A 71,713-nucleotide genomic window follows, 5' to 3' on the forward strand; every position below is an offset into this window, starting at 1 on the left:
GTAATAAAGTACATACTTGAAAGTTGGTGCAACTTTATTGTGACTTTTTGGCATTGCAGTGCTAGAAAGTAATATAACCAGAAAGGCTTCCATACCTCTAAACAAAGTCAATGCATGTATATTACAGAAGTGCTAGCCTTTATTGAGTCTAGAAATACACCACCTGTACTGTGACAGCGTTTCTATGACCATCAGTAATCTTCCACACTTCAACAACAAATGCCTGAAAAGTCATGAATGTTACAAATTCCACACCTGTTCTATTAGTAGCTTCATAGAAACAGGGTTCGGCTATTACCTACTGTTGAAGTAAGCTTTTAAAGCTTCCTTTACTTGAACCGTGTTAGCAATGCAACTCTTAGCTAGCCTATTTTAGATCCAGCCCGTTCACCTCACTCATCCACCCTGGCAAGAGGGTCGCTCAGAGAGTGCTGCATGCTGTGCAGTGCATAAGAACTGAGAATGGTTTACTTGTTGATATGGAGCTTTGGCATGAGACCCCTCCACCTATCCTGTCATCTTCCAACTCTGCCCACTTCACATTCCTTCTTCAGCAGCACAGATAAGAGTCAGATATTTCCTTGTTTCTGTCTAGCTTGATAGTATATGTTTTCTTAAGCCAGAGAATTAAGGGTGGGACGTTTCCATAAATTATGATTGGCACAGAAATGTCATTAATTCCAGTTGGATGGAGTGGGGTGTCTGCTTTCAATATGTCAAAAAGCAGAGTGTTTCTAAAGCCCTGGTTGTCCTGAATTTCTCTGAACCAGCCAGTGTTTGTCAGTAGCGTGTCCCTTATGATCTACCAAGGCCTGAATACATTTTGAAGGTACCTTTTTTTAATATGCTCAGAACCTGGGAAGGGTGGGCACAGAATGGGGATATTCCCCACCTATTACCCCAGCACATTTAGAGAAACCCAGCTTATTGAATCCACTACTTTTTTTTTTTTGCACAACGATCTAGCCTAACTACCCCGTACAGCAGGGTGTGCTTTATTGTCTTGCATACCTCAGTGCTAACTGTCCTTACCATTGATCTTTTTTTGTAACACCAAATTGATTACCCCACTAACTGGTAGCAAACTGGTGTTGTAAGATTCCATAGGGCAATCACCACTTGTTTCCCCACTGTAAGGGCAGCTCTCACCTTGCTGTTCCTGTGCTGGGGGAGTGGGCCGAGCTGAGCATGCAACTCTAGGAATGAACTTCTGCATCTAAAAGTTCTAGAACCACTGATTGTCCCACCACTCATTAGACAGGCTCAAAACTGCCACTCCACCAAATGTGGTTGTTCCATGAATAGCCTCTGCATTTATTTTCCAGTTATCCTCAGTTGACTCTTTGAATGCTGAGTCTTTGGGAATATAGCACTAGAATGCCTAGCCAGAGTGCAGCACATTTTTGCCAATACAACTCAACGCTATGCAGACATCATGCCAGCAGAAGTGGCAGAGCGTAAAATGCACTTGACCAAAATAGTTTTGGCAGTGTCACCATGACAACAGAATTTTTACCACTGCCACTTTCTCGTGCAACTTTTTAGAGAGACAGGCTTGAAAGTCTTCACCTAACACTCTATATTATATTAATGAGCGTGATAAAGTTAAAGAGTTTGGAGGTTATATGACTCTTTGGGGGATTGTTGTACATATAGCAGTAGCTTCATAAAATGAAATATTAATAAAACAATTTAATTATGAACATTTGGAGAATCTGCCTATGTACAGTTTACAAATTGTTTGATATTGGGGACCCTGTGTCAGATTGCAAACTCCATGTTGAATGTGGATCTTTTAGCCTCTGTTTTTTTACCTCCATCTTGGACTAAAATTCCAAGTGGTGAGGGCCTGGGGCTATCAATGATAGGCTGTGAAACTTTGATGATCATTTAAATGGAGCTCCCTGGGACAAAGCAAGGGCTACCATCCAGGCTAAACTAGCTTTTCACCATCTACATTCTAGGAAAAGCAGCAAAGAGTCTTCTGGCACCTTATAGACGAACAGACGTTTTGGAGCATGAGCTTTCCTGGGTGAATATCCACTTCGTCAGATGCACCCACGAAAGCTCATGCACCAAAACGTCTGTTACTCTATAAGGTGCCACAAGACTCTTTGCTGCTTTTATAGATCCAGATAACACGGCTCCCCCTCTGATACTTAAATTCTAGGAGTGATGGTAACTAAGCAACAGAATCTGTGGTCAGGTACTTTCATTAGCTGATAAGGCTGATTGGGAGTCACCTGACAAAGAAGCGGGAGATACTAAAAGAGGGTTTCTGACGAATCCTGGGGAGGGGGGCAAGGAGAGAAAGGACTACAGATACTCCATGATTCAGGGGAGAAACCATGTGCATGAGGTCAGAGAGAGGAAGAATCCTGAACTAGAGGACTCTGACCTAAGACCAAAGAATGCTCTAGGAGTGGTGAGGAAATTGAGGCAGGGAATTGTGTAGAGGGTTTTATTATTTTTTTGTTCAGATCTGTATACTTATTGTGCTTGCTAACAGAGTGTTTTTTGGGAACCCTTGTAAAGTCTGTGTATCTGTGTTCAACTACTACATATCATTGAAGAGGTGAACTGTGTACCTGGAGTGCCCACAATGTTGAAGCTCTGGGAAAAGGGTGTGTTTAAGTCTGTGGGGTCAGTGCTGGCCTGGGGGCTTAAGAGAGCTAGGTTGTGTGGTCCTGTAACTGGGAAGTGGAACTAGGAGCCTGTGCCCTGGGAGTGTACCAGCGAATCTAAGGGCTGCAGCCTTTTCAGGCCAAGGGAAGCTTAAGAGCACAAATCAAGCATATTGGGACCCAAAGGCAGCAGTCTTGTGAATGTCCAGCAGAGGGAGCCTTATCAGACCTGTGACTGATTTTAAGAGGGGATAATCGTTGTAATTGCTTTTAATCTGTATCCTTTTTGTGTCTAAGGGCAGGTCTACACTAATTCTTTTAGTTATGAGTCTTCTGAAATATTAAACCTCCAGTGTATTTATAAAATATAAGCTAATTGTCTCTTTCATAGAAGAAAGAATTTAAACAACCAAGTATCGCTAGAAGTGAAAGTACAGATTCCAATATTTGAAGGTGTCGTATTGTCATCTAGATATACTTTTAGTGATATATCTTTATTATGCCTAATTTTATATTCCTCGAGTAACCAAAATTGCCATTCAATGTGCATTTGGTGTTCTGAAAAATGCAGGATTGGGCCCTATTTGTTTCTGTAACTAATTCCTTGCTCTTCTAGATTCTCTTTTAAACAGGTACAAATCTGTACTTGAGAGAAGTCAGGAAACATTGATTACAGGAGACTTATCACTCAGGAGGACACCACAGAAGAATTTTTCTGCTCCTTTAACACCAAATCAAAATCACAAAGGTGACTCCCCTTCCCCCCTAGTATGCAATTGAATAAAATGTAAATTCCTGTGAAAGTCCAGGTCACTCCTGAAAGCATAAAAGAAAACAAAAGGTGAATGAAGAAAACAGCTGACCATGTGTTTGTCTTATAATCTGTTCATGTCTATAATTTTCCAATATTTGAAAATTAATTCCCATGAGTGACTATGTAGGAATCGAAGTGAGCATACTTTGTGAGTCCAAGACTATGCTTTGGCTTGATTCAGGGGAGGGTACAAATGCAGATACTAATATGGACGTAACACACGGACGTCCTAACTAATTATGTTCTATAACAAAATATTCAGATAAAGTTTTCATTCAAAATAATTGAAATTCAGTTTTGCCGGCTGGTGAATCGGGGGCTTGAGGGATTTAGTAGTAAGTGCTCAGAGTTGGAAATGCTTACCAATGACAAGGTACCATCACACAATTTGCTTGAGTTTAGGGTTGTGAAATTCAGACTCTACAATACAAAACCAAACCCCACAGATTTCATGGACACCAAAAGAAGGTACTGCCCAAAACTTGCATTTGGCTGCCTAGCCGGAGTTGGAGATCCCCAGTCCTTGTTCTCATTTGAAAGCTGAGATTTCAGATGCTTTTGGAAGAGGCAAAGCATTCTGGCTATGGCGTTCCTTGAGAAAGTGGCTGCTACAGTTCTGTAGGAATTAAAGTGGAGAGAAGCAAGATGTGACTTTAGGCTGAGATTTTCAAATGTGTGGTGAGTCCCATTAGCAAGAAGATAGGTGTCCAACTCCCACTGATTTTTCTTTTGAGCTCCTTTGAATCTTAATGCCTGATTTTTAATTCATGCTACAAATGAATGTTAATGCCAGCGGAGCGATGGGAAAGAAATCTTCATTCAGGAGATATTACAATATACATTTGTACCCCTGGTATTGGTTCCTCAGTCTAGTGGTTGCAATTTCATTGTGGCACTGAGGGTACGTCTACACTACAGGATTATTCCGATTTTACATAAACCGGTTTTGTAAAACAGATTGTATAAAACAGATTGCGCGCTGCCACACTAAGCACATTAATTCGGTGGTGTGCGTCCACGGTCCGAGGCTAGCGTCGATTTCTGGAGCGTTGCACTGTGGGTAGCTATTCCGTAGCTATCCCATAGTTCCCGCAGCCTCCCCCGCCCCTTGGAATTCTGGGGGAAAAATTCATTGCCGTGGGTGGTTCTGGGTACAGCCTCACCCCTCCCTCCCTGAAAGCAGCAGACAACGGTTTCGCGCCTTTTTTCCTGGGTGAACTGTGCAGACGCCATAGCACAGCAAGCATGGACCCTGCTCAGCTCCATACCGCAATCGTGAATGTTTTAAACACCTCGCGCACTCTCGTGCAGTATATGGTGAACCAGGACCTTCAAACCGAGTCGAGGAGGAGGCGGATACGGCAGCGCAGCGATGACAGTGATGAGGACGTGGACACAGAATTCTCTCAAACCGCGGGCCCCTGCGCTTTGGAGATCCTGATGGTAATGGGGAAGATTCTCTCCATTGAACGCCGATTTTGGGCCCGGGAAACAAGCACTGACTGGTGGGACCGCATTGTGTTGAAGGTGTGGGACGATTCGCAGTGGCTGCGAAACTTTCGCATGCGTAAGGGCACTTTCATGGAACTTTGTGACTTGCTTGCCCCTGCCCTGAAACGCCATAATACCAAGATGAGAGCAGCCCTCACAGTAGAGAAGCGAGTGGCGATAGCCCTGTGGAAGCTTGCTATGCCAGACAGCTACTGGTCAGTCGGGAATCAATTTGGAGTTGGAAAATCTACTGTGAGGGCTGCTGTGATGCAAGTAGCCAAAGCAATCACTAAGCTGCTGCTACGAAAGGTTGTGACTCTGGGAAACGTGCAGGCCATAGTGGATGGCTTTGCTGCACTGGGATTCCCTAACTGTGGGGGGGCGATAGATGGAATCCATATCCCTATCTTGGCACCTGAGCGCCAGGGCACCCAGTACGTAAACCGGAAGGGGTACTTTTCAATGGTGCTGCAAGCACTGGTGGATCACAAGGAACGTTTCACCAACATCCACGTGGGATGGCCAGGGAGGGTTCATGACGCTCGCGTATTCAGAAGCACTACTCTGTTTAAACGGCTGCAGCAAGGGAATTACTTCCCAGACCAGAAAATAACAGTTGGGGATGTTGAAATGCCTGTCGTTATCCTGGGGGACCCAGCCTACCCCTTGATGCCATGGCTCATGAAGCCATACACAGGCAGCCTGGACAGTGCTCAGGATCTGTTCAATTACAGGCTGAGCAAGTGCAGAATGGTGGTGGAATGTGCATTTGGCCGTTTAAAGGCGCGCTGGCGCACATTACTGACTCGCTCAGACCTCAGCCAAACCAATGTCCCCTATGTTATTGCTGCTTGCTGTATTCTCCACAATCTCTGTGAGAGTAAGGGGGAGACCTTTATGGCGGGGTGGGAGGCTGAGGCAAATCACCTGGCCGCTGATTACACGCAGCCAGACACCAGGGAGATTAGAAGAGCACACCAGGAAGCGGTGCGCATCAGAGAAGCTTTGAAAACGAGCTTTATCAATGGCCAGGGTACAGTGTGACTGCTGTGTTTGTTGATGAACACCCACCCCCCCTTGATTGACTTGATTGACTCATTCCCTGTAAGCAACTCCCCCTCCCCCTTCGAGTACAGCTTACGTATGCAAATAAAGTCACTCTCGTTTAAAAATCATGAATTCTTTATTAATTCATTATAAAAAGAGGGAGAGAAGAAAGGGTGTGGTTTGGGAGGAGGATAGGAGGGAAGGAGAAGGCCATTAAAAAATTTCACATTAATGACAGCCTTCTGGTTGGGCTGTCCACGGGGGTGGAGTGGGCGGGTGCACGGAGCCTCCCCCCACGCGTTCTTACACGTCTGGGTGAGGAGGATGTGGAACATGGTGAGGGTTGAGGGTGGTTATACAGGGGCTGCAGCGGCACTCTGTGATCCTGCTGCCGTTCCTGAAGCTCCACCATACGCCGGAGCATGTCAGTTTGGTCACGCAGCAGCCCCAGAGTTGCATCCCGCCACCGCTGATCTTCCTGCCGCCACCGCTGATCTTCCTGCCGCCACCGTTGATTTTCCTGGCGGTCTTCCTGCCGCCACCTCTCATCTCGGGTGTCCCTCCTGTCCTCACGTTCACTGGCTTCTTTCCTGTAATTGGATACCACGTCCTTCCACTCATTCAGATGAGCTCTTTCATTGCGTGTCACTTCCATAATATCCGAGAACATCTCATCTCGCGTCTTCTTTTTCCTCCGCCTTTTCTGTGCTAGCCTTTGGGATGGAGGAGGGACGCTTGAAAAATTTCCAGCTGCATGAGGGAGAGAAATATTTTAAAAGATACATTTAACAGAACAATGGTTATACTCTTTCACAGTGAACAGCACTATTCACCTTACATAGCACATGTGATTTCCCTACAAGGTCGCATTTTTCATCTTAATACTGAGTGCCTGCAGCCCTGGGGTTACAGATCTCTCAGACACAGGTCCGGGCATCAGAATTCAGCTTGCATGCGGCCATGGTAAGCCACTGTCTTTCAGCTTCTGTAGTGATTTACCCCTCCCCCCAATGCATGGCTAATACCACGCTAGCTCCCCGCTAATCAACACCCTTCCCACCCCCCCACCCACCGCGTGGATCATCGGCATTTCACTCCTCCCCTCCCCCCGCCTGGCTACGTGTAGGAAAGGAATTTTATTAAGCTGCTGCAGACCACGATCCCAGTAGGAAAATGGCCATCCCCCTAACTTAAATTCCTGATTTTTAACCAGGTTACCCTGAACGATATCACTTTGCTGAGGATAACACAGCGAGATAAAGAACGGATGCTTCTTGAATGCCAGCAATCACCGGGACCATACGCAGCTATGCTTTGCCATGCAATGATACCTGATTACTTGCTACATGCATGGCGTGGTAAAGTGTCCTACCATGGTGGGCGGAACAAGGCTGCCTTGCCCAGAAACCTTCTGCAAAGGCTTCTGGAGTACCTACAGGAGCGCTTCATCGAGATGTCCCTGGAGGATTTCCTCTCAATCCCCGGACATGTTAACAAACTTTTCTAAGTAACTATACTGTCTGCGAATGCATCCCAAGTCCTCAGGGCAAATCAATCATTAAAAAACGCTTGCTTAAAAACAATGTTTGCTATTTGAAAAGGTACACTCACCAGAGGTTCCTTCCATGGCGTCATTGTCTGGGATAGTTGCTTGGGAGGGCTGGGAGGAGGGTAATTCCGTCAGGGTGAGAAAAAGCTCCTGGCTGTTGGGGCAAACGGAGTGCTGTGTGCTCTCTGCTAAGTAGTCCTCCTCTTCTTCATCTTCATCTTCCCTGTCCTCATAATCCTCAGACATGGCAGAGATTACAACCCCCACCTCGGAATCCACGGTCAGGGGTGGGGTACTTGTGGCGCAGCCCCCTAAAATTGCATGCAGCTCAGCATAGAAGCGGCATGTTTTTCGACCTGCCCTGGACCTTCCGTTTGCTTCCTTGGTTTTCTGGTAGGCTTGCCTGAGCTCCTTAACTTTCACTCTGCACTGCACTGAGTCCCTGCTGTGGCCTTTATCCGTCATGGCCTTAGAAATTCTTTCAAAGACTTTTTCATTTTGTCTTTTGGAACGCAGTTCTGTTAGCACTGAATCCTCTCCCCATATAGCGATCAGATCCAGTACCTCCCGTGCAGTCCATGCTGGGGCTCTTTTTCGATTCTCAGGAGACTGCATTGTTACCTGTGCGGATGAGCTGTGCGTGGTCACCTGTGCTGATGAGCTCTCCACGCTGGGCAAGCAGGAAATGAATTTCAAAAGTTCGCGGGGCTTTTCCTGTCTACCTGGCCAGTGCATCAGAGTTCAGAATGCTGTCCAGAGTGGTCAGTGGTGCACTGTGGGATAGCTCCCGGAGGCCAATACCGTCGATTTGCGGCCACACTAACCCTAATCCGATATGTTAATCCCGATATTAGCGCTACTCCTCTCGCCGGGGAGGAGTACAGAAACCGATTTAAAGAGCCATTAAAATCGATATAAGGTGCCTCCTAGTGTGGACGGGTGTGGCGTTAAATCGGTTTTACGCTCCTAAAACCGGTTTAAACGCCTAGTGTAGACCAGGCCACAGTTCCAGATCTCAGTTTTCAGTCTCTGAACTGTTCAGTTTTAGAAGAACTCCCGTTGAGTTGTTGTCTTAATATATCACTAGAGATAAATGAGGGCTGTTGCTTTTATCACCCTTGTCTAATATTAGGCATAAGAAATGGAAAGGGAAAGATTATGTATGAAATGAGGCAGATTATTAGCAAATATTCACTGTCAATTTGTAGATTTTAAGTTTGAAGAACTCCAAGAAAAATACAATAAAGAAGTTGAAGAAAGAAAAAAGCTGAGAAATAGCCAGATTAAAGTATGGGGCTAGAGTATCTCAGCATTAGAATCTCATTTAATGTGTGAAATGGAGAAAGGTGCATTTCTTCAAATTTAGCCATATGATTTTTCAGGGAAAGTGGTAACATTAAATGTGCTCATTGTTCATACCATTGAGATTAAAGTGTAGATTTAAGAAGAGTAAGCAGGGGGTATGGTTAATTTCCTGACAGCATTTTTGAAAAGTTAGTACTAATTAGAATACACAAAAAGAACTTTTTAAACATATTGTTTTCATGTAAATAATCACACGACTGAGAATTTCTCAATACTTAGTTATAAAGAGGGATAGAATTTATATGGAATGTTTATGTTTTTGAATTTAAAATCTGAAAATGATCTCTTATGTTTTCCGTTTTAAAAGCAAAACAAACAAAAAACCTAACCTACTCAACTTGGGCACAGTCGTTTTACCACCTTAAGAATATTTATACTACTTCAACATGCTTACATCCTTTTTTTAGGAAACGTGTACTGAAAACCTACAAACAAAATTAATGAAATACATGTACAATCACTTTCTAGTAAATTTAGAAGTTGATTTACACGATAAACTCAGTGTAAATATCCAGGAATATTCCCATTACTGTTTTTCAGTAGGTGCTTCCTTTGTAGCACTTTTAAAGACTGATAGCGCTCTGTAGCGAGGCGAAGACTCACCGCTGTGGCACCTCCTGCTGTTCGTCTCTTTCCAGCCTTTGGAGCGCTCTCTGCCGGCGGATGTCTCGCCAGCCTCAGGCCCCATGTCCCTCCCAGACCCCGGTGCCCTTTTCCTCGGGGTTCTGCCCCAGCAATACCCCCACTCTCTCTGGGTCTCCCCTCCCAGGGGAGCTCCCAACCCTCTAAAACCACCTTGCCTCAGTGGCTACTGCCAGTCATCTTGCCCCTGCTCACGGGGGCAGACTGCAGTCTGTAATGGCCACTCATCACTGGCAAGGGGTTAATACCAGCTGCCTCTGCCTATTCCTGGGCTGCCCCTCTGCAGCACCAGGACCTCCATAGACCTCCATCAAGACCCGCAGCCTGGGGAGTTGCAAGGCTAGAGCTCCCCAGCTCCCCTTGCCCTTTCCCCCAGCTCTGCTCTGCTTCGGGTACCTTGCTTGCAGACAGCTCACCCCTCTCCCTCCAGGGCTGAAGAGAGAGTCCTTCAGGTGCTGGCTCACAGGCCTCTTATCAGGGCCAGCTGGGCCCTGATTGGGTTGGCCACAGCTGTGGCTGCTTCCTCAATCAGCTTGGCTTGGCTGTTTTGAAGCCCTGCTTTGCTGGAGGGGGGAAGCTGCTCCACTACTGATGCCAGGGATTCCATTCTTGTGAATTTGGGGGAGCAGTATTGGGGCCCTTAGGGCTTTAGTCAAAACCCCCATTCAAATGGTCGACATATTGGAAAACCAAGTTCAGTAAGTACCAATAGCAGCTTTCTGGTATTTTTAGAACAGAATGGTCTGATCCAGTCGGGCCACTGGTCCATCTAGCCCATTATCCTGGCTGCTGGAAAGAAAAGACACACAGCTGTCCTTCAGCCAGCAGTCAAGCAACACTTTAAAGAGAGATTTTACTTCAGCCCATTTTCTATGGGGACAAGAGGCAATTCCTAGTCTCAGTGGCTTAAGATCAAAGAAGACAGATTTCAACAACAAGTTCCCTGAAAATAGTGGTAATTCTTCCGTCATCAAGCAGTTAAAAACACAGAACCAAGGGATCTTGCAAGTGTAGTTATGACTTTAAATCTATTTTGTAAATAAGAGCGTCTTATTTTTTTTAAAGATAATTAAAACCCTCTGTGTTTAAGGACTTCATTGAAGACTGTTTTATATATAAAATGGGGGTAAAATACCTACACAACGTGTAAGACTTTTGGAGATCTCTGGGCAAAAAACACGATATACATGTTTATTAATTATTTTCTTAGTTTATAAAGTTTTTCCAGTATGAAAAAATTAACTGAGCTAAGAAACTGACTTGTTTTATTGTGTTTTTTAATTTAATTCTTTGGCAGGTTCTGTAGAGTAATCTGTTCCATCAAGAAGTCATTTTTCATGGAGATCCTTGCCTGCTTAAACTAGAACCATAGTAGAATGAGCATCTGGAGCTTCTTCAACTGAGAAGTCTTCTGAGCTCAAGCTCTCTAGTGTAGCCACTCTAAGCCGATGGGATAGAGGTCTAGAGGTCTCCCATTGGCTTAATTCCTCCGGGCCCCGCAAGCAGTGGCAGCTGTCTCCTGCCGACACAGTGCTGTCCACTCCGATGCTTAACTCTGTGTAAGTTATGTCGCTCAGGTGGGTGACTAATTTCACACGACTGAGCAACCAACCTTATGTCGACTTAAGCTGTAGTGTAGCCATAGTGTCAGTGCAGCTGTGCAGGATACCCACTTGGAAGTCTTTGTAAACATTCAATAAACGCTATCGGAAGAACCTTATCTTCAGCAGATACGGTGACAGGTGACTTAAGGCCATTTCATGTCTTCTGCTCTGCCATTCCGTCTTTGCTCTTCAGATTTTCTGTCAGTAAATTTTGTTACCTTGTTGGAAGTGTTTGGGACAGTGTCTGTATCCTCCATTTTTTTTTCAGTGAATGGATGGGTCTCCTTTCTTAGATTTCTGCTTTAATCCAATTAAGCCAAAATCGTTGGCAAGTGGTCTTTGAAAAAGATCATTTTTTAAATGGTAATGCTGTTCTACAGGACAGTTATCTCAATTCAAACACTCACCCTTTGCTTACTGTTTAAATGGGAAGCGTTTTCATTCAAGGCTTAGCTCATGTGCGTGGTCACATTGTAAAGTTAATTGCAAACCTAAGATGAAGTTTCAGCTTTGGAAGCCTGAAGGGTTTGTTTGTTTGTTTGTTTGTTTGGGATTTTTTGGGGGTGTTGGGGGAGGGAGGAAGGGGATGGGGCAGGGAGAAGGGTCAGTGACCAAAAAAAGGAAAATTCTCAACTGCCATTGGCTGCCATCTGTTTGTTCGCAGATAGAGTACCAGTGGAATAGGTCCTCATAAAAGAATGATCAGATCATTCATTTCACATGCTAATAATCTGAAATTGATGATTACTGTTCTTCATGTGCAAAATTCCATTGAAGTCTGTGGAAAAGAAACTATAGATTCTGAGCCTCCCCAAACACACACACGAGTATCATGAGAAAAGCAGTTTTGATTTTTAGATAAGTGGTTTTAGTGATGTGAAAAAAAAGACCCTATATGATATTTACAAAAGGCCCCTTCCAAAAAGGGAGACATGCATTGAATAAGTTAAATGAACACTATTGGGTTAAATTTGGCCCCAAATATAGGTTTCTAATAGCTTTTCTTCAGAAGCAGCTTTTTCAAAACTGAAGACCAAATAGAAACGTTTCAATAACGTTTTAGAAAATTCCAGTGGAGGTAGTTCTTATAAACAAAGAGCAGTGATTCTCAAGCTTTGGTACTGGTGACCCCTTTCACATAGCAAGCCCCCCGCCCCCGTATAAATTAAAAACATTTAAAATATATTTAACACCATTATAAATGCTGGAGGCAAAGCAGGGTTTGCGGTGAAGGCTGACAGCTTGAGACTCCCCCACATCATAGCCTCACGACCCTCTAAGGGGTCGCAACCCCCAGTTTGAGAACCCCTGACAAAGAACCTCTGCAAAATTTGTGGCCTAAACACTGCAGTGTTGTGCCAATGCATAAGAATCAGAAAATGAAGCTAGTAAAAAACAAAGTGAAACTGATCTACAGCCACTATCCAAGTTCAAAAAATAAATATGAATTGTGCCAACCAGACTTTTAAAGGCCTTTCAATTTTTCCAATTTGATAATAGATTTTTAAAATGTTTTTATATTGCTACATATTTAACCTGATAAGCAGTTTTTAAATAGTTTTTTTCTAATTTGCATCTTATCAAGTGTCTAATTAGAATGTGTAGGCTGCTTCAAAGTACTAATACTGTAAGTACAGTGAAACCCCGTTATAACACGATGTTTGGGGTCCAAAAAATTCCAGGGCGATAAATGCGGGGTCGCGGTATAGCGGGGTTTCAAGCTGGTCAGTTTAAGTCAGTGGTCCCCAACGCGGTGCATTGATGTGCGCCGCCTAGTGCCTACTGCCCCTAGTGCCTAGTGCCTGAGCAGGGGAGAGAAGCCGCGGCCCCGCGCCTGCCGGGGACAGAGAGCACCGGCGCCCACAGCCCTGGAGATCTCTATCCCCAGCAGGCGCGGGGCCATGGCTTCTGTCCAAATGGATCATGAAAGCTGGTCTTTTGTGTACTTTTATCCTATTCTATACAGATTTCATGGGGGAGACCAGTGTTTCTCAAGTTGAGGGTCCTTACTTCTGTGCTGCCTTCAGAGCTGGGCTTCCAGCTAGCAGCTGCCACTCTCCGGCCTCCCAGCTTAAAGGCGGCGCCATCAACACCAGCAGCACAGTGGTAAGAGTAGCAGCACCGCAACCCCCCACCCCTCCACAGTAACTTTGTGACCCCCACCCACCCCTCCACAGTAACTTTGTGACCCCCCCCCCCACCTTTTTGGATCAGGACCCCTACAATTACAACACTGTGACATTTCAGATTTAAATAGCTGAAATCATGACATCTATGGTTTTTAAAAGCCTATGACCGTAAAATTGACCAAAATGGACCGTAGGCCCCTACCAATAATATTCCCTAGAGGAAGATTGACACCTGGTGGCCAATTGTGACCTTAAAGGGACACTGTCATATAGTTTAATATTTTCAGCCTAAACTGCCATAAATTCAGGGGAAAGTTACTTGGATTCTAAACTATCGCAGGCTCAATACTTGGGTAAACTCGAGTCAAGGATGAGAGTGCCTTACAATAAATTTGTAGTAAATAAAAATAACAAGTATTAAAAATACGGGAAATTCAAAGTTAAGTTAAACGTAAATTGCAACCCAACATTTATCAATTTGGAAATGTATAATTCAGGCTCTCAAACAACCTCAACTCTGCCTCTTCAGTGACTCTAGCCTCTAATCTTTCTTCCTGGAAAATGTGCCGTTTTCAAGTCCTTCACATAAGAGTTTGCGAGATAAGATCTCCAGACTGAACTGGTGTTTTGATCAAGGGCTTTTTGTACTGGCTCCAGGACAATTTGTAAAAGCCAGTGTATTATTGGTTTAATGAACAGACCACTGCTATCCCTTTGCAACTTTTTTCCCTTCGAGTGGTTATCCATTTCCACAGTTTGCTGACGGTGTTCAATGCACCCCACTCACCCATGTTCAGAGTCTCATGCACGTTGAGCGTCCTCATATCCTGCACCGAGGGCATAAAAGGGTGGAGCAGGCCAGCCACCACTCAGTTCCTCTCATGCCTCCTGGCTTTGAGATGAACATGGGCAGTGAGCAGTGCTAACAAAATACCTGGCTCTTTTTAAATCTGTGCAGCGTGTAGATAGAGAGAGCTAGTTGTTGCCGATTGGCATTTTGGTTTTTTAACCAGAATAGCTATTTCTTTCTGGTGTCAGGATGGCTTCTTTTAAGTCCCCTGGATTTACATACTGCCCATCAAACACGGGCACTATACCCTGTAATGTTTGGCATTTTCCAGGAACATTCCCCCAAACAAAATACATATTTGCAAGTCCTTCACTTGCAGGACCTGCAAATCTAGAGAAGCCCGGCTCCAGATGTACTTAATGGGTAAAGCAATGAGAGTAGCTTCAGGCCCTGGGTCAGATAACCATCCTGTAAATGCCTTCTCTGCTCCTTAGAGTGCTAGTACTGGGTCCCTCGCTTCCTGGGCCTCATCAGCAACATCCTCTTTCAAAATCTGGCATGTTGGACAAGAAGCTTTCTGTGAAAAAGGTACAGGGCACGGAAGAGTCCAGAGATGATCCCAGACTAAGATCTCCTCAAAGAGAAGGATGGAGAACTCCAAGCTTTTATGCAGACCCAGCGTATGCTTATGCTTTATCTTATGTCCGGACAAAGTGTCTTTTGGACACATGCTGTGTTCCTACTGACAGTTGTCACAGACTTGCATCTGAACCAAGGCCGGCTCTAGCATTTTTGCCGCCCCAAGCAGCAAAAAATAATAATAAAAAGAAGCCGCATTCGCGATTGGTGGCAGCTCTACCGCCGCTTCTTCTACGGCGGCAATTCGGCGGCAGGTCCTTCGCTCCGAGAGGGAGTGACAGCCCCACTGCCGAATTGCCGCCGAACTGCCGCACGTGCCACCCCTCTCTTCATTGGCTGCCCAGGCACCTGCCTGCTACACTGGTGCCTGGAGCCAGCCCTGACCTTGCCTACTTTTCAAATGTTAGGCTGTCTTTTATAATGATCTTAACTCTGAATTACCTTGGTTTCTGATGCTTCATTTTGTTTGTTTTTGATAACTGCAGCATTACGAATTTTTAAAAAAACAAAACTTACATGTACTGTCAACTTTACTCACAGAGTTTAATGGTTTGTTTTGTTTGGTTTCTGCCTGGGGATTTTCTTGATAATTTCTTTAAGACATTTTGAAATCTTTCCCATGCAAAGAAAGAAAGCTGGCAGAGAGCCCCCGGTGTTATGCAGAGAACAATGGGGGAGCTAAGAAACAGGGAACATTGTAGTACTTGAAGTATGATAGGGGTCCCTCAGGTTCTGTGGGTACCAGGAGAACTGGAGGTTCTGGTGGAGCTACTGAACTTTGCAGGCACTCTGAGTTGAGATTACTGGAGAAACTCTGAGGGGTGCAGGAATGCCTGAGAACATGGGGAAGTTAGTCCAGCTGAGTGTTTTGGCCTCTGCCAATTGCTGCAGCTCCACAATTTCCATGTGTATTGGGTAGAACATTGTAACTCATGCAAGTCATGGATTCCATGATTCTTCATATTTCTCTTTAGCTTAACTCTTTTCCCATCCCCTTTCTGCCCCTCCATACACATTTAGATTAAAGAAGTTATGTTGCCGTGGGGAAAGGCACCACCACATACGTCTTCTGGAGGTGTGATGGTTGTCACCTACTCTTTGCTGTCAGGGATTTTATCTATGCATGCAGATTCTGCTGCCTACTTAAGAATGTGAGAAAATGCTGCTGCTTGTTAGAAAATTCTGCTGCTTCCTACATCCTATATACAGGATGTTGAAGATTATACCATCATATGAATGGGGGTTAAGAATTTGCCTCTGCAGAGGTACGGTAATGGCTGTTCTTTGCTACCTCTGTAAGGACCCCATTGAGAGAAGGTCTTGGCTGGGAGAGTAGGTTGAGGCCAGGGACAATGAGTCAGTCCAGGGTTATTACCATGTTTGTATACAGATGTTCAAGTAAGTGAATAATGAGAACTTTTCGCCTGTGAATAGGCCCTCTCCACTTCACTGACTGATAGCAAAGTGCAGAGGAAAGATTGATTGGTTGCTACTTCTGATGTCACAGTGATGCTACTTATGAATCACCTGAGTTACTGAGCAAATTGCACAGGAAAGATTGATTGGTTGGTTCTTCTGATGTCACAATGATGCTACTTGTAAATCACCTGAGTTACTGGCATAGCTCTGTCACCATAACCTCTAGATGTGACTGTTGAGAGCTTTTCTTATTATAGTCTAGCTTCTTTACATGAGTTTGAAATCCGATTGAATTGCAAATTATATTAGTAACTATGGAATATATGAAGAGTTTGGGGTCTTCTGTCATTGAAATAATCAAAGCCAAGAATAAGGTGAGAGAACAAGCAGTGAATTTTATTAATATTGTGATTTTTTTTTTAATTTCTCTGGCAAAGTAAGAAACTATTTTATGCAAAAAATTAATGTAATCTAAAGTGTAACTCGGCTAAACTTGGAAAGTAGATTCATTTATTATAGTGTGAAACAGGGATTTTTAGATCCACTTTAAATGCAAATGTCAACCTGTTGGGTGAAAACCAAATCCACTTCAATTTAGGCTTAAACAATTTATTTTAGCCTTTATTATATATGTTTTTAGACAATGCTACTATCACGTATGAATTACATAAACATGCAAAAAAAGATAAGGCAAGACAAGGAAGTGCTCAAGTTATCTTTCTTGGGGACAGGGTGACTCTTTTCAAATCACTGCTATGCTTGGCTATTTTTCCTCTGTCTCTTCTCCACTATTGTGTCAATCATCTAATTTTTTTTAATCCTCTGTTCTGTAACTTTGCGCAGACTCAGTAGAGGAAGCTACCTCATCCGTGTCTTTATCCACATATATTCTACTCTAACCCCCTAATTAAAAGAGTCGCCTGCATAAATCACAATAACTAACCCAGATTAATACATTTTTTGCTTATCCTGCTAAAACGTACTTATATCTGTGTAGTTCCCAACGCAGCTATTCCTTGCTGTCACGCTCCCTGACTGCATGCAGTTGTACTTATAGTACAACTGCAATTTTTATTCTTCGTACTCATCTGTTTCTGTGGCCTTGAGTTTTTACTTGTTAGCTGGTTGAATGGGCAGGTGGGGGATGTGGGATTGTACCTGACTTGTACAATTTTGCTGCTTGTTAGAAAATTCTGCTGCTTTCTACATCCTATATACAGGATGCTGAAGGTTATACCATCGTGTGAATGGGGGTTACGAATTTTCCTCTGGAGAGGTACGGTAATGGCGGTTGTTTGCTACCTCTGTGAGGACCCCATTGAGAGAAGGTCTTGGCTGGGAGTAGGTTGAGGCCAGGGACATTGAGTCAATCCAGGGTTATTACCATGTTTGTATACAAATGTTCAAGTAATTTAACAATGAGAACTATTGACCTGTGAATAGGCCCTCTCCAATTCAAGCAGTGAATTTTATTAATATTGTGATTAAAAAAAAACTTGTTAGCTGGTTGAATGGATGGGTGGGGGGATGAGGGATTATACCTGACTTACTGAAAGCTAACAGCTCTCTTCTATACCCTGCTATCTGCTTGGTCAAGAACTTTATAGATGAGACACAAAAACCAATTTTCTGATTTACAGACTGTTTCAGCAAAATCTGACAATCTCAAGCAGCAGAACTACATACAAAAAGCAAACATTCCTATTTTCTTCTAGAATTGTATATAATAATTTCTCTAACATTACTTAGTACACATTTCACTAACACAATTCATTACACAGTTCTCCAACAAAGCTTAACTATGTATGTGCTTGCTAATGGTGGCTCCATAATTTACAGTTGAGCTTTAGAGTTACAAACACCAGAGATACAAACTGATCAGTCAACCACACAAATCTCGTTTGGAACTGGAAGAACATAATTAGGCAGCAGCAGAGACACATCCCTTCTACTCCACCCCACCCCCCGCAAAAAAAGGCAAATACAGCACTGTACTGTGTTAAATTACTAAAGGGAAAGCAGCATTTTTTCTTCTGCATAGTTATGTTTGAAAGCTATGTTAAGACAATGTTCAGTTGTAAACTTTTGAAAGAACAACCATCATGTTTTGTTCAGAGTTACGAACAACGTCCATTCCCGAGTTGGTAACTCTGAGGTTCTATTGTATATTTAAGTCCACCATTTCCCTATGCCCTTAAAAGATTTAAATACGGTAGCTTTATATGAGCTAAAACATCTCATACTTTTGCTTATGCAGCACCAGCACAGGCAGAAGTTAATAAAGCCTATTAGTAGAACTGTATTGCAGTCTGTGAGGCTGATGCATAAACAAGAAAACAGAACAGTGCTGTCCACTTAGAGTCACAGACCTGCATGATCCAGGACAGATTTTTTCTCTATCCTTTGGACCCCCTAAATTCTGGTGGTAACTCTGGATCCCTTCCATGACAGGAAAGAATTCACACACCTTACTGCAGAGTTTTAAAGTGCTCAGAATGCAAGATCTTGGGTCCTTCCAAGACCTCTCCGTTTTGCTGCAGAAGAACCAAGGGGGAAAAGGCCCTCTTGTATTCAGTGCAAGGAAGCCAAGACATTTCTGTGGCTATAGTACTGATATAATTGAAACGTTGAACTAATTTGCATTAGTAGAGCAAACGTGTGTTAATCATATAAAATGTTTTTTTTTGCTAGCTAAAACAGATGCCAAACAGGTGTACACTGATAAGAGTAAAGAAATAAAGCCAGTCAAACCCAGCCTTTCATTAAGAGGCAAATCCTTATTTGGCCCCATCTTTCCATATCCATGAAGAGGCCTACACTTTGCTATATGGGATAGGGTAAGCAAGATTTCAGCAGCCTGCACAGCACTTCCTTTCTCTGCAGGAGCTTCCTTGCCACTGAATGAAGTGGTTGTTTGGTTTAGTGGGTCAGCCACTGCATTGATATACTGGACAACGTAGCAGGAGAACCATGGAAACTAGTGGATCATCTGCTGCTCTATGACTTTTGGGATTAGTGATTGGATCCTTTTTTCCCCTACCTTTTCATTTTTTTAATTTATTTTTTAATACCAGTTACGTGAGTGTGTGCTGTGGGGAAGATCTGCACCTTGAAAACTTTTCCTTTATGGATAAGTTGCTCTGATAGACTGAACAAATAGCAGGCCAGCTCTCTAATGAGGCAGCCAGCAATGCAATATTGTTATTGCGGTAGAGTGAATAACGATAACAAATATCTAAGAAACACAGATATTTTATATATCCTAAAGCCATTTGAAAGTGTCATAAAAAGATGTTTTAACAGCACCACTGTCTCCTTCTTTGAAAATCATTGGCTTTTCACCCTATTTAACATGGGGAAGTTAGTCCAGCTGAATGTTTTGGCCTCTGCCAATAGTTGCAGCTCCACAATTTCCGTGTGCATTGTGTAGAACATTGTAGCTCATGCAAGTCATGGATTCCACGATTCTTCATATTTCTCTTTAGCTTAACTCTTTTCCCATCCCATTTCCCTCCATACACACTTAGATTAAAGAAGCTATGTTCCTGTGGGGAAAGGCACCACCTCATATGTCTTCTGTAAGTGTGATGGTTGTCACCTACTCTTTGCTGTCAGGGATTTTATCTATGCATGCAGAGTCTGCTGCCTACTTAAGAATGTTAGAAAATGCTGCTGCTTGTTAGAAAATTCTGCTGCTTCCTACATCCTATATACAGGATGCTGAAGATTATACCATCATATGAATGGGGGTTAAGAATTTGCCTCTGCAGAGGTACGGTAATGGCGGTTCTTTGCTATCGCTGTGAGGACCCCATTGAGAGAAGGTCTTGGCTGGGAGTAGGTTGAGGCCAGGGACAATGAGTCAATCCAGTGTTATTACCATGTTTGTATACAGATGTTCAAGGAATTTAACAATGAGAACTTTTGACCTGTGAGTAGGTCCTCTCCACTTCACTGACTGATAGCAAAGTGCAAAGGAAAGATTGATTGGTTGCTGCTTCTGATGTCACAATGATGCTACTTGTAAATTACCTGAGTTACTGGCATAGCTCTGTCACCATAACCTCTAGATGTGACTGTTGAGAGCTTTTCTTATTATAGTCTAGCTTCTTTACATGAGTTTGAAATCCGATTGAATTGCAGATTATATTAGTAAATATGTTCAAAATAGTTCAGTAATTTTTTTCTGATCAATTAATGTGCCGATTCTCTGTAAATTTAAAGTTGCATTGAATTTATCTCCTGTGCCTAAACACTTATTAAAACTTTAGCACACACTTGTCTTCTAGCCAAGTGTATTCTGTTCTCAGTTAGGTATGGGATACCTGTGTGAGTGTTCACTAAGTCATGGAACACTGTAAGCAGTTTTGGGGCAGAGACCATGACTTCCTCGTATGTATGTCATTTTTTGTTGTTGTTGTTTTTTTAAACAGTGCCTACTAAAGTGGGATTTCAATCCTGACTGCGGGGGCGGGATTGCTATTGTAGTACAAATAATAAATATTACCCTTGCATCACTGTGATTTATGATTAAACTTTGTACAGCGTGAAATGTTGGAGCAAAAAATGGACGACCTACTGAGTAATCAGAGACAATTTGTCGAAAATAATCGTCGGTCCTTGGAACAGAAAATAAAAGAAAAGGAAAAGGTAAGACGAGACCCATTTTTTCACAAGTTTAAAGTTGCCTCCAGACTGCTATTACCAGAGTGAACAAGTTGTTCATTGAGTATTTGTCCATGTAGAAGAAAAAACGCTGACGATTCCATATCTGATGTGTGCGCGCCCACGTGCACGCTGTCAGAATTTTTTCCCTGTAATGGTACCCCTAGGGCCGGCTTTGGCAACCTCTGGAGCCCTGTGCTTATGCGCCGGTACATGGGGCCCTGCTGGTCCCACGCCCTCTCAGTTCCTTGAATGGATCTGTATTTGTTAGTGAAACAATGCACTGGCCTACCACGAATTAAGTTGACTAAAGCCATGTTCCCTAGCTGTTGATAATAGTAGTCTGGTGGTTATAACTTGGTAAGAGGAAGTGAATCCATATTTCTTCAAGGTAGGCTGGGCAGGCAGGCTACCAATTTGTTCACCTCTAATTTATAGTTCGATGACAAAAATAAAATCAGAAAAAAGTTTGAACATTTTGCTAATAATTTGCTCACTTCTTCCTGAGTTTGACCCTCCCCGCCTGCATTCTTCTGCTCCTGGCAGGCCAACCCAGGGTAGGAGTGGGTCTTTGGAAAGGGTCTGAGGGCAGAGAGGCTGAATATAATAAGGGGGTGGGGAGACATAAAGATTTGGGGAAATGGATCACTGGGATCCAAGAGAGTGGGGACTTCATAGGATGGGTCTCTGGCTTGCGATTTGAGTGGGAGCAGGCTGTGGGGGTGCTTGAGGACATGGGATGGGCAGGTGTCTTGCTGGAGGATAGGAGGGTGCTTAGGAGAAAGCAGAGGGGAAGCACTAGCACTTCACTACCTTCTCCAGCTGACAAACCTGCTATGATTTGTTAGAGGGGAGTCCTGCAGCTGCTGCCAAGAGAAGTTTGGCAGAGAGGTTTGTTGCCAGGAGACACCACTAGTGCTTTCCCTCCCTATCTTCCTCCGCTTTCTGCTCCCCCACTCAGCCCTCTCTTTTCCTTACCAACCCCAACACCCCCTACTAAACGTCCCGTGCCCCTCATAGCCCTATTGCCCCATATAAATCCCCTCTCAAATTCATGTAGAGCCCCAACCATAAGGACCGTGGGGCTGGGAAGAAGCCTCAAAAACGAATGATACCCAGATGGATATCTACTTTGCATCTCCTAATGATTGCAGGAGATGGGCTAGATTCCTGAGGATCTTAGGAGGTGTGCATTAGTGAAGTTCTGCTCCCCCAGACCTGAGGCGGGAGGAGTCAATGCCCCTCTACCAAACTTCTGTTGCTGCCCAGTCATGTGTTAAGTCAAATTGAAAATATCTAAGGCATTTTCCTCATGAAAAACATTTTGACAGCAATAAGCTAAACATGTAATCATAGCAAAGAAGGGAATTCCCCCCACCCCAAAGGATCATGACTATTGGGGCTTAGTCTGGTTGCTTAGTTGTAATGCTCAGTGTTGCTATGGAGATCTACTTTTGAATCCATGTATAAGCTTCATTCCATTATTTGCTAGTATTTTTTTCATCCACCTGTATTGGTGTAGCAGATGAAGTAGGCTACTCTGATTGGCCAAAGTGAGTCATTGCCATTAGTGGCCATAACAGAATTTATGCTTTACTTAAAAATGGTTTTTAAACTCTATTTGCTTCTGTCAGAGAGCGCTTTAGTGTAATTAGTAACTTTTTAAAGAGGCGATTTACAGTCCCTCCCCTGCGTTTTCCAGTGTTAATAGTTATAGTAACTTGACAAGAAACATGTAACAGGAGTGTGTGTTTCTCTCTCCTACCCCTCCGCCCCCCAATCTTCTACATTTCTAGGAAGTATTTTGTCAGCTACATGACTTACTGGGAGGGGATCTCCCGTGCGACCAGATAAACAGGGACTTGCAGCAAGCCAACGACGCTCTACGAGCAGAACTCGACAAAGTACGATTTTTAATATCTGAACTATTCAAATGGATGTGGTGATGCTGAGTTTTTATTGTATGTAAAATTTAACTGTCCTCTTTATTGTGTTTGAAGATCTATACATGACTAATATTTAAGTGCAACTAAATATATCACAGGTCAGAGCAAGCTGCAGTATGTTCCTGTCACAGGGTGAGCTGGTCCATTAAAAGACTGGGGCACAGCTGCACCTTTTGTCAGGTTTAGCCCATCTCCCTGTATGATGGGAATAAATACAAGGGTCATGTGACAGAAGCATGCATCTAAACCGGGCCTGCTGGCAGGTAAAAGGGCAGCCTGTGGTCATTCAAGAGAGAGAGATCCCCCCCCGCCCCAAAAGTTCAGAGAGAGACTCTCTCTCATTAGTGCCCAGGCAGAGAGCCTGTGAAGAGGACAGGTGACAATTTTCCAGAACTCCAAGGCAGAAGCCTTTTGGGGGAAGAGAATTACAAGGAACTGGAAACTGTGCAGGGACAAGCCTCCATTGATGGACTTGCAGGATGCAGAAGTCCCAGCTAGGAGAGGGGTGGGACTACAAGGATGGGCCTGCTCTGATCAAGACCTGGAAAAACTTGAGGCATTATATGCGGAAAAGAATAATTGAGGCTGGTCAGGGTATGTTTGAATCTTGTGTTATGATAATAAACCAACCTGCAAGAGAGCACTACTGTAAAATCACCACATGTGCTACCTGGTTTGATGCAAGATTAAAGGTAAACTGAGGTAGCAGATGGGCCCAAAGGCAATCTGGGGGTAATGCCCTACAACCGTTCCCTTTAGCCTTGTTCTGATATGAGCACTGCTTCTTTTCTATCCACACTCTCTAATAGAAAACTGCTTTTTTATTTATGATAGACATGGCCCACAGTTACTCCAAACTTCTCTTTCTGTAGGAGGAAGCAGAACGTAGCTTATTCTTTTGGCTTTGTTTTCCTTTCTAAGGTATCTTTGGAGCTCATCATTTAAAGGGACATCAGGAATTTTTAATTTTTTAAAATAGATTCAATATAACTACAAATAAAATGTGATGTGTTTTCCTCATAGGCAATAGCAGTGAAACACCGTTTGGAAAACTACTCCAGTGAGCTTAACACAGAAGCTGTGCAGAGCAGAACAGGCTTTACTAGCAAACCAGTCAAAGGAACTGGAATAATTAATAATTTAAACTGGAAATCAGTAAGAACTGGTGCCATTTATGCCTTACTGACTCCCAGGGGAACTCTGCAAGCTCTATGTTGGAGAATAGTGTATTTCCACCAGAAGTTGGGTTTCGATACTGTCTTATTCTGGCTGTCCTTTTTTGGAGCATCTTAAAAGACTGTGACAAAGTTCCTCCTCTGCCTTGGTGGGTCCTGCACTTATTGGCGGATTTGCTCACCTCAGAGATTCAGGGCAGCCCTCAGTTTGGCCAGTTTTATGTCTCAAACCTGCCATTCACTCAGCTAACCACATCACTGGCCAGCATGGGGAAAAGGAAGGTGAACAATCCCCACAGTCTCTGCTGACTCACCTAGTGGGCCAGGGAGACAGGCCAGGGATCTTCGCCTCTGGTGGGACCCACAGTCCAAGTCAACTCCTCTTATATCCAGTAGGAGGGAGGGGAATGAGGGGAACCCAGGCCCTCCCTCTACTCTGGGTTTCAGCCCAGGGCCCTGTGGGTCGCAGCTGTCTACAGTGTTACGTGTAACACCTGTGTGACAGCTACAACTCCCTGGGCTACTTCCCCATAGCCTCCTCCCAACATCTTCTTTATCCTCACTACAGGACCTTCCTCGTGATGCCAGATAGCGTTTGTACTCCTCAGTTCTCCAGCCGCAGGCCCTCTCACTCTCAGCACCTTGCGCACCCTTCACTGACTGAAGTGAGGTCCTTTATAAACCAGGTGTCCTAATTAGCCTGCCTGCCTTCATTGGTTTTCAAGCCGTGGCCTGTGGGGGTCCACAGACCATGTCTAAGATTTCCAAAGAGGTCTGCACCTCCATTTGAAATTTTCTAGGGTCTGCAAATGGAAAAAAGGTTGAAAACCACTGTCCCAGAGGGCAAAGTGTGTGTGTGTGTGGGGGGGAGGCGGGCGCGGGGAGTGTAAATACGAAAAATGGTGATGTTAGTTGTCATTCTAAGTTTTTGCAGGAGTGAATTTCATAGTATTGGGCCAGCTCCTGAAAAAACCCTGTCTGCTGCATCTGCTAGTTTTACTTCTGATGTGTAGACAGTTGTTCCTGAGGAACACAGCTACTGAAGTCTGAGAGAGTAAGATGGTATATTGGGCCCATTTCCTTTACAGCTTTGAAAATAAAGATCGAGATTTGATTCAGTGTTCTGTTGGGGAATCAGCGGAGTGAGTGAAACATAGGACTGATGTACTCGAGTGAACCTGTATTACTGAGGAGGTGTGCTGCTGTGTTCTGTAACTCTTGCAGATTTTGCAGGGCAGAAGCATTCAAGTCTAAATACATTGGATTGCGATGATTCAAGCAAGAGTTAATGATGGCCTATGTGAGCTATGTTAGGTTGTTGGTTCCAGCTTTTTGTTGAATGCTTCTTCATCAGAGCCACTTGTGCTGAGTCACAGCAAGAGGGCTGGGCATTTCAGCCCCTTGAATTTTGTTGATACTTTGAACACAGGAAGCTGAGAATTCATACAGCTTTGAAACATTTGTCATACATCAGCATTGTCTGAAAATGTTGTCTCTTGACACCTGTGTCTTTTAGAATGATTGATAGCAGAGTGTGTGTGTGTGTGTGTGTTTGTTTCGGTATAGCAGTTGGATAGTTTGGACTAGGAGGTTGTGAGACAAAAGGAAAATAACTAGAAGCATCAACGGTTTTAGTTATGTTCTGTGGGTGACTTGTTTAAATAGCTGAAAATACAGACTTGCTGTGTCGGCAAGGTTTTAATTTGTTTTCCATCCAGACCCTCCCTTATCTTGAATTTGGCTTCTGCGCACTGGTGCCCATCTGCTCGTAGTAAGTAGATGAAGAAATGATGGCTTGCTTCCAGTAGAGTCCCACCAGTGCCATGCCATCTGTTACCCAGCAATGCAGGAGTTGGGTGGAAGGAGTTAGTTTCTTAGAAATAACTTTTATTTCAGTTCCCAGGAAGGACATACTTGTATGGGGTATTTTAACTTTTCTTAAAAATTGGAAAAAAAGATGCTTAGAAAATGTACTACCCCGAGCCCCCAGGTATTACTGACTAATAATACTTTACATCTAATGCTATCTTGCTACCAAGAGCAACTTCATATATTTGACTTATCCACACTGAGAGATGGGTGGTCTGAGAACAGGAGCTAGAACTGGAAAGTTCTCCTGTGTTCTGATACTGACTCCCCTCTGTGGCTTTGGGCAAGTCACTTAACTTCACTGACGCTCCGTTTTTGTGGGCTGGATTCTATCCTGTGTCAAGATCTGTTATGGGCAGGCACCAGAGAACTGGTTGCAGCTCCCTGGTTCCATATCCTGAGCCACCTAAGTACTGCTGTGATCTGTGCCAGCTGGGAGATGTCCCAAAAGGATTGTCTGCCCCCTGAGGACTGCCAAGAGTGCCGTTTGTGTTCCTAACTCATGTATATGTTTAGAAACCAAAGTTCAACTTTCCAGAGTCTTCATGGGACTCAGATGGGTAGTATTCCACATCACACTACTCTCCGTTTATTGACTTAATCAACTGTTTTGTAACTAATGTTTTGTTGTAGGAAACGGAGGAAAAAAACCTTCTTTGCTTACAGTCTGAGCAACAATTGCAAAAAATCCAGCAGCTGGAAGCAGAACTAAAAACAGCCAGAGACTTCCTGAAGGAGAGCCAGAATTACGCTGAAGAGATGAAAAGTGAGCTACACATTTCTACCTTTTTAAATCCTGTTACAATCTATTACTTCAGTGTGGAGGTTCTTTAAATCTCATTATCAATGGTGATTTGAAGAATACCCAAGAAAAAAAAGTTCTCACTGTGTGATACAGTTAAATTAACTTTCAGCTAATACATGCAATTCTCTTTCCAAAATGAGATGGAACTTCTTTATACAAATATATAGTACTAACTCGTAAAATTATATGGTTTTAAAGCAATTTAAAATGAGGAATAAATATGTCCCAAAGAGAACTATATGGTCAGCACATTAAATACTACAATGTGCTCCTGTGTTTTAAAATCCCAAGCAAACAAATATACCTCAAACTATTATCCTTTAGCTTGTATATGGACTCCATCAAGCTTAAACGTGGTGAAATGTTACCTGCCGAGCCCTAATTTGACTTTTCCCTACATTTGTCTATTTGGTTGGGAAAATGCAATTTGCAGATTGAGGTTTAAGAGAACAGGTAATTCTGCTAAATAGCCATTGTAAAGAAGGAGACTGTTCCCACTTATCCCTGTAGAAGTCTAACCTTACTTAATGAGATTTCAAAATTAAATGTATGGACCCAGTTCTGCTCCCATTTTAATCAGTATTTTGCACTCTCCAATCCATGAGGCCATCCAAATAAGTGCTTTGTGTTTTGATCTTATTCTTGGCAAGTGGCAGCACTTTCGGCTAGCTAATAAAATGTAACGCCTTCTAAGTCCATTTTCTTGCTTTCGCTATCTTCTAGCTGTGGTTCTTAAGGTGTCAAATGGTAGCATTATCTCCATTTTCTGGAGGGAATAATTATGAACAAAAAATAAGTCAGAAGATGTTTGTGCTGTAGCTCTGCACTGCAACCAACAATACCTTGTCTTAATTGAAACATAACTGAATGTGGGTGCCCAGAGTCCTAGGCTGTCACCCTTAACCCCCGGACAGTTCTTCCTCTCTAACAAGTCTCTGATTATCCTCTCACCCCTGCTGTGCCTCCTTCAGGTCATCCAGGGAGTGAGCTCATTTCTAGCTGGAGCATCCTCTGCTGGTCACTATCCCTCTCCTCACTGGCCCCCATGTCCCTCCCAGACCCCGGTGCCCTCCCCGTCAGGCTCCGGTTCCCAGCAGAAATCCACTAGCTGGGTCTCCCCACCCCAGGGAATCCCCACCCCCTATTCTCCACCTTGTCTCAGTGGCTACTGCCAGTACCATCTAGCCCCCTTTCACTGAGGCTGACTGCAGTCTGTAATGGCCACTCATCATTGGCCGGGGGATTTGGACCTGCTGCCTTTCCCTGCAACTCAGTACCTCTGTGGGACTTGGACAAGGCCCTGTGGCCTGGGGAGTTGCCAGTCCGGAGCTCCCCAGCTCCTCTGGCCTTTCCCTAGCCCTGCTTCACTCTAGTGCCCTGAGCTTCCCCAGCAGCCAGGTCCCTCTCCCTTCAGAGCTAGAGGGAGACTAACTGAGTGCCTGGCTCACAGCCCTTTTATAAGGGCCAGCTGTGGCCTGATTGGGGCCTGGCCCAGCTGTAGCTGCCTCCCCAATCAGCCCAGGCTTGCTGCTTTCCCCAGCCACAGCCCTCTGCAGGGTTGTTCCAACCCCTTCAGGGCTAGAGCGGGCAACCGGCCCACCACACCCCCCTTTGAATCACCACCCTAAATAATCCTTCTCCACCCTAGGAGTTGACGTATTTCAAATAACTGTTGATTGCTATCATTTCCCTTCCCCTCTGTCTGCTCCTCTTTCTCACCAAGTTCTGGGTCTTGGAGACATTGAATTTCCCTTGTCCTGTCCGAAATACTAAGAAAATGTATTGCTAGGTGAAAAATTGAAAATGGTCAATATTGCCATTTGATAGTGTTATCCATAAAAGCTAATATTGCATATTTGACATAGTTTGCTTTCACAAATTAAGCACTTAATTTTTTTTTATTACTATAGAGAAGAATTTATCTCAGGAAATAGAATTGAAAGAGAAACAAGCTGAGATTACCCATCTGCAGCTGTCTGCAGCTGAGTTGGCTTCTTTAAAAAAGGAAATGATTAACATCAAGGCTGAGCAAAAGAAACTGAAAGAGCAACTTAATATCACACTTCACGAAAATGAGCAACTGAGCAAGGTAATACAAAGAAAGAATGAATCAGTAGCACGTTACTTAGTTCATGACAGGGAAAATGGAAACTATTTAAAATGATTTGTACTATATCTTAGTTGAAATGGTACAATACGGAAACTTACAAAGCCATGTTATTTTCAGTCTCTGTTATCAATGCCGGATAAGAGCAATAGCAATATCCTTTGCTGACAGTTAATAAGGCATTTAGCTTTTAAGAGCCCAAATATTAAATTGTGTCCTTTTTAATATCTATTCTCAATTCTAATATAACATTTGCTATAACTTCTCCGTTAGTAGCATGGAAATGTGATTAAATCTATTATCTTATCAACTTCTGGCTATCAAAGATACAGGAGGTCTTTAGCGGGACACCTGAAAACATGATAAAATGTGCACGTTTTGTCTGTTCTTTGGCCCAGGTTTTCTCCTCATTGGTAACAAAGAGGTGATTCCTCTCCCCTGTAGAACTGGGAGGTGGACCAGTGTTGTTGCTGAAGGCCCCCGGACTAAGCTCCACCCTTCACCTCAGGCCACCAGAAAGTGTGTCCACCAGCAGAACAAGTTGGCGATTCAGTTTCTCCCAACAACTTTGTTTTCTAATTAATTATTGTTCATTTTTCTGCCATATTGATTTCATTTCAACTTCTTGCTCCTCTTTCCCTTTCCTCAAGTAAGTTCTCTGGATCCGCAAACACAGCACGTCTCAGTAACTCCCTTTGACCGCTATTGCCGTGCTAGGAAAGCCCTGCAAGATCAAGCTAAGCCCAAGTAGTTCAGGGGGCAGCTTTTTAGGAGTCTTAGAGGGTAACCTATGTCTTGCTGCTACAAGCCACCAACCCTTGCTCTGTGAGGGGACGGGGCTTTGTTGGACCAGCGCACTAGTGCCATGCATGCGTCCATCAGCACACCCATTGGAAGCCCTGACTCCATTGTGAGAAGGCTTGATCAGGAGCATGAGGATTCTCAAGGAGATGAGAACCCCACATAGTCTGCTCAGGAATAATACTTGGAAACTCCGTATGCTCTGGGTCCCAAAAAGGCAACAGGAATCGCCCCCTTTGTAAGGAAGTAATACGTACAATTAATGAGCAGGTTGAATACACATCAGGCTTTAAATCTTTTCTCTTGCCTTCCCACTCTTAGGGCTGGTCTACATTGTGGGGGGGGGGGGGGAGTGTCAATCCAAGATACGCAACTTCAGTGATTCTTCTTATGACAGCACTGTTCTTGCTAATAATTTAGATGGGCGTGTGAACAATTCCACGTGCCACTGCAAAGAGAAATTCTGATACTGACTATATGAAGTTTTATTTGTAACACGCATCGGTTGGGTATTTACTGCCAAGCAGAAGGGGAAAAGTTTTTAAACCTGTCCATCTAGGTGCATTTTTTCTTATCAATTCCCTCTGCATTTTCTAGCCTGCAATCTTTTTCTACTTCCATTTGTGGTGAATGAGGGACTGTAGTTCTATGCTCTCGCTTCAGAAATAAACACATTTAAAAGCACTCATGTAGCACAGTGTGGAGCCGGTGTTGTGGCAAGCAGGCATTGAGTTCCAGTACTCACTCCATGCCCAGCTGATGGAGCACTGTGCTTGATATTTACATTATCCTGAAGTGCATTTTATACGGCTGCCAGATATCCACCCTCCATTTATTTTGGCACCCCAATGCACATAGGGTGGACAAACATGCCTGGACCACATGCTTTTCGGCTGGGTTCTGTCATTTGGTTATTTTGAATATTATGTTTAGATTATGATTTCTCTATCAAGGAAATCTACACACACGTAGCTTTCCAATAAACATGACTTTAATGTTTCTCTGTTGGAATTAGAAGCTGCTATAATTCAATTGTATATTACTAAGTGAACTCTACTGTACAAATTCATATTATAACTTTTGTTTGGATTTTAAGTTGCACTGAACTTTTAATGGTAGGTGAGATGCCATTAGTGAGAGTATAATGCTTAGACAGAAGAATAAATTTTCCTATTAGCAACTAATTTTTTTTTTATTTTATAGCTAGACAGTCTGAAGTCTTTAGATCAACGGAAGAAGCAAAATGGAGTCTCTCACACTAAACTGAAGACATGGATGCAATCCTGTAAGCAGCTGGGAAGGAAAAAGAAATGTTGCCGAAACAAATTGCTGACCATAATGCTCTATTAAAGGAGCACAAGCCAAGTGTGGGGTAGTTGAAGAAGGAAATGCTCCACTAGAATGATTGTAAGGCTGCAAATCATTCGTGGAAGTCACGGTTTCTGTGACCTCTGTGAATGTTGCAGTGTTGGTGCAGCTGATCCCAGGAGCCCAGCAGCTGGGGAAGCCCAGGAGCCAGCCGCGCTGGCCGTTGCTCAGTCAGCCCCAGGCACGGTCCCTGGAGCAGCAGTCTGGGACTAGTGGTGGTGGGGCCTGAGCCACCCCTTCCCCCCTGCATCAGCATTGCCCTGCTCTCTCTCTCCACTCCCCAGCAGTCTTCAGGAGCGTCCCCTCTCCCAGGCGGTGAGATTTAGTCCCAGGTATTTTCAGTAAAAGTCATGGAGGGGTCACGGGGCCCTGACTTTTTGTTTATTGCCCGTGACCTGTCCATGACTTTTACTAAAAATACCCATGACTAAAACAGCCTTAATCATGATCCTGTTTCTAACCTTAATGCATTTATTTAGAACACATGTTTTCAAAACCTCCATTATTCCATTTGATTCAGATGAGGGGCCAGATCCTCATAAATCAGTCTAGCTTCTGAAGCTCTGGTATAGTTGACTGTGGTTGCACAAGCACACATCTTATGTACTTCATTAACAAATGAATGACTGAGATCATTGCATTCTAAACGCATCTTTCCAGAGTCTCCTTAAAGTTATTTGTACAGGTAACGACTCTTTCCTTTGGTCAGGTGCTGATGAGATGACACAGTCACTGACCCAGGACAAGGAGCAAGAGTATGAGCCAGACGGACTCCCGGAGGTGGTCAGAAAAGGTCATTGTTACTTCTTTAGAGGAGAACGGTCCACACTGGGGAGAGTGTGCACGCGCACGCTTATCTAAATAATGGTGTTGTCATAGGTGTGACTTGGAAGCATTGTAAAAACTTGGACATCATTGGCCAAATTCAGCCCTCGTATAGGTTGCAAGAGAGGGATTCTAGGCCCAGCCATTGCCAATATAAAACACCTTTTTCTTCTGGTTGATAGGAAGGGGGGAAATGTTTGCTTAAACATTTTTAGCTAAATGTTTTTTCATTGAAATGTGCTGCATTGTCAAAGCCGAAATGTATTACGGAGATGTATTGATTCGGACAAAGTTTTTGCTGAGCAGGGAGGAAGGCCCCCAAATTGAAAGCCTGATGTTTTTTGATTCAATTTCATTTTATGAAAGCATTTGAAAGGCTTATGTTTTCATTCCAATCTAGAATGAAAACAAATTCTGAAACCTCGAAAGGGGTCGCAAAACAGAATTGTCTCCCTCTGGCCGGCTCTATGTAGAACAATAGAAGAGACATCGTTTTCAGATGGAAATGATTTTCCAGTTAACGGTGCCCCTTTAAAGGAAAAAGAGAACATTTGCTTGGGGAAAACTCTTTTTGCCATTTTAGTAGAGTTGCTGTTGCACAGATCCACACCCTTGCCTGAGTTCACCTATAAAATTCTAGGAACGCAAGATAGTCCTAATAATTCCCCCATTCTATTTTATTCAGTGAGTAAATGCCATTTTACTTTCTTAAATTATTACCAGTTGTCATCTCCATCTTGAATTGAGCAAGATCAGATTGATTGGAACAATAAAGTAATTTAATCAACTGTGGTTCATGGCTGTTGTTTATTTTTCAGGCTTTGCTGATATTCCTTCTGGGAAAACCAACCCCTGTGTTTTGCGCAGAACAGCGCTAAACCTAAAGACCAGTCCCCGTCTTGCTGCTCAAAGCCAAAATTTGTCACCATATGGCCAACATTTACAAAAAGGCAATTTTGTCAAGATCTCTAAACCGACAGGTGGTGGCAGCAAATCACCAAAGGTAACTGATCGTCAAAATGTATCTGAATGTGCAGGGCATGGGAAATCCACATAATGTATTTATCTCTCCAAGTGAGTTTGAAGATATGCCGTGTTATTCATACCTCCTTTTATCTGCCATGAATATAGTGAAGACAAGGTCATCAATGTAAATAAAATGAATAAAGCTTGGCACATAACAAAGATCTGGGCATAATGGTAAACTTAAAATTGTTGGTATGATCAAATCTGTGATCTCATGCCAAGTGCTCATTAACTTGGTAAATGGGAATGAGGTCAATCTTCCCACTTTAATGCTCATCCCAAATATTTGATTATTTCTTGAAAGGCCTGGATGCCTAGAGCAGGGGGGGGGTGCGCGTGCATATATGGATTACACGCAAAAGCACTCAAAAATTCGTATATGCTGGAATTAAGGCTCCTTGGCCCAATCTCCCTGCTCAGCCAGCCCCAGTTCTCTTAGACTCATAGACTTTAAGGTCAGAAGGGGCCATTATGATCATCTAACCTGACCACCTGCACAACGCAGGCCACAGAATGTCACCCACCCACTCCTGTAACAAACCCCTAACCTGTGTCTGAGTTACTGAAGTCCTCATATCGTGGTTTAAAGACCTGAGAGAATCCTCCAGCAAGTGACCCGTGCCCCATGCTGCAGAGGAAGGTGAAAAACCTCCAGGGCCTCTGCCAATCTGCCCTGGAGGAAAAATCCTTCCTGACCCCAAATATGGCGATCAGCTGAACCCTGAGCATGTGGGCCAGACTCACCAGCCAGACACCCAGGAAAGAATTCTCTGTAGTAACTCAGATCCCACCCCATCTAACATCCCATCACAGACCACTGGGCATATTTACCTGCTAATAATCAAAGGTCAATTGCCAAATTAATTGCCAAAATTAGGCTATCCCATCATACCGTTCCCTCCATAAACTTATCAAGCTTAGTCTTGAAGCCAGATATGTCTTTTGCCCCCGCTACTCCCCTTGGAAGGCTGTTCCAGAATTTCACTCCTCTAATGGTTAGAAACCTTCGTCTAATTTCAACTCTAAACGTCCTAGTGTCCAGTTTATATCCATTTGTTCTTGTGTCCACATTGGTACGAAGCTTAAATAATTCCTCTCCCTCACTGATATTTATCCTTCTGATATATTTATAAAGAGCAATCAGATCTCCCCTCAGCCTTCTTTTGATTAGGCTAAACAAGCTAAGCTCTTTGAGTCTCCTTACATAAGATAGGTTTTCCATTTCTTGGATCATCCTAGTAGCCCTTCTCTGTACCTGTTCTAGTTTGAATTCATCCTTCTTAAACATGGGAGACCAGAACTGCACAAAATATTCCAGATGAGATCTCACCAGTGCCTTGTATAACGGTACTAACCCTCCTTATCTTTACTGGAAATATCTCGCCTGATGCATCCTAAAACCGCATTAGCTTTTTTCATGGCCATATCACATTGGCGGCTCATAGTCATCTTGTGATCAACCAATACTCCAAGGTCCTTCTCCTCCTCTGTTACTTCCAAATGATGCGTCCCCAATTTGTAACCAAAATTCTTGTTCTTAATCCCTAAATGCATGACCTTGCACTTTTCACTGTTAAATTTCATCCTGTTACTATTACTCCAGTTTACAGGGTCATCCAGATCTTCCTGTGTGATATCCCGGTCCTTCTCTGTGTTAGCAATACCTCCCAGCTTTATTAGCACAGTCCCACTTTTTGTGCCAAGGTCAGTAATAAAAAGATTAAATAAGATTGGTCCCAAAACTGATCCCTGAGGAACTCCACTAGTAACCTCCTTCCAGCCTGACAGTTCACCTTTCAGTATGACCTGTTGTAGTCTCCCCTTTAACCAGTCCCTTATCCACCTTTCAATTTTCATCTTGATCCCCATCTTTTCCAATTTAACTAATAATTTCCCCTGTGGAACTGTATCAAGTGCCTTACTGAAATCGAGGTAAATTAGATCCACTGCCTTTCCTTTGTCTAAAAAATCTGTTACCTTCTCAAAGAAGGAGATCAGGTTGGTTTGGCACGATCTACCTTTTGTAAAACCATGTCGTATTTTGTCCCAATTACCACTGACCTCAATGTCCTTAACGACTTTCTCCTTCAAAAATTTTTCCAAGACCTTGCATACTACAGATGTCAAACTAACAGGCCTATAGTTACTTGGATCACGTTTTTTCCCTTTCTTAAAAATAGGAACTATGTTAGCAGTTCTCCAATTGTCCAGTAGAACCCGAGTTTACTGATTCATTAAAAATTCTTGCTAATGGGCTTGCAATTTCATGTGACAGTTCCTTTAATATTCTTGGGTGAAGATTATCTGGGCCCTCCAATTTAGTCCCATTAAGGTGTTTGAGTTTGGCTTCTACCTCGGATGTGGTAATATCTACCTCCATAGCCTCATTCCCATTTGTCATCCTACCATTATCCCTAAGCTCCTCATTAGCCTCATTAAAGACTGAGGCAAAGTATTTGTTTAGATATTGGGCCATGCCTAGATTATCCTTAACCTCCACTTCATCCTCAGTGTTTAGCGGTCCCACTTCTTCTGTCTTTGTTTTCTTCTTATTTATACGGCTATTGAACCTTTTACTAGTGGTTTTAATTCCCTTTGCAAGGTCCAACTCTACATGGCTTTTGGCCTTTGCCTTTCTAACGTTATTCCTACATGTTCTGACCTCAATAAGGTAGCTTTCCTTGCTGATCACTCCCGTCTTCCACTCCTTGTAGGCTTTCTGCTTTTTCTTAATCATCTCTCTGAGATGCTTGCTCATACAGCTTGGTCATCAACTCCTGCCTATGAATTTTTTCCCCTTTCTTGGGATGCAGGCTTCTGATAGTTTCTGCAACTTTGACTTGAAGTAATTCCAGGCCTCCTCCACCTTTAGATCCACAAGTTCTTCAGTCCAATCCACTTCCCTAATGAATTTCCTTCATTCTTTAAAGTTAGCCCTTTTGAAATAAAAAACCCTAGTCCCAGATCTATTTTTGTTTATCCTTCCATCTAGCTTGAACTGAGTTAGCTCACGATCACTCAAACCAAGGTTGTCCCCTACAACCATTTCTTCTATGAGGTTCTCACTACTCACCCAAACCAAGTCTAAAATGGCATTCCCTCTTGTTGGTTCTTCAACTACTTGATAAAGGAATCCATCAGCTATCATATCCAGAAAAATCTGAGCCCTACTATTATTACTAGCACTTGTCCTCCAGTCTATATCTGGGAAGTTAAAGTCTCCCATAATCACACAATTCCCATTAATGTTTACTTCATTAAAAACATGAAAGAGGTCTCTATCCATATCCAAATCAGATCCCGGCGGTCTCTAGCTAGCCCCAAGCACCTCAGGGGAGGTTCTAGTAGCTTTCTTTCCCATTGTGATTTTTGCCCACATAGACTCTGTCTTATCCATTCCATGACTTCTTATTTCTTTACAGTTAACCTCATCATTGCTATACAATGCTACTCCACCACCTTTGCCTTAATTTCTGTCTTTCCTAAACAGCACATAGCCTTCAATACCTGTACTCCAGTCATGACTACTATTCCACCATGTTTCTGTTATCCCTATAATATCCGGTTTCACTTCCTGCACCAGTAGCTCTACTTCCTCCATTTTGTTACCTAGGCTCCTCGCATTAGTGTACAAACATCTTAATTTTTGCCATTTGGCTTCACTGACATTCTTTACCCGGTTAGGCACAGACATTCTACTCCCAGTATCACCTATTAGACTGGTATCTACACTACCCTTCCTCCTTATTTCCATTCTCCGACCCATGGCTGTATCCTTTCTTTCTTTGTTTTCTTCCCTCTCAATGTTAAGAAGGGAGATTACCCTTTTATGGGAATTTTGGAGATTACCTGGACATCTCCCAACCATCTTCCCCAAATTCCTAGTTTAAAGCTCTCTTAATCAGTTGTGCCAGCCTCCATCCTAGAAGTCTATTTCCCTCCTTACTCAGGTGAAGTCCATCCCATGGGAACAGTCCTCTGTCCATGAATGCCTCCCAGTGGCCATACATCCCAAAGCCCTCCTCATAGCACCACTGCCTGAGCCATCTGTTGATCGCCATAATCTTTTCATACCTTTGTTGCCCTTCTCTAGGAACAGGCAGGATCCCACTGAAGATCACCTGAGCCTCAATTTCATTAAGCGTCTTGTTCATTTTCCAACTCTGCAAACCTGTTCCTGAGCTCTATTTCTCCTTCACTGGCCCGTCTTTTTCTCTGCCTGGTTCTCTTAGTCACGTGCTTCCACCATCCACTTTCCTCACCCAGCAGTCTCCCCTCAGAATTCTTTGGTCCTGCTTCCATCTGCAAGTCTGAGCTTTTCCCTTCAGCCTCCTCATGTCTTTGCTCCATCATCCGCTCGAAACCCCTTCTAAACTCGACCAGAGTTTCCACCTGCATCTCCAGTCCTCAGACCTTTTCTTCCATCAGCTCTATCAGTCGGCACGTCAGGCAGACAAAACTCTTTTCAGGTACCCCCTCCAGGATCATGTACATGCAGCAGCTTCCATATCCAGTCAGCCTCATTCTGTCTTTCACTGCTGCCTCTGTATGGGTCATAGCCTTCCCACCTAAAACCTGTAAGTCCAGGAAACACAAACTGAAGCAAACCACCACCACCTACAGCAAAACAAACCCCAACAGGCACCAGAACACCAGCAGAACACCACCCACTCCCTTCACTAGCCTGTCAATTCCTCTGCCTAAGGAGTAGGTAGTTGCTGTAAAGCATTCTGCATAGCGCTGTTGTATTTTCAGCGTGATAACTATAAACATTGAAGATTCTTGCTTTCAGCGTGTGTCTGCTAATTCATATTATTCAGTCGCTTGGAATGGGTCTTTCACTTCCTGCTGGTAATTAACAAGGTTCTCCCATACCACTAAAGCATGAGAATTTTTTTGTTTGTATTGCAGGTAGATGATACTCAGCAGTGCCAAACGGAAACAGCTATTGAACCTATGGAATCAAGATCTCCTCTTTGCATGAAGAAGCAACACACAGAAGCTGTTGCTAAGAACTCAAGGGAGAATCTCCACACACACCAAGGCAGATGTTCCTTGAGCACACAAAAACTACCTGATGAAAATGAACACGACAAAAACTGTATGGTACAGTAAACCTGAGTAGTATAAGTAGTATACCATGAAACAAACCCTGACCGCACCCCTTGACCCCTTAAACTCTGCCCCTTGACCCCTTAAACCCCACCCACCTGTCACCAGAAGTCCTGCTCCGTGGGGTATTACTCCCAGGGTCAAGATGCCACATGACCAGAAGCAAGGTGTGTCACGTGACCATCCTCTACCACTCAGGAAGGCTTTCAGCTGCTGGGGACCACCCCAAGAGGAGATTTGACCAATCAAGGCAAGTTCTGGGGTGGAGTGACCCATCTGGATGTGGGTCATGTGACCCCTCTAAGAACTCCGCCTACTTCCCTCTACCAATCAGGATGGGGTTCACCCTGATAGGACCTCCCTCAGAGGAGATTTGACCAATCAGAGTGAGTTCTGGGGTGGGGTGACCTGTTCGGAAGTGGGTCATGTGACCCCTCTAAGAACTCCTCCCAATGCCCTCTGCCAATCAGAGAGCAGCACCATTACCCCATAAGTCCCAGCTCCGGGCAGAGGAGGCCATCTCTTACCAAGGACACGTGTTTTAGAAATTGTGGAAAGGCTACTGAGAGGAAACGTGGACTCCTTTACCACCCCCATGAGAACTTCGGGCTTTGTTTTACCCCCGAGCACCTTTAGACCGTTGATGGATACCTTGGAATCCGACCCCGAAACCCTTATTAGGCACCCCGATGAGTGTGACGGCTTCTCATTATTCACCTTCCTAGAAGTGGAAAGTGCTCATGGCTTGGGGGAGTCACAGGCAGACAAGGTGAGCGGAAAAGAGGTCGCTCAGGTATGGGCGCCAACTTATATGGGCTCCTGGGGCTTTAGCCCCAGGAATATTCACAGTCAGGGGCTCTGCTCCAGCAATATTTGGAGCTAGGTTTCTCCCCTGCTCTGGGCAGCCAGGGAGCCAAGAGCCTTTAAAATCACAGCCGCGGCCGGGAGTCAGAGGACTCTGCACTGCCCGCTGCGACGGGGAACCCAGAGCCCTTTAAATCCCAGCCGCGGCCGGAAATCAGAGGGCACTGGGCTGCCAGCAGCCGCGGGGAGCCCAGAGCCCTTTAAATCCCATCCGAGGCCGGGAATCAGAGGGCACTGGGCTGCCTGCAACCGCGGGGAGCCCAGAGCCCTTTAAATCCCAGTCGGGGCCGGGAATCAGAGGGCTCTGGGCTGCCCGCTGCGGCGGGGAGCCCAGAGCCCTTTAAATCTTAGCCTCGGCCAGGAGTCAGAGGGCTCTGGGCTGCCCGCTGCGGCTGGGAGCCCAGAGCCCTTTAAATCTCAGCCGCGGCCAGGATTCAGAGGGCTCTGGGCTGCCAGCAGCCGCGGGGAGCCCAGAGCCCTTTAAATCCCAGCCGCGGCTGGGAATCAGAGGGCTTTGGGCTGCCAGCAGCCGCGGGGAGCCCAGAGCCCTTTAAATCCCAGCCGCGGCCGGGAATCAGAGGGCTCTGGGCTGCCTGCTGCGGTGGGGAGCCCAGAGCCCTTTAAATCCCAGCCGCAGCCGTGAATCAGAGGGCTCTGGGCTGCCTGCTGCGGCGGGGAGCCCAGAGCCCTTTAAATCCGAGCCGCGGCCGGGAATCAGAGGGCTGTGGGCTGCCCGCTGCGGCTGAGAGCCCAGAGCTCTTTAAATCTCAGCCACGGCCGGGAGTCAGAGGGCTGTGGGCTGCCCGCTGCGGCGGGGAGCTCAGAGCCCTTTAAATCCCAGCCGCGGACGGGAGTCAGAGGACTCTGCGCTGCCCGCTGCGGCTGAGAGCCCAGAGCCCTTTAAATCCCAGCCGAGGCCGGGAATCAGAGGGCACTGGGCTGCCTGCAACCGCGGGGAGCCCAGAGCCCTTTAAATCTCAGCCGCGGCCAGGATTCAGAGGGCTCTGGGCTGCCAGCAGCCGCGGGGAGCCCAGAGCCCTTTAAATCCCAGTCGTGGCCTGGAATCAGAGGGCTCTGGTCAGCCGGCAGCCGCGGGGAGCCCAAAGCCGTTGAAATCCCAGCCGCGGCCGGGAATCAGAGGGCTCTGGGCTGCCCGCTGCGGCGGGGAGCCCAGAGCCCTTTAAATCTTAGCCTCGGCCAGGAGTCAGAGGGCTCTGGGCTGCCAGCAGCCGCGGGGAGCCCAGAGCCCTTTAAATCTCAGCAGCGGCTGGGAATCAGAGGGCTTTGGGCTGCCAGCAGCCGCGGGGAGCCCAGAGCCCTTTAAATCCCAGCCGCGGCCGGGAATCAGAGGGCTCTGGGCTGCCTGCTGTGGTGGGGAGCCCAGAGCCCTTTAAATCCCAGCCGCGGCCGGGAATCAGAGGGCACAGGGCTGCCTGCATCCGCGTGGAGCCCAGAGCCCTTTAAATCTCAGCCGCGGCCGGGAGTCAGAGGGCTCTGGGCTGCCAGCAGCCGCGGGGAGCCCAGAGCCCTTTAAATCTCAGCAGCGGCTGGGAATCAGAGGGCTTTGGGCTGCCAGCAGCCGCGGGGAGCCCAGAGCCCTTTAAATCCCAGCCGCGGCCGGGAATTAGAGGGCTCTGGGCTGCCTGCTGCGGTGGGGAGCCCAGAGCCCTTTAAATCCCAGCCGCAGCCGTGAATCAGAGGGCTCTGGGCTGCCTGCTGCGGCGGGGAGCCCAGAGCCCTTTAAATCCGAGCCGCGGCCGGGAATCAGAGGGCTGTGGGCTGCCCGCTGCGGCTGAGAGCCCAGAGCTCTTTAAATCTCAGCCACGGCCGGGAGTCAGAGGGCTGTGGGCTGCCCGCTGCGGCGGGGAGCTCAGAGCCCTTTAAATCCCAGCCGCGGACGGGAGTCAGAGGACTCTGCGCTGCCCGCTGCGGCTGAGAGCCCAGAGCCCTTTAAATCCCAGCCGAGGCCGGGAATCAGAGGGCACTGGGCTGCCTGCAACCGCGGGGAGCCCAGAGCCCTTTAAATCTCAGCCGCGGCCAGGATTCAGAGGGCTCTGGGCTGCCAGCAGCCGCGGGGAGCCCAGAGCCCTTTAAATCCCAGTCGTGGCCTGGAATCAGAGGGCTCTGGTCAGCCGTCAGCCGCGGGGAGCCCAAAGCCGTTGAAATCCCAGCCGCAGCCGGGAGTCAGAGGGCTGTGGACTGCCTGCTGCAGCGGGGAGCCCAGAGCCCTTTAAATCCCAGCCGCGGCTGGGAATCAGAGGGCTCTGGGCTGCACACTGCGGCGGGGAACCCAGAGCCCTTTAAATCCCAGCCGCAACCGGGAATCAGAGGGCTCTGGGCTGCCCGTTGCGGTGGGAAGCCCAGAACCCTTTAAATCTCAGCCGCGGCTGGGAATCAGAGGGCTTTGGGCTGCCAGCAGCCGCGGGGAGCCCAGAGCCCTTTAAATCCCAGCCGCGGCGGGGAATCAGAGGGCTCTGGGCTGCCTGCTGCGGCGGGGAGCCCAGAGCCCTTTAAATCCCAGCCGCAGCCGGGAATCAGAGGGCTCTGGGCTGCCTGCTGCGGCGGGGAGCCCAGAGCCCTTTAAATCCGAGCCGCGGCCGGGAATCAGAGGGCTGTGGGCTGCCCGCTGCGGCTGAGAGCCCAGAGCCCTTTAAATCTCAGCCGCGGCCGGGAGTCAGAGGGCTGTGGGCTGCCTGCTGCGGCGGGGAGCCCAGAGCCCTTTAAATCCGAGCCGCGGCCGGGAATCAGAGGGCTGTGGGCTGCCCGCTGCGGCTGAGAGCCCAGAGCCCTTTAAATCTCAGCCGCGGCCGGGAGTCAGAGGGCTGTGGGCTGCCCGCTGCGGCGGGGAGCTCAGAGCCCTTTAAATCCCAGCCGCGGCCGGGAGTCAGAGGACTCTGCGCTGCCCGCTGCGGCTGAGAGCCCAGAGCCCTTTAAATCCCAGCCGAGGCCGGGAATCAGAGGGCACTGGGCTGCCAGCAGCCGCGGGGAGCCCAGAGCCCTTTAAATCCCAGTCGTGGCCTGGAATCAGAGGGCTCTGGTCAGCCGTCAGCCGCGGGGAGCCCAAAGCCGTTGAAATCCCAGCCGCGGCCGGGAATCAGAGGGCACAGGGCTGCCTGCAACCGCGGGGAGCCCAGAGCCCTTTAAATCTCAGCCGCGGCCAGGAGTCAGAGGGCTCTGGGCTGCTCGCTGCGGCTGGGAGCCCAGAGCCCTTTAAATCCCAGCTGCGGCCGGGAATCAGAGGGCTCTGGGCTGCCTGCAACCGCGGGGAGACCAGAGCTCTTTAAATCCCAGCCGCGGCCGGGAGTCAGAGGGCTCTGGTCAGCCGGCAGCCGCGGGGAGCCCAAAGCCCTTTAAATCCCAGCCGCGGCCGGGAATCAGAAGGCTCTGGGCTGCCCGCTGCGGCGGGGAGGCCAGAGCCCTTTAAATCTCAGTCAAGGCCGGGAGTCAGAGGGCTCTGGGCTGCCCGCTGCGGTGGGGAGCCCAGAGCCCTTTATTAAATCCCAGCCGCGGCCTGGAATCAGAGGGCTCTGGTCAGCCGGAAGCCGCGGGGAGCCCAAAGCCCTTTAAATCCCAGCCGCGGCTGGGAATCAGAGGGCTCTGGGCTGCCCACTGCGGCGGGGAACCCAGAGCCCTTTAAATCCCAGCCGCAACCGGGAATCAGAGGGCTCTGGGCTGCCCGTTGCGGTGGGAAGCCCAGAACCCTTTAAATCTCAGCCGCGGCCAGGAATCAGAGGGCTCTGGGCTGCCCGCTGCGGCAGGGAGCCCAGAGCCCTTAAAATCCCAGCCGCGGCCTGGAATCAGAGGGATCTGGTCAGCCGGCAGCCGCGGGGAGCCGAAAGCCCTTTAAATCCCAGCCGCGGCCGGGAATCAGAGGGCTCTGGGCTGCCTGCTGCGGCGGGGAGCCCAGAGCCCTTTAAATCCCAGCCGCGGCCGGGAATCAGAGGGCTCTGGGCTGCCTGCTGCGGCGGGGAGCCCAGAGCCCTTTAAATCTCAGCCGCGTCCGGGAGTCAGAGGGCTCTGGGCTGCCCGCTGTGGCAGGGAGTCCTGAGTCCTTTAAATCCCTGCCGTGGCCGGGAATCAGAGCCCTTTAAATCCCAGCCCCTGCCCGCTGATTGCCCCCTCCCCAGACCCGTGAACCAACTGCCCCCAGGACCTCCACCCCCTATCTAAGCACCACTGGTCCTTGTCCCCCGATTATCCCCTCTCGAGACCCCTGCCCCTATCTGCCCCTTGGGACCTCAGCCCCTATCTAAGCCTCCCTTCTCCTTGTCCCCAACTGCCCCCTCCTGAGACCCCACCCAACTTCCCCCCAGGACCCTCCTACCTGTCCCCTGATAAACCTCCTGGACTCCCATGCCTATCCAATTGCTGCCTGTCCCCTGACTGCCCCTCCGAACCTCTGCCCCATCCAACCCCCCCTGCTCCTTGTCCCTTGACTGCCCCCCGGAACACCCTACCTCTTCTCCAACCCCCAAACCGCTTACTGTGCCACTCAGACCACCGTGTCTGGCTCCGTGCAGCTCCAGACAGTTGCTGCCATGCTCCCCCATGGAGCCCACAGCCCTCTCCCACCCCCAGCACCTGCCTTCCAGATTTGAACACCTCAAAATTCAGGAGTGCTCAAGCTCGGTTTGGGCAGCTTTTACTTCATTTCTCCCAAATCAGTTTCCCCTGCAAGGTGCCAACTGAAGGTGTTGGAGAACACAGAGATCGGGTGGCCTCCTAATGCCTGGAAAAGAGACAAAGGCCGGAGGAGGGAGTGTCAGTGCCTGTGCGGACTTCTGGGAAGTGCACGGTGTGGAAGGGGATGCTGGGATGCTTTGGAACAACTCCATACAAGCCAGTCAGGACTCTGGGGGAGCCTCCTCTCTCGGAGCAGACTGTCTCCAGGGCAAGAAGCTTACACCTTCCTGGGTCTGACCTCGGAGCATTCAGCTTGCCCTTCCACGTCATGCGCTTTCCACAGCGAGTCTGCCCAGGCGGGTCCTGGGGCAACCAGAGGTCCCTGCACCCCAACTCCGCAGTCAGATGTGACTCTCAGCCAGACAGTAAAACAGAAGGTTTATTAGATGACGGGAACACAGTTTAAACAGAGCTTGTTGGTACAGAAAACAGAACCCCTCTGTCAGGTCCATCTTGGGGGGTGGGGAGCCCAGAACCAAGTTCTGGGTCTCTCCCCATTTCCCCAGCCAGTTCCAAACTGACACTCCCTCCTCTGGTCTCTGTGTCTCTCTTCCGGACAGGGAGGCCACCTGATCTCTTTGTCCCCAACACCTTCAGTTGGCATCTTGCAGGGGAAACTGAGGCACCCACACAGTATTCAGAGAAAATATTAAGAACATTCCCACTTCATCACAACAGGTGCAACAAAATATAATACTGTATATTGAAGTAGGCAAGTGCTGCTTCTGACTTTCCACTTTTAATTGACCCTTGTAATCTTGTGGCACTGACGCGTTGTAGCTTCATTTTATATCGGCTTACAGGGCGGGAGCGGGGGGGGCACCACCATTTTGGGCCCCACCAAAAATTATACAAACCTGCCGCCTATGCAATGAATGATTAAAAAGCGATGGTCAAGGATAGGGTGTAATGGGGCTAAGAACCAGGGATTGCATAAATTAAAAACAAGCAATGGGGTTCTTAGACTGTTCGTTTTCTGAAAATCTCTCAACAGCTTGACGATGCTGTGACAGTACCTCCCATAAGGCTTTTGACAGTACCTCCCATAAAGCTTTATGGAAATAATGCTTGGCATATGTAGCATAAACACATTCTATGTAACACATCTCCATAAAGGTTATGATCTGCTGAATGTATTAATCCTATTTGTATGCATGTATCATTTTTGTATTCAAAGTTATGAATGTTGGCTGTGTACTGGCTTGATTTCTAAATAACCTTAGTAGAGCATTTGGTCAGTTCCTGGGGAAAGGAATGTTGAAATTAAGTACCTAATCAAGAAACACTGAAAGGACAATGGATCTTGGAATGCTCCAATCCACAGAAGAAGTCTACTTGAGGAAGTTCAAGGTAGCATGTAAACAATGGATGCTCCCTGTAAAAACTGTGAGTCATGCATGGACATGTGACTTGCCCAAGTGACTCCAAAACTCCATCTTGGAGCTGGACTTGGCACAGGAGTGAGGAGGGGGTCTCCACCCACAAGAGAAAGTCTATTTAAACCCCTGGGAGAGCCCTCCATTTTGCCTTCAGCTGGCTAAAGAGAGAGCCCCCACCCTCACCCCAGGATACCTGAAAGAAATTGGAACAAAGGACAGTGGCTGCGGGGGTGTGAGTGATTGCTGGACCCAGGCTAAAAGGAGATTAGTCTGTCAAAGGGAGCATTTTGGAACTGGTGAGGATCTTATCCGTATTCAGTTTGATTAGATATAGATTTGCACATTTTCTTTTATTTTGCTTGGTGACTTTTACTACATGGATCCACTTCAATCCTACTTTCTGTCTTTAATAAAATCACTATTTACTTATTAATTAACTCAGATATGTATTAATACTTGGGGTAGCAAACAACTGTGCCTATGTCTCTATCAGTGTTATAGAGGGCGAACAATTGATGAGTTTACCCTGCATAAGCTTTATACAGGGTAAAAGCGATTTATTTGGGTTTAGACCCCATTGGGAGTTGGGCATCTGAGTTTAAAGACAGGAACACTTCTGTTAGCTGCTTTCAGGTAAACCTGCAGCTTTGGGGCAAGTAATTCAGACCCTGGGTCTGTGTTGGAGCAGACGGGAGTGTCTGGCTCAGCAAGACAGGGAGCTGGCAGGGAAAGCAGGGCTTGAAGTAGTTTGGGAACATCAGGTGGCAGCTCCCAGGAGATTTCTGTGATCCAGCCTGTCACAGTGGCGTAGTCAGCAGAATCTGTGCACATCTGATTGCTTTGAGGTACTGGTAGTGATTCTAAGTGAGTTTTGAGTGTGGTCGGTGGCTGGAGAACAGACCAAGTGGTTACTGGTTTGTTATTTTCTATTTGCTTATTTTGGGTAAGGGAAGTAGGGACAGAAAAGGAAGCAAAATAAGTAAGAGAGAAGATCTGAAGATGCTAAAACTGCACAGGGTGCAAATTGCCCAGAAAGGCTGAACACTGGGCACTGTGAAAGTCTCTGTTAACAAAGAATCCCCTGAGCTGAGTGCATCCCACTGTCCGTGAACTGCAGAGGGGATGTGGCCCAGAAGAAGAAAGCAGGAAAATGACTAGCCATGAAGCAGCTAACAAACTAGAGTTGGCTAGACTGGAAGCAAAAGAGAAAGAAAATGAACATAAAAGACTAATGGAGAGGGAGGAGGCTGCCCACGAGAGAGCTATGGAGGCAGAGACAGCAAGGGTGGAGGCAGAAGCAGCTTCCCACGAGAGAGCTATGGAGGCAGAGACAGCAAGGGTGAGGTAGAAAAAGCCAGGGAAGAGGCTGCCCACAAGAGAGCTATGCAGACCCAGAGAAAGGCCCAGAAGCATGAACTGGCTGTAACGGAGTCAAAGAGACAAAACCCTCCACCTGCTGGCTCCACTTCCCCAAAAATTCATAAATGGGATCAACTGTGTCCACAGTATGAGGAATCCAGCGATATCGCTGAATATTTCATCACCTTCAAGAGACTGGGCATCCTGCATGCCATCCCTGAAGATCAAAAGCTGACCACATTGATAGCAAAATGGACTGGTAGAGCTCTGGGCATAGTCAGTAAGATGCCTATTGGATCTGGTTTTGAAAGAGTTTCAGATTACACCTGAAACCTACAGGGTGAAATTCAGGAGTCTTAAGAGGGGATCTGGATTGAGTAATGTGGCTTATGCCAATGAAATGAGAGATTTGGTAGACAAGTGGGTGTGGGGGAAGGGCATTACAAGCTTCGAAGGGATGTGTGATCTGGTTACTCAGGAACACTTCCTGAATACGTGCAGGGAATATGTAAACCAGTATGTGTGGGACAAAAAGGTGAATGCAGTGGGTGAATTAGCTGGGTCTGCAGACTCTTATGAGCAAGCACAAGCTGCAATCAAACATAAACCACTGGGAGAGGGGTACAGGGTTGGGGAAAAGCAGAATCACCATTTTACCCCTGGGAAAAAGGAGGCTGGGGAACCTCCCAATTCCACTGGAACTCGTCCCAAATTTCCTGTGCAAGCAGAGGAGCCCAAGAGGTGCTATGATTGTAAGTCAACTGAGCACCTGAGGACTAAGTGCCCCTTTTTGAGTAGAAACAGGCAACAAGTAACACATGAAGCTGTAGCTTCTCAGAGCCAGGCTGTGGCCTCTTTCCACCCAGGATTTGTAAAGCTTGCTTCCACACAACCAAGCAAGGAGCATATGCATGCTGTTCAAATGAATGGTGCAGTGCTTCTTGGACTGAGGGACACAGGTGCTGAGATTTCTGTGGTCAGGAGGGACCTTACCCAGAAGAAGGATTTGTTGCCAGGTAAAATGGCAGAATTAGAGCTGTTAGCGGGTTACAAAGTCTTTGCACCTTTAGCTAAAGTACACATGCAAACTAAGGATTTGCAGGCTGAACCGACTGTTGCAACGGTGGCACACAATTTTGCACCGTTTCTATTGGGAAACGATTTCTTTAGTGTGGCAGAATCTGTCCCAGGGCTGGTTAGCAGTCGGGGTCGGTGCGGGGTGAAGTCACATGGATTGCTGGGGGAATAGGAGGGTGTCTCCTAGATTCCTCTGCAGCAGTAAAGAATGCAGCTTTGGGGGCAGGGATGGTTGTGGCCAGTTCCTGTAGTCCCGGGGCTCAAGGAAAGTTCCAGAGGGAGGGGCTGGACGAAGCCAGCTCTGTCCCGTAATCATCTCCCCAGGGGAGGGGAGGAACCACCTTGTAACAGGGGGGCCACCACAGCTGCTGACTGCCAGGAAATTGCAGGTCAGGAGAGGGCAGGGCCTACCCTGGGGTGCATAGAGACGTGTGTCCCAAAGGTGGAAGTTGGGGTCCTGGTGACCACAGTGGTGGAAACAGACCCCAAGATCTCTGTAGCTGGAAGCAAACCCAACCTGAGTGAAAAGGGGGGAATTTTGCTGGCCAGTGAAAAGTCTGCCATAGCTGGTAGCTGTGAGCCCACAGTTGGACCAGGGTCACCTTCCCTTTCGGGGGACACAGGAGTGTCTGACCCAGAGGGGAGCCCAGAGAGGGAAGCCCAGATGGAAGGGGGGGCAGAGAGTCCGCCCACCTTTTGTGGGAAGGACTTTCCCAGGAGGAAGGTGAAAAGTTTGCATTTAAAATGCCAGCCCCTTCTCCTATGGTTCATGTTGTAAGGGAAACCTGGGGGTCAGATCTCTTGAACGGGGGAGTCCATCCAGCTGGCCTGTTGGGAACAGAAAGTGGGGTGCCCAAGGGGTCCAGAGCCCCCCATTGAAAGGTGGAGTTCTTGCTGCACCTGTAAGAGATAAAACTCTCTCTCCAAGATGGGGGTGGTGGGGAATCTCTGCATGGGTGGAACTTCCCAAGGGAGTGCAGTCCAGCCCAGAGACATTCCAGAGGGAGGGGCCGAGGGCAGGCATGGTGGCAGTGCACCCTCTCCTTGCCAAAGGCTCAACCACGTGCCTGAATTAAAAGCCTTCTCCAAAGAGGCAGAGTGCCTACCAGAGGCTACAGAGAGCTGGGAAAATGCAATAGACACTAAAGGAGTCAAACTGAGTGAACGAAGCCTGTCCACTGTAGAGTTTGCTGTTAACCTTGTGTCTTTTGCTAATTCACCTATGGGATAAAACAAAGGAATTCGTACTAGTGTTAAACCCTTTAAAGATGTGGGACATACCTGCTTTGTGGAAGAAACTGTTGTACATGCTAGGGATGGTGACAGGAGAGCCCCACAAGCATGTTACTTTTCAGCCTACGCCTGTAAACAGTCTGGAAGCTTGGAACAGCAGCAAAAGCATAACAGCCCCATGCGGTTGTGTAGAAGGGGAAACTGAGGCACACCACCTCATGGCATTGGTGGCTAAATGCCAAAACACCTCCACTGTAACAGATATCGCTGTCTGCGTTCTGTTAACAATACTACACCCCAACCTGTTTTCTGGCATCTGAGGACCAGGACCCCCAAAACTGGCTAGGACCCTTAGGAATGACATCATATGGTTTAAAGGTACTTGAAAGGAGTGTAACCAAAAACAAACAGGGATTTTACATGTACTGCCTCCGCCATGGACAGTGTCCAAGTCTCTGGCAGTAAGCTCAGGGGGAGGGTGTGACGGTACCTCCCATAAGGCTCTATGGAAATATGCTTAGAATGTGTTTTATGCTACATATGCCATGTAACGTATCTCCATAAAGGTTATGATCTACTGAATGTATTAATCCTATTCGTATGCATGTATCCTTTTTGTGCTCAAAGTTATGAATGTTGGCGGTGTACCGGCTTGATTTCTAAATAACCTTAGTAGAGCATTTGGTCAGTTCCTGGGGAAATTAAGTACCTAATCAAGAAACACTGAAAGGACAATGGGTCTTGGAATGCTCCAATCCACAGAAGAAGTCTACTTGAGGAAGTTCAAGGTAGCATGTAAACAATGGATGCTCCCTGTAAAAACTGTGAGTCATGCATGGACATGTGACTTGCCCAGGTGACTCCAAAACTCCATCTTGGAACTGGACTTGGCACAGGAGTGAGGAGTGGATCTCCACCCCCAAGAGAAAGTCTATTTAAACCCCTGGGAGAGCCCTCCATTTTGTCGTCAGCTGGCTAAAGAGAGAGCCTCCACCCCCACCCCAGGATACCCGAAAGAAATGGGAACAAAGGACAGTGACTGCAGGAGGTGTGAGTGATTGCTGGACCCAGGCTAAAAGGAGATTCGTCTGTCAAAGGAGCATTGTGGAACTGGTGGGGATCTTATCTGTATTCAGTTTGATTAGATATAGATTTGCGCATTTTAAGCTGCATACAGGGTAAAATGGATTTATTTGGATTTAGACCTCTTTGGGAGCTGGGCATCTGAGTGTTAAAGACAGGAACAGTTCTGTTAGCTGCTTTCAGGTAAACCTGCAGCTTGGGGCAAGTAATTCAGACCCTGGGTCTGTGTTGGAGCAGACGGGAGTGTCTGGCTCAGCAAGACAGGGTGCTGGGGTCCTGAGCTGGCAGGGAAAGCAGGGGTAGCAGTAGTCTGGGCACATCAGGTGGCAGCTCCCAGGGGGTTTCTGTGATCCCACCTGTCACAGATGCCTATCTAGAGGCCTTTGAGAACTTACACGTCGGTAGCCCTGTGGGACTAAGTCTATCATGCATCAGCTGTTTTTGCTCATGTCTGAGACACAGATCTCAAGAGGAATATCTGAAAAAGGACAAAATGGAAGAATGAACCGGCTCAGACTTCCTTATGGTAGCGGTCACCCCACCAAAGCTCCCAACTTCCGGGGGGGTGGGTGTAATATAGTTATTTAACAGAGCCGTCTGTGGAGACATGTCATGTACCATGTTTTACTCACACAAGTATGGAGCAGGGGACACATTCGTATTGACACATTTAAATAAGTTTTATTAATTGCCTGCTTTAACACAACATTTTAGAGCCGCCTGTAAAAATGGACGCCATGACCCCTACCATAAGGGAGTCTGAGCTGGTTCCTGTTGTCAGTAGCTACTGGTGTGGTGCTCCCTGCAACGGACACAGCTCAGTCAGTGGTGGGGCTTTCCACTGCACCCTAGGCCGGACAAAGATGTGCTCTCCGGTACGTATTCTTATACACAGGTGCAGAACAGATTACTCATCGCTCCTGACGCATTGAGGTGCAGCCCCTTTGCGCATTACTGCCTTTCTCCTGGCACAGGTCGTTCCGAACAAATCTGTCCATCATCTTATCCTTCCATATTGTCTGTTCATCATATTGGGCTTTTATACTGTCATTAGGCTGGGTCTGCCTGTTCCTTGTTATCTGTGTGGGATGTGTTCGTACCCAGTTGTTCTGGTGCTGTCTTGGCATACGTTCCTAAGAACATAAGAACGGCCGTACCGGGTCAGACCAAAGATCAATCTAGCCCAGTATCTGTCTGCCGACAGTGGCCAGTGCCAGGTGCCCCAGAGGGAGTGAACCTAACAGGCAATGATCAAGTGATCTCTCTCCTGCCATCCATCTCCATCCTCTGACAAACAGAGGCTAGGGACACCATTCCTTACCCATCCTGGCTAATAGCCATTAATGGACTTAACCTCTATGAATTCATCCAGTTCTCTTTTAAACGCTGTTATAGTCTTAGCCTTCACAACCTCCTCAGGTAAGGAGTTCCACAAGTTGACTGTGCGCTGCGCGAAGAAGAACTTCCTTTTATTTGTTTTAAACCTGCTGCCTATTAATTTCATTTGGTGACCCGCTAGTTCTTGTATTATGGGACTAAGTAAATAACTTTTCCTTAGCCACTTTCTCAACATCACTCATGATTTTATATCATATCCCCCCTTAGTCTCCTCTTTTCCAAGCTGAAGAGTCCTAGCCTCTTTAATCTCTCCTCCTAGGGGACCCTCTCCAAACCCCTGATCATTTTAGTTGCCCTTTTCTGAACCTTTTCTAGTGCTAGAATGTCTTTTTTGAGGTGAGGAGACCACATCTGTACACAGCAGCTGAAACCCTTCCTCTTCTAGCAGCCCTCTTTTTGCCAATTTCTGTGAGCAGGGCCTGCCTCTGGCTCACAGCCTAAATTTGCTTAGCAACATCTTGACCCTTACTTCAGATCAGGCCTCAGGCCTCATCTTACTACAGTTCATTCTTCCATTTGTCCTTTTCCAGATTTTCCTCTTGAGATGTGTGTCTCAGGCACGAGCAAAAACAGCTGATGCACGATATATTTACTCCCACAGGGCTACCGCTGTGTAAGTACTCAGAGGCCTCTAGAAAGGCATCGTCGAGCTGTTGAGAGATTTTCAGTAAAGAACAGTGTAAGCACCCTACTGCTTGCTGTTAATTTATGCAATCCCTGGTTCCTAGCCCCATTACACCCCATCCTCAACCGTCGTTTCTTAATTATTCATTTAACCGAGCAATGTCTTTTCCATTCACCTTGTCTGCTGGTGACTTCCCCAAGCCATGATCGCCTTCCACCTCGAAGGGGGTGGACAATGAGAGGCCTTCACACTAATCGGGATGCCTAACAAGGTTTCGGGGTCGGATTCCAACGTATCCATCAACGTTGAGTGAAAGGGTCCTCCTTGGAACTGTCACTGAGGTAGCACTTTCTCCACACAAGTCCAAAGGTGCTCGGAGCTAAAACAAAGTCCAAACTTCTCACAGGGATGGTAAAGGAGTCCATGTTTCCTCTCAGCAGCCTTTCCACAATTTCTAAAACACGTGTCCTTGGTCAGAGATGGCCTCCTCTGCCCAGAGCTGGGACTTATGGGGTAATGGTGCTGCTCTCTGATTGGCAGAGGGCGTTGGGAGGAGTTCTTAGAGGGGCCACATGACCTACTTCCGAACAGGTCACCCCACCCCAGCACTCACTCTGATTGGTCAAATCTCCTCTCAGGGTGGTCCTATCGGGGCGAACCCCATCCTGATTGGTAGAGGGAAATAGGTGGAGTTCTTAGAGGGGTCACACAACCCACTTCCAAATGGCTCACTCCACCCCAGAACTTGCCTTGATTGGTCTAATCTCCTCTCAGGGTGGTCCCCAGCAGCTGAAACCCTTCCTGATTGGTAGAGGATGGTGGGAGAAGTTCTTAGAGGGGTCACACAACCCCCTTACGGACAGCTCACCCCACCCCGCAACTCACCCTGATTGGTCAAATCTCCTCTCAGGGCACTGCTAATGGCACAATACCCATCCTGATGGGTAGAGGGCAGTGGACGGAATTCTTAGAGGGGTCACATGGCATACTTGCTTCTGGTCATCTGGCTACCTTGACCCCAGAAGTAATATCCTCTGGGGCGGGACTTCTGGGGACAGTAAGGTGGTGTTTAAGGGGTCAAGGGACAGGTTAAGGGGTCAAGGAGCAGGGTTAGGGTTTGATTGATGGTACGGCCCTTATACTACTAGCCTGCAGTTATATCACTTCAGATTAAAGTGACCATACGTACTGGTTTTACCAGTACAGTACTGGTTTTTTGGACATTGAGACGTAACCAGTACAGTTTAGGACTACAAAATCAAAAATTATTAATTTATCAAAAGATTGAGTACATCAAATCAATCCTTGATAAACCAGCCTAAATCTGTTTTATTTTACACAACGGTTCTCGTCGTTGGATCTCGGCAATACTCAGCATTCAGCACACGCACTCTCACTATCTTGTGGCCGCGGCGACTCTTCGATAATACTCCCGCGCATTACATACAGCCCGACCGTGGGAACTCGATGATGACGTCATCACACAGAGCCTGCCAAAATCGACCAATTCGGTGTTAGCTTCGGACTATAAAAGGCCCTCCGCAGCACAGGACAGGCACCAGTGATCTGGCATCTTCGGACTGTGACACTGGGCCTCAGAGCTCCGCGCTCTCTTGGTTACTCGAGCTTTTCGCTCCGCCGTTTTCACGGCGCACCTCGCTGCTTCGCCAGGACCCGATGACTTCACCCCTTTGGACCAGGACCGGCATCTTCGCCCCCCTCGATCCTGGACTGGTGACTTCGCCCCCTCGGACCAAGAGCGACATCCAACAAAGTTTGTAATAATTGTTTATTTTTGGACACCCATGGCGCCAAAACGACGGAAGTGTGTCTTCAATGACAAGTTAAAATCGAAATATACATTCATCAAAGCAAGTACTAATAATGACAATAGTGAGGTGGAATGTGTAAAATGCAGAAGTATATTTTCTATTGCAAACAGTGGAAAAACCGACATTGAAAACCACATACAAACAGTCAAACATAAACGGGCCATGTCTGCAGCAATTGCAAGTACGAGTGTGACATCATATTTTAAGAAAAAACAATTTGAAGATGCTGAAAGAAAACTAGCTGCAGCTGAAGGTTTATGGGCGTACCACACAGTAATGCATAATCACTCATTCCGATCAATGGATTGTACCTGCAAACTGATTAAAACATGTTTTGATGCCAGGTTTACATGTTCTAGAACAAAATGCGAGGCAAAAGTTACCGATGTGCTGGTGCCTTATGCGAAACAGTTATTGGAAGAGGATTTAGATGCTGCAAATTTTATTTCTATTTATTCATACTTTTATATATATACAGTGTGCATTAATGAATTGAAAGAATTTTGTGAATTCGTGGACATCGAATATAAGAAAGTCTTGGGATACAGTGTCACATGATGGTTGGCGTTACGACCCGCGATTGAGCGCGTCCTACAAATATATCCTGCCTTAAAATCATATTTTGCCTCAAACGAGAAGAGCCCCACAATTATCACAAATTATTTTGATAATTCAGAGACAGAGTCTTGGCTTTACTTTTTTGCATAACGTGTCATCAATGTTCCACAATGCTATTTTGAAAATAGAAGGACAGGAGATTTCTATTATAGAAACTAGTAATATTTACAGTGACTTAAAAACAAAATTAGCTGACAGAAAAGCCAACGTTTTCTTGCCGTTACAGGTGCGGCAAAATTTGAAGCAGCTTGAGGAAGAAGGCATATTAAAACCTGCTATTTTCAAAGAAAAAGTGGAGGAATTTTATGACACATGGATTCAATATCTAGAGGAATGGGAAGGACCTATTAAGCATACCGAAAAATTCAATTGGGTTTTGTTAAACACTAAACTCACCCATGACAACATTCAAGTTTGCAGTGATTACATTCTTCAGTATTTTTCTGAAATCAAGTTAGTAGAAGATGAACTGTTTGATGAAACCTGCTTTGTCCTGCGCTACATTCTTTCATTCATGCCCGTCACCCCAGTCGGGGTATGGGCCGCCAACAACAGATCTCCAGAGTCCTCTATCCTGGGCCATTTGCTCTAACTGGTTCCAGGTATAGCCCATTTTTGTGCAATCAGCCTGAAGGTCGTGTCGCCAGGTGTTTCTTGGACGGCCTCTTTTCCGCTTGCCTTGGGGGTTCCACCGCAATGCCTGTCTGGTGATGTTGGTTGGCTGCTTGCGTAGTGTGTGTCCTATCCAGCCCCACCTTCTTCTTCTAATTTCTTCCTCTGCTGGAGGTTGACGAGTCCTCTCCAAGAGGTGGATGTTACTGATGGTGTCTGGCCAGCGGATCTGAAGAATCCTTCTAAGGCAGCTATTAATGAAGGTCTGGATCTTCCTAGCAGTTGTTTTAGTTGTCCTCCAGGTTCAGCTCCATACAGTAAGACTGGTTTCACATTGGAATTGAACAGTCGAATCTTTATTGCCAAAGATAGCTCTCTGGAGCTCCAGATGTTCTTGAGCTGTAGGAAGGCTGCTCTTGCCTTACCAATCCTTGCTTTGATGTCTGCATCTGTGCCACCCTGCTGATCGATAATGTTGCCTAGGTAGGTAAAAGACTGCACTTGTTCCAGGGGGCTTCCATTCAGTGTGACTGGGTCATTGCTGATGGAGTTAATCTTGAGGATCTTGGTCTTGTCCTTGTGGATGTTGAGGCCGACCTGTGCTGACGTGGCTGCCACTACGTTGATCTTCTCTTGCATCTGCTGTTTGCTGTGTGAAAGGAGTGCAAGGTCGTCGGCAAAGTCCAGGTCATCAAGCTGGGTCCACAACGTCCACTGAATTCCGTTCCTACGCTCGTAAGTGGCTGTCTTCATAATCCAATCAATGACGAGGAGAAAGAGAAATGGTGACAACATTCAAGTTTGCAGTGATTACATTCTTCAGTATTTTTCTGAAATCAATTTAGTAGAAGATGAACTGTTTGATGAAACCTGCTTTGTCCTGCGCTACATTACACATGAAAAAATTACTCACTGGAGACAAAATTCTGTACCACTATCGAACAGATGGACTGAAATATTCAAAGCCTTCAGTGAAAATGATGTTTCCTACAAAAATATTGGAAAATTGGTAGAATATTGTCTCTGTTTACCAGGAACCAATGCACCTGCCGAACGTCTTTTTTCTTTTATGAACAATATCTGGTCCAGTGATAAAACTCAAGTACATGTTGAAACTTTGAAATGTTTGCTAATTACTAAATACAATTTTAACCAAACTTGCATGGAATTTTATAAAAACATCCAGGAAAACGAATTATTATTAAAATCAATCCACTCTTCACAAAAATATAAGAAGCAAAATTAGGAATGTAGATTAAGTACTTTTGTACCATTTTTTATTAAAACCATTTTGTTTTACTGCTACACTTGTTTCTTTATTACTTGGATCCCAAAATCCTAAGTATACAATTATGTACTAATCTACCCATATCAAATATTTTTTTTTCGCAAAATTACTTTCATAATATATAATATAAATAAAAGAAGTACATTTTATTGTATTCTTTCACTTAAAGAAAAAAAAAGATAGGCATACTCCTCAATATTTTTTCAATTTATATTCTACGACAGCGACTATTACTCATGCTGGCTGAGCTATTTTAAATGTCCTGGTTTTAAATTTGAAAAAAATGGTCACCTTATACTTAGGTAAATAGAAAGGAGCATAAACTCTGGCAACTCATATGTAAATAGGGTGACCACACCGAAAGTGTGAAAAATCAGGATGGGGTGGGGGGTAATAGGCACCTATATAGGAAAAATCCCCAAATATTGGGACTGTCCCTATAAAATCGGGACATCTGGTCACCCTATATGTAAAAGTATAATTAGGCAGGATAAAAACAAATGTGAAGAGCAACTAGCGATAGAGACAAAAACCAACACCAATTTAAAAAAATAGTACATCAGAAATAAACAGCCTGCCAAAAAATCAGTAGGGTCACTGGGCAATTTCGCTTTGGTGAGATAAAGGTGGGATTATCCTCCTCTCTTCCAAATGGGGAACTGAGACACGGAGATATTAGTGTCAAAAGTATACGCTAATTTGATTAAAATGTCCATGGCCTGATTTTTCAGAGTTTAGCACTTTGTTCCAAGCACAACTCCTGTGGACTTCTGTTGCAACTGTGAGGCCTGAGCACTTCTGAAAATCGGACCCCAGATTCTCATGCTGAGCACCCAGAAAATGAGGAACCATCCCAGGAAAGTTTGGTTTAAATGGCTTGCTTAGCATCACATAGGAACTCTAGCAGATGCAGGGATAGAATCAGGAGTGACACTCAACTGCCTAAATCACAAGACCATCCTTTCTCTTCCTGAAGTCCCCTGCCTCGTCCACCACGCACCTTCCAACGACTGCAACAAATAAGGCAGGGGTCCTAACAGACATCTTCATTCTCCCCACAACCCTGATTCGTTCCCTGAACACTGACCACACTGTGCACTAACTGAGGCAGGGGTCCTCTGGATTTGATCATGTAAAGATTATTATAATGAATGAAAACAAAATGGCCAAAGTACAGTTGAACAGGCAACCTTGGGTCTGGCATTTCCAACTTTTGAGTGGTTGACTTTGCAGCTCTGTGTATATATTAATTTCCTCTATTTTTAAAAGAGCAAACTGAAAAAACCCCAGATGTTCCAGCATTTGGAACCGTTTTGACTCCATATGGTTCATCAGCAGGGTTAGAACCTTTAGATCCACATACAGACCTCTGCCTGAGCTAGCGGAGTACCTGGAATCATCCTCTATGTAGGCCAGCCACTAGGAGTTGAGGCACATATTTTACCCGTGTGTTTCCAGCTATTTGCTGACAGCTGAGGAATGTTACGACTCAGGAAGCCTGAGTTCTACACCATATTCTGAGAGAAATGTAGTCAAGTGGTTACAGTAACTCCTCACTTAAAGTCCTCCCAGTTAAAGTTGTTTCATTGTTATGTTGCTGATCAGTTAGGGAACATGCTTGTTTAAAGTTGCGCAATGATCCCTTATAATGTTGTTTGGCAGCCACCTGCTTTGTCCACCACTTGCAGGAAGAGCGGCCCGTTGCAGCTAGCTGGTGGGGCAGCCCCCCCATCAGCTCCCCGCTCCCTTAAGTTCCTTGTATGGCAGCCGCCCAGCAGGCTATCAATTGCCAGCAGTTCAGCTGTCCCTCCCCCCTCTGCCTGCTCTGCTCCTGCTCTCTGCCTTGGAGCTGCTCCTGGGAGAATCCTGCTTGCCGTGGGGGGTGCGGGGGAAGGAGGGGTGCTAATGTCAGGATGTCCCCCGCCCCCCGCTCCTTTACCCCACCGGGCCATCTCCATAGAGCAGGGGTGGGCAGGATATGGTTCAGGATGGAGGGAGCTGGCTGGCAGCAGCTGCTGCCTCAACTTGCTGATCTACTGAATTTGAAAAAATTTGAAAAAAATGGTCACCTTACTTCAGATCAAAATAACCTTTGGAAGATCAATAGTTTTCATGACTATGTATGAAAACTATATGCTCACTATTTTTTGTCAAAATAATTTGTATAATACTTTGAACACGAAATCATTTTTACACGTCTTGTTGTTAAACATTTACTGATAACTATGTCAGTAACGCTGTATTGAATGAATGGACAGATCCATTTTTATTTCTCAACATGTTGTTAATATAGGTGATTGTTGTACTATGTTCTGTAAATAATTGTGTAGAGACTTGTTTGAAATAAAATTGAATAGAAATTCAGTTAAGTACCAAACCACACATTACATTAGCAGTATTCCTTCGGTATATCAATGTTTCATTAAATTTCCAAAACACATTTTTGAGACTATTTATTACTAGAAATTCACCTTGATCGATCAGTCCTTCAGCCGTCGTCTCCTTTGCGCCGATCACACCACGTCTTGCATTCTTCTCGTATCAGGGCCTTCCTTCTCCATGTGCGGCCATGTCTTTTCATCATAACATCTTCCCATCTCTTTGGAGTTTGGCCGAGTGCAGCTGCAGTCCATCGATTGTCAGTGAGCCTCACTATATGCCAGGCCTATCGCATTCTACTATGCATGCTCTCAACAACAATGCTCAGCACTCCACTCTGCTGTCTGATCTCTTCATTGGGGACTTTGTCGTGGATTGAAATTCCCAGAATTCTTCTTTCCATCACCCTCTCCAGACAGTTCCTGCTCCTCTGTCAGCACCCATGTTTCGCTACCGTGCAACATTGCAGTACAGTAATTCCTCGCTTAACATTGTAGTTACGTTCCTGAAAAATATGACTTGAAGTGAAACGTTGTTAAGCAAATCCAATTTCCCTAGAAGAATTAATATAAATGGGTGGGGTTAGGTTCCAGGGAAATTTTTTTCACCAGACAAGAAACTAGATATATATATATATATATATATATATATATATACACACACACACACACACACACACACACACACCCTCAGTCCCAGCCAGAGCCCTCAGCCCCCCGCATCCTACTCCTCAGCCCCAGCCAGAGCCCTCATCCCCCCCACACCCTAATCCTCAGCCCCAGCCCTGAGCCCCCTCCTGCATCATGAATCCCTCATCCTCAGCCCCACAGCCCTCACCCCTGCACTCCCTCCTATCCCCAAACTCCCTCCCAGAGGGTGCACCCCCTCCCCCTTCCCACACACCTCTTCCCACCCCCAAACTCCCTCCCAGAGCCTGCATCCCTCACCCCTTCCTATGCCCCCACCCCCAGCCTGCACCCAAACTGCATCCCAAAGCCTGCACCCTGCACCCCTTCTGCACCCTAATCCCCAGCCCTGGATCTGCACCCCACACCTCCCCCCAAACCTCCTCCCAAAGCCTTAGGCAGGTGGGGGTGGAGTTTGGGGGGGCAGAGTTGGGCGGCGGGTTCTGGGCACCACCAAAATTTCTACAAACTTGCCACCCATGCTCTCAGCTTATGCTGATGTCCGTTGTCTCAGAAGTTGTTCTGGATTCAGCTGAAACCCAGAAAGATGCTCAGGAAGATGTTTCTCTAGAGCAACCCCTAGCTGAAAAGGGAAAGGACAACATTTCTGGGGGAAATGAATTGTTGCCTAAAGGTGCTCCTGAAGGAATAAAACCTCATGTAGCTTTTGCAAGCACTTTGCTGCAACTGAAGGGTGTGGAAGTGAGTTGACTGAGTTAGCTCAGAATGAATCATTGCCTGTAGCAAGCAAGAGTGTAGGTGCTGAGAAATTTGGTTCAGTTTCTAGCCAGGGCCACCCGGGGGGGGGGGAGGGGCGCAAGTGGGGCAATTTGCCCCAGGCCCCGGACCCTGCAGGGGCCCCGTGAGCTGCTCTGGGTTTTCGGCAGTGGGCCCTTTACTCGCTCCGGGTTTTCGGCCGCGGGTCCTTCAGTGACGCGGGAGACTCGGAGCGAGTGAAGGACCTGCTGCTGAAGTGCTGCCAAAGCCTCGGAGCACCAGCCGGTGAGAACAAGCGCCACCAGCGGCAGGGGGCCAAAAAGAAAAAGAAAAAAGCTGCGATCGGCTGTACTTAGGCTGCTCTACTGCCACCACTTCATTCTTCGTCCGCATTTGGTGGCAGGCCCTTCCCTCCGAGAGAGACCTGCCGCTGAATTGCCGTCGAAGACCCGGCCCTGCCCCAGGCTCCCTGAATCCTCTGGGCGGCCCTGTTTCTAGCTGTCACAGTTCCTCAACTGTGTATAAATCCACTGACTTTGTTTGAGAAAGATCCAGGGTGGAAGCCATCCCTATTAAAACCCACACCGCCTCTGTCACTGCTAAGCAGTTCTTTACATGCACCTGGGATGGCCGCTGCTCTTTGGTGAATCGGGCCAGCCCCAGTGTGTGTCAGGGAGAAATCCTGAATGGAAAAAATGGGAAACCCTGGCGAAAATGGTTTCGTTCTTCACAGCTCAGAGAATGGCAGGATAAACCACCTGACCCTGTCTTCTCCATCCTGTTGGCCACCCATCTTGGCCAGCAAGAAGGAACGGCTTTGGGCCATTGGAAAATACGCATCAAGTGGGCTGGTCAGTGCCTACCCCGATGTTAAGACAGGAAAAGGCCAGAAAAGTCCTTTACTTATTATGGCCACCCTCACATAGGTCACCGCTTCATGTTCACTCTGTAATATTGATCCCAGATTCTCCCAGTATATATGGGGGGAGCGTGGGAAGTTTGTCTCTCTTCTCTGCCCCCTCACAGGTCCCGTCCATGAGCCATGACATCCCACTGGTGTGCCAGCACCCTGCTGTTCGTAAGTGTCTGGAGTCTGATGCTGTCCAGGCTCTATGCTGTACCTGTGACCCCTCTGAGCCTCTGGAGGTGCTTGCCAGCTGGAGCCCAGGAAGCAAAATTGCTGTGCCACATGCATGGATTCTATGGGAATGGGAGCAACCCCTGGCCCTGCAGCGTCACTACCAGTTCGAAGGAGACAAACACACTCAGTGACAGCCTCCTGGGTGGTAAAAGGTGCTGCAGATGTACTTAATGGGTAAAGCAATGAGAGTAGCTTCAGGCCCTGGGTCAGATAACCATCCTGTAAATGCCTTCTCTGCTCCTTAGAGTGCTAGTACTGGGTCCCTCACTTCCTGGGCCTCATCAGCAACATCCTCTTTCAAAATCTGGCATGTTGGACAAGAAGCTTTCTGTGAAAAAGGTACAGGGCACGGAAGAGTCCACAGATGATCCCAGACTAAGATCTCCTCAAAGAGAAGGATGGAGAACTCCAAGCTTTTATGCAGACCCAGCTTATGCTTATGCTTATCTTATGTCCGGACAAAGTGTCTTTTGGACGCATGCTGTGTTCCTACTGACAGTTGTCACAGACTTGCATCTGAACCAAGGCCGTCTCTAGCATTTTTGCCGCCCCAAGCAGCAAAAAATAATAATAAAAAGAAGCCGCATTCGCGATTGGTGGCAGCTCTACCGCTGCTTCTTCTACGGCGGCAATTCGGCGGCAGGTCCTTCGCTCCGAGAGGGAGTGACGGCCCCACTGCTGAATTGCCGCCGAACTGCCGCACGTGCCACCCTCTCTTCATTGGCTGCCCAGGCACCTGCTTGCTACACTGGTGCCTGGAGCCAGCCCTGACCTTGCCTACTTTTCAAATGTTAGGCTGTCTTTTATTTTGATCTTAACTCTGAATTACCTTGGTTTCCGATGCTTCATTTTGTCTGTTTTTGATAACTGCAGCATTACGAATTTAAAAAAACCCAAAACTTACATGTACTGTCAACTTTACTCACAGAGTTTAATGATTTGTTTGGTTTGGTTTCTGCCTGGGGATTTTCTTGATAATTTCTTTAAGACATTTTGAAATCTTTCCCATGCAAAGAAAGAAAGCTGGCAGAGAGCCCCCGGTGTTATGCAGAGAACAATGGGGGAGCTAAGAAACAGGGAATATTGTAGTACTTGAAGTATGACAGGGGTCCCTCAGGTTCTGTGGGTACCAGGAGAACTGGAGGTTCTGGTGGAGCTACTGAACTTTGCAGGCACTCTGAGTTGAGATTAGTGGAGAAACTCTGAGGGGTGCAGGAATGCCTGAGAACATGGGGAAGTTAGTCCAGCTGAGTGTTTTGGCCTCTGCCAATTGCTGCAGCTCCACAATTTCCATGTGTATTGGGTAGAACATTGTAACTCATGCAAGTCATGGATTCCATGATTCTTCATATTTATTTAGCTTAACTCTTTTCCCATCCCCTTTCTGCCCCTCCATACACACTTAGATTAAGAAGTTATGTTGCCGTGGGGAAAGGCACCACCACATACGCCTTCTGGAGGTGTGATGGTTGTCACCTACTCTTTGCTGTCAGGGATTTTATCTATGCATGCAGATTCTGCTGCCTACTTAAGAATGTTAGAAAATGCTGCTGCTTGTTAGAAAATTCTGCTGCTTCCTACATCCTATATACAGGATGCTGAAGATTATACCATCATATGAATGGGGGTTAAGAATTTGCCTCTGCAGAGGTACGGTAATGGCTGTTCTTTGCTACCTCTGTAAGGACCTCATTGAGAGAAGGTCTTGGCTGGGAGAGTAGGTTGAGGCCAGGGACAATGAGTCAGTCCAGGGTTATTACCATGTTTGTATACAGATGTTCAAGTAAGTGAATAATGAGAACTTTTCACCTGTGAATAGGCCCTCTCCACTTCACTGACTGATAGCAAAGTGCAGAGGAAAGATTGATTGGTTGCTACTTCTGATGTCACAATGATGCTACTTATGAATCACCTGAGTTACTGAGCAAATTGCAGAGGAAAGATTGATTGGTTGGTTCTTCTGATGTCACAATGATGCTACTTGTAAATCACCTGAGTTACTGGTATAGCTCTGTCACCATAACCTCTAGATGTGACTGTTGAGAGCTTTTCTTATTATAGTCTAGCTTCTTTACTTGAGTTTGAAATCCGATTGAATTGCAAATTATATTAGTAACTATGGAATATATGAAGATTTTGGGGTCTTCTGTCATTGAAATAATCAAAGCCAAGAATAAGGTGAGAGAACAAGCAGTGAATTTTATTAATATTGTGATTTTGAAAAAAGAAATTTCTCTGGCAAAGTAAGAAACTATTTTATGCAAAAAATTAATGTAATCTAAAGTGTAACTCTGCTAAACTTGGAAAGTAGATTCATTTATTATACTGTGAAACAGGGATTTTTAGTTCCACTTTAAATGCAAATGTCAACATGTTGGGTGAAAACCAAATCCACTTCAATTTAGGCTTAAACAATTTATTTTAGCCTTTATTATATATGTTTTTAGACAATGCTACTATCACTTATGAATTACATAAACATGCAAAAAAAGATAAGGCAAGACAAGGAAGTGCTCAAGTTATCTTTCTTGGGGACAGGGTGACTCTTTTCAAATCTCTGCTATGCTTGGCTATTTTTCCTCTGTCTCTTCTCCACTATTATGTCAATCATCTAATTTTTTTTAATCCTCTGTTCTGTAACTTTGCGCAGACTCAGTAGAGGAAGCTACCTTATCCGTGTCTTTATCCATATATATTCTACTCTAACCCCCTAATTAAAAGAGTCGCCTGCATAAATCACAATAACTAACCCAGATTAATAAATTTTTTGCTTATCCTGCTAAAACGTACTTATATCTGTGTAGTTCCCAACGCAGCTATTCCTTGCTGTCACGCTCCCTGGCTGCATGCAGTTGTACTTATAGTACAACTGCAATTTTTATTCTTCGTACTCATCTGTTTCTGTGGCCTTGAGTTTTTACTTGTTAGCTGGTTGAATGGGCAGGTGGGGGATGAGGGATTCTACCTGACTTGTACAATTTTGCTGCTTGTTAGAAAATTCTGCTGCTTTCTACATCCTATATACAGGATGCTGAAGGTTATACCATCCTGTGAATGGGGGTTAAGAATTTTCCTCTGGAGAGGTACGGTAATGGCGGTTGTTTGCTACCTCTGTGAGGACCCCATTGAGAGAAGGTCTTGGCTGGGAGTAGGTTGAGGCCAGGGACATTGAGTCAATCCAGGGTTATTACCATGTTTGTATACAAATGTTCAAGTAATTTAACAATGAGAACTTTTGACCTGTGAATAGGCCCTCTCCACTTCACTGACTGATAGCCAAGTGCAGAGGAAAGATTGATTGGTTGCCACTTCTGATGTCACAATGATGCTACTTATGAATCACCTGAGTTACTGAGCAAATTGCACAGGAAAGATTGATTGGTCGGTACTTCTGATGTCACAATGATGCTATTTGTAAATCACCTGAGTTACTGGCATAGCTCTGTCACCATAACCTCTAGATGTGACTGTTGAGAGCTTTTCTTATTATAGTCTAGCTTCTTTACATGAGTTTGAAATCTGATTGAATTGCAAATTATATTAGTAACTATGGAATATATGAAGAGTTTGGGGTCTTCTGTCATTGAAATAATCAAAGCCAAGAATAAGGTGAGAGAACAAGCAGTGAATTTTATTAATATTGTGATTAAAAAAAAACTTGTTAGCTGGTTGAATGGATGGGTGGGGGGATGAGGGATTGTACCTGACTTACTGAAAGCTAACAGCTCTCTTCTATACCCTGCTATCTGCTTGGTCAAGAACTTTATAGATGAGACACAAAAAACAATTTTCTGATTTACAGACTGTTTCAGCAAAATCTGACAATCTCAAGCAGCAGAACTACCTACAAAAAGCAAACATTCCTATTTTCTTCCAGAATTGTATATAATAATTTCTCTAACATTACTTAGTACACATTTCACTAACACAATTCATTACACAGTTCTCCAACAAAGCTTAACTATGTATGTGCTTGCTAATGGTGGATCCATAATTTACAGTTGAGCTTTAGAGTTACAAACACCAGAGATACAAACTGATCAGTCAACCACACAAATCTCGTTTGGAACTGGAAGAACATAATTAGGCAGCAGCAGAGACACATCCCTTCTACCCCACCCCCCCCCCCGCAAAAAAAGGCAAATACAGCACTGTACTGTGTTAAATTACTAAAAAATGAAGGGAAAGCAGCATTTTTTCTTCTGCATGGTTAAGTTTGAAAGCTATGTTTAAGACAATGTTCAGTTGTAAACTTTTGAAAGAACAACCATCATGTTTTGTTCAGAGTTACGAACAACATCCATTCCCGAGTTGGTAACTCTGAGGTTCTACTGTATATTTAAGTCCACCATTTCCCTATGCCCTTAAAAGATTTAAATAGCTTTATATGAGCTAAAACATCTCATACTTTTGCTTATGCAGCACCAGCACAGGCAGAAGTTAATAAAGCCTATTAGTAGAACTGTATTGCAGTCTGTGAGGCTGATGCATAAACAAGAAAACAGAACAGTGCTGTCCACTTAGAGTCACAGACCTGCATGATCCAGGACAGATTTTTTCTCTATCCTTTGGACCCTCTAAATTCTGGTGGTACCTCTGGATCCCTTCCATGAGAGGAAAGAATTCACACACCTTACTGCAGAGTTTTAAAGTGCTCAGAATGCAAGATCTTGGGTCCTTCCAAGACCTCTCCGTTTTGCTGCAGAAGAATCAAGGGGGAAAAGGCCCTCTTGTATTCAGTGCAAGGAAGCCAAGAAATTTCTGTGGCTATAGTACTGATAGAATTGAAACGTTGAAATAATTTGCATTAGTGGAGCAAACGTGTGTTAATCATATAAAATGGATTTTTTTTTGCTAGCTAAAACATATGCCAAACAGGTGTACACTGATAAGAGTAAAGAAATAAAGCCAGTCAAACCCAGCCTCTCATTAAGAGGCAAATCCTTATTTGGCCCCATCTTTCCATATCCATGAAGAGGCCTACACTTTGCTATATGGGATAGGGTAAGCAAGATATCAGCAGCCTGCACAGCACTTCCTTTCTCTGCAGGAGCTTCCTTGCCACTGCATGAAGTGGTTGTTTGGTTTAGTGGGTCAGCCACTGCATTGATATAGCAGGAGAACCATGGAAACTAGTGGATCATCTGCTGCTCTATGACTTTTGGGATTAGTGATTGGTTCCTTTTTTCCCCTACCTTTTTTTTTTTTTTTTTTTAAATACCAGTTACGTGAGTGTGTGCTGTGGGGAAGATCTGCACCTTGAAAACTTTTCCTTTATGGATAAGTTGCTCTGATAGACTGAACAAATAGCAGGCCAACTCTCTAATGAGGCAGCCAGCAATGCAGTATTGTTATTGTGGTAGAGTGAATAACGATAACAAATATCTAAGAAAGAGATATTTTATATATCCTAAAGCCATTTGAAAGTGTCATAAAAAGATGTTTTAACAGCACCACTGTCTCCTTCTTTGAAAATCATTGGCTTTTCACCCTATTTAACATGGGGAAGTTAGTCCAGCTGAATGTTTTGGCCTCTGCCAATTGTTGCAGCTCCACTATTTCCGTAGAACATTGTAGCTCATGCAAGTCATGGATTCCACGATTCTTCATATTTCTCTTTAGCTTAACTCTTTTCCCATCCCCTTTCTGCCCCTCCATACACACTTAGATTAAAGAAGTTATGTTGCCGTGGGGAAAGGCACCACCACATATGTCTACTGGAGGTGTGATGGTTGTCACCTACTCTTTGCTGTCAGGGATTTTATCTATGCATGCAGATTCTGCTGCCTACTTAAGAATGTTAGAAAATGCTGCTGCTTGTTAGAAAATTCTGCTGCTTCCTACATCCTATATAAAGGATGCTGAAGATTATACCATCATATGAATGGGGGTTAAGAATTTGCCTCTGCAGAGGTACGGTAATGGCGGTTCTTTGCTACCTCTGTGAGGACCCCATTGAGAGAAGGTCTTGGCTGGGAGTAGGTTGAGGCCAGGGACAATGAGTCAATCCAGGGTTATTACCATGTTTGTATACAGATGTTCAAGTAATTTAACAATGAAAACTTTTGACCTGTGAATAGGCCCTCTCCACTTCACTGACTGATAGCAAAGTGCAAAGGAAAGATTGATTGGTTGCTGCTTCTGATGTCACAATGATGCTACTTGTAAATTACCTGAGTTACTGGCATAGCTCTGTCACCATAACCTCTAGATGTGACTGTTGAGAGCTTTTCTTATTATAGTCTAGCTTTTTTACATGAGTTTGAAATCCGATTGAATTGCAAATTATATTAGTAAATATGTTCAAAATAGTTCAGTAATTTTTTTCTGATCAATCAATGTGCCGATTCTCTGTAAATTTAAAGTTGCATTGAATTTATCTCCTGTGCCTAAACACTTATTAAAACTTTAGCACACACTTGTCTTCTAGCCAAGTGTAATCTGTTCTCAGTTTTGGTATGGGATACCTGTGTGAGTGTTCACTAAGTCATGGAACACTGTAACAGTTTTTGGGGCAGAGACCATGAACTTCCTCGTATGTATGTCGTTTTTTGTTGTTATTTTTTTTTAAACAGTGCCCACTAAAGTGGGATTTCAATCCTGATTGCGGGGGCGGAATTGCTATTGTAGTACAAATAATAAATATTACCCTTGCATCACTGTGATTTATGATTTAAACTTTGTATAGCGTGAAATGTTGGAGCAAAAAATGGACGACCTACTGAGTCATCAGAGACAATTTGTCGAAAATAATCGTCGGTCCTTAGAACAGAAAATAAAAGAAAAGGAAAAGGTAAGCCGAGACCCATTTTTCCACAAGTTTAAAGTTGCCTCCAGACTGCTATTACCAGAGTGAACAAGTTGTTCATTGAGTATTTGTCCATGTAGAAGAAAAAACGCTGACGATTCCATATCTGATGTGTGCGCGCCCACATGCACGCTGTCAGAATTGTTTCCCCGTAATGGTACCCCTAGGGCCGGCTTTGGCAACCTCTGGAGCCCTGTGCTTATGCGCCGGTACATGGGGCCCTGCTGGTCCACACCCTCTCAGTTCCTTGAATGGATCTGTATTTGTTAGTGAAACAATGTACTGGCCTACCACGAATTAAGCTGACTAAAGCCATGTTCCCTAGCTGTTGATAATAGTAGTCTGGTGGTTATAACTTGGTAAGAGGAAGTGAATCCATATTTCTTCAAGGTAGGCTGGGCAGGCAGGCTACCAATTTGTTCACCTCTAATTTATAGTTCGATGACAAAAATAAAATCAGAAAAAAGTTTGAACATTTTGCTAATAATTTGCTCACTTCTTCCTGAGTTTGACCCTCCCCGCCTGCATTCTTCTGCTCCTGGCAGGCCAACCCAGGGTAGGAGTGGGTCTTTGGAAAGGGTCTGAGGGCAGAGAGGCTGAATATAATAAGGGGGTGGGGAGACATAAAGGTTTGGGGAAATGGATCACTGGGATCCAAGAGGGTGGGGACTTCATAGGATGGGTCTCTGGCTGGCAATGAGAGTGGGAGCAGGCTGTGGGGGTGCTTGAGGAGATGGGATGGAGCAGGTGTCTTGCTGGAGGATAGGAGGGTGCTTAGGAGAAAGCAGAGGGGAAGCACTAGCACTTCACTACCTTCTCCAGCTGACAAACCTGCTCTGATTTGTTAGAGGGGAGTCCTGCAGCTGCTGCCAAGAGAAGTTTGGCAGAGAGGTTTGTTGCCAGGAGACGCCCCTAGTGCTTTCCCTCCCTATCTTCCTCCGCTTTCTGCTCCCCCACTCAGCCCTCTCTTTTCCTTACCAACCCCAACACCCCCTACTAAACGTCCCGTGCCCCTCATAGCCCTATTGCCCCATATAAATCCCCTCTCAAATTCATGTAGAGCCCCAACCATAAGGACCGTGGGGCTGGGAAGAAGCCTCAAAAAACGAATGATACCCAGATGGATATCTACTTTGCATCTCCTAATGATTGCAGGAGATGGGCTAGATTCCTGAGGATCTTAGGAGGTGTGCAATTGGTGAAGTTCTGCTCCCCCAGACCTGGGGCGGGAGGAGTCAATGCCCCTCTACCAAACTTCTGTTGCTGCCCAGTCATGTGTTAAGTCAAATTGAAAATAACTAAGGCATTTTCCTCATGAAAAACATTTGACAGCAATAAGCTAAACATGGAATCACAGCAAAGAAGGGAATTCCCCCCACCCCAAAGGATCATGGTTATTGGGGCTTAGTCTGGTTGCTTAGTTGTAATGCTCAGTGTTGCTATGGAGATCTACTTTTGAATCCATGTATAAGCTCATTCCATTATTTGCTAGTATTTTTTTCATCCACCTGTATTGGTGTAGCAGATGAAGTAGGCTACTCTGATTGGCCAAAGTGAGTCATGGCCATTAGTGGCCATAACAGAATTTATGCTTTACTTAAAAATGGTTTTTAAACTCTTTTTGCTTCTGTCAGAGAGCGCTTTAGTGTAATTAGTAACTTTTTAAAGAGGCGATTTACAGTCCCTCCCCCGTGTTTTCCAGTGTTAATAGTTATAGTAACTTGACAAGAAACATGTAACCGGAGTGTGTGTTTCTCTCACCTACCCCTCCCCCCCCCAATCTTCTACATTTCTAGGAAGTATTTTGTCAGCTACATGACTTACTGGGAGGGGATCTCCCGTGCGACCAGATAAACAGGGACTTGCAGCAAGCCAACGACGCTCTACGAGCAGAACTCGACAAAGTAGGATTTTTAATATCTGAACTATTCAAATGGATGTGGTGATGCTGAGTTTTTATTGTATGTAAAATTTAACTGTCCTCTTTATTGTGTTTGAAGATCTATATATGACTAATATTTAAGTGCAACTAAATATATCACAGGTCAGAGCAAGCTGCAGTATGTTCCTGTCACAGGGTGAGCTGGTCCATTAAAAGACTGGGGCACAGCTGCACCTTTTGTCAGGTTTAGCCCATCTCCCTGTATGATGGGAATAAATACAAGGGTCATGTGACAGAAGCATGCATCTAAACCGGGCCTGCTGGCAGGTAAAAGGGCAGCCTGTGGTCATTCAAGAGAGAGAGACCCCGCCCCCCCGCCCCAAAAGTTCAGAGAGAGACTCTCTCTCATTAGTGCCCAGGCAGAGAGCCTGTGAAGAGGGACAGGTGACAATTTTCCAGAACTCCAAGGCAGAAGCCTTTTGGGGGAAGAGAATTACAAGGAACTGGAAAACTGTGTAGGGACAAGCCTCCATTGATGGACTTGCAGGATGCAGAAGTCCCAGCTAGGAGAGGTGGTGGGACTACAAGGATGGGCCTGCTCTGATCAAGACCTGGAAAAACTTGAGGCATTATATGCGGAAAAGAATAATTGAGGCTGGTCAGGGTATGTTTGAGTCTTGTGTTATGATAATAAACCAACCTCCAAGAGAGCACTACTGTAAAATCACCACATGTGCTATCTGGTTTGATGCAAGATTAAAAGTAAACTGAGGTAGCAGATGGGCCCAAAGGCAATCTGGGGGTAATGCCCTACAACCGTTCCCTTTAGCCTTGTTTCTGATATGAGCACTGCTTCTTTTCTATCCACACTCTCTAATAGAAAACTGCTTTTTATTTATGATAGACATGGCCCACATGTTACTCCAAACTTCTCTTTCTGTAGGAGGAAGCAGAAACGTAGCTTATTCTTTTGGCTTTGTTTTCCTTTCTAAGGTATCTTTGGAGCTCATCATTTAAAGGGACATCAGGAATTTTTAATTTTTTAAAATAGATTCAATATAACTACAAATAAAATGTGATGTGTTTTCCTCATCAGGCAATAGCAGTGAAACACCCTTTGGAAAACTACTCCAGTGAGCTTAACACAGAAGCTGTGCAGAGCAGAACAGGCTTTACTAGCAAACCAGTCAAAGGAACTGGAATAATTAATCATTTAAACTGGAAATCAGTAAGAACTGGTGCCATTTATTGCCTTACTGACTCCCAGGGGAACTCTGCAAGCTCTATGTTGGAGAAATAGTGTATTTCCACCAGAAGTTGGGTTTCGATACTGTCTTATTCTGGCTGTCCTTTTTTGGAGCATCTTAAAAGACTGTGACAAAGTTCCTCCTCTGCCTTGGTGGGTCCTGCACTTATTGGCGGATTTGCTCACCTCAGAGATTCAGGGCAGCCCTCAGTTTGGCCAGTTTTATGTCTCAAACCTGCCATTCACTCAGCTAAACCACATCACTTGCCAGCATGGGGAAAAGGAAGGAGAACAATCCCCACAGTCTCTGCTGACCCACCTAGTGGGCCAGGGAGAACAGGGCCAGGGATCTTCGCCTCTGGTGGGACCCACAGTCCAAGTCAACTCCTCTTATATCCAGTAGGAGGGAGGGGAATGAGGGGAACCCAGGCCCTCCCTCTACTCTGGGTTTCAGCCCAGGGCCCTGTGGGTCGCAGCTGTCTACAGTGTTACGTGTAACACCTGTTTGACAGCTACAACTCCCTGGGCTACTTCCCTATAGCCTCCTCCCAACATCTTTTTTATCCTCACTACAGGACCTTCCTCGTGAAGCCAGATAGCGTTTGTACTCCTCAGTTCTCCAGCCGCAAAGCCCTCTCACTCTCAGCACCTTGCGCACCCTTCACTGACTGAAGTGAGGTCCTTTATAAACCAGGTGTCCTAATTAGCCTGCCTGCCTTCATTGGTTTTGAAGCCGTGGCCTGTGGGGGTCTGCACCTCCATTTGAAATTTTCTAGGGTCTGCAAATGGAAAAAAGGTTGAAAACCACTGTCCCAGAGGGCAAAGTGTGTGTGTGTGGGGGGGGGGAGGCGGGCGCGGGGAGTGTAAAATACGAAAAAATGGTGATGTTAGTTGTCATTCTAAAGTTTCTGCAGGAGTGAATTTCATAGTATTGGGCCAGCTCCTGAAAAAACCCTGTCTGCTGCATCTGCTAGTTTTACTTCTGATGTGT

General features: G+C 45.8%; 1 protein-coding gene across 3 annotated transcripts; it reads left to right on the forward strand.

Moving 5' to 3' along the window:
- The first annotated feature begins 16,304 nt into the window (after positions 1-16,304).
- Positions 16,305-44,588, forward strand: LOC123366093 (centromere protein F-like). 3 transcript variants are annotated; one of them, XR_006577916.1, is made up of 10 exons: positions 16,305-16,487; positions 20,659-20,763; positions 22,575-22,682; positions 26,402-26,534; positions 28,484-28,662; positions 30,685-30,766; positions 31,559-31,642; positions 32,493-32,677; positions 37,612-38,581; positions 44,537-44,588. XR_006577916.1 is itself a non-coding variant. In XM_045009204.1 (9 exons), exons 1-9 carry the CDS (start codon positions 16,428-16,430, stop codon positions 37,813-37,815), a joined length of 1,140 nt encoding a protein of 379 aa, XP_044865139.1. In that variant the 5' UTR covers positions 16,305-16,427; the 3' UTR covers positions 37,816-38,716. The 3 variants fall into 3 exon arrangements, 1 of the variants encoding a protein (XP_044865139.1); XR_006577915.1 differs by having other exon boundaries at positions 44,354-44,582; XM_045009204.1 differs by lacking the exon at positions 44,537-44,588 and having other exon boundaries at positions 37,612-38,716.
- Positions 44,589-71,713: the final 27,125 nt, after the last annotated feature.

This window comes from Mauremys mutica, chromosome 3, assembly GCF_020497125.1.
Source record: "Mauremys mutica isolate MM-2020 ecotype Southern chromosome 3, ASM2049712v1, whole genome shotgun sequence".
In the NCBI taxonomy this organism is placed as follows: domain Eukaryota; kingdom Metazoa; phylum Chordata; order Testudines; family Geoemydidae; genus Mauremys; species Mauremys mutica.

Coding starts and splice junctions, on each gene's coding strand:
- LOC123366093 (XM_045009204.1), top strand. CDS start 16,428: ATGGAATATATGAAGAGTTTGGGGTCTTCTGTCATTGAAATAATCAAA. Junction 16,488..20,658: donor TAATCAAAGCCAAGAATAAG/GTGAGAGAACAA, acceptor AACTTTGTACAG/CGTGAAATGTTGGAGCAAAA. Junction 20,764..22,574: donor AAATAAAAGAAAAGGAAAAG/GTAAGACGAGAC, acceptor CTACATTTCTAG/GAAGTATTTTGTCAGCTACA.